Source organism: Balaenoptera acutorostrata, chromosome 13, assembly GCF_949987535.1.
Source record: "Balaenoptera acutorostrata chromosome 13, mBalAcu1.1, whole genome shotgun sequence".
NCBI classification, from domain to species: Eukaryota; Metazoa; Chordata; class Mammalia; order Artiodactyla; family Balaenopteridae; genus Balaenoptera; species Balaenoptera acutorostrata.
The window spans coordinates 91,296,298-91,362,131 of NC_080076.1; the positions used below are offsets into that span (position 1 = coordinate 91,296,298).

General features: G+C 45.7%; 1 protein-coding gene and 1 long non-coding RNA gene across 2 annotated transcripts; one reads left to right on the plus strand and one right to left on the minus strand.

Annotated features, from left to right (window-relative positions):
• Nucleotides 1-1,009: 1,009 nt before the first annotated feature.
• LOC103005880 (uncharacterized) lies at nucleotides 1,010-3,329 on the minus strand. Its single transcript, XR_009005121.1, has 3 exons — nucleotides 3,126-3,329; nucleotides 1,625-1,746; nucleotides 1,010-1,151 (listed from the first exon to the last, which is right to left on the minus strand). It is a non-coding gene; the product is annotated as an uncharacterized LOC103005880 (long non-coding RNA).
• A 318-nt stretch (nucleotides 3,330-3,647) lies between these two features.
• Nucleotides 3,648-6,828, plus strand: FZD10 (frizzled class receptor 10). The gene has a single exon (XM_007198371.3). The coding sequence runs from the start codon at nucleotides 3,932-3,934 to the stop codon at nucleotides 5,675-5,677; it is 1,746 nt and encodes a 581-aa protein (XP_007198433.3). The 5' UTR covers nucleotides 3,648-3,931; the 3' UTR covers nucleotides 5,678-6,828.
• Nucleotides 6,829-65,834: the final 59,006 nt, after the last annotated feature.

Sequence of the window (65,834 nt, forward strand, 5' to 3'; positions counted from 1 at the left end):
AAGTAACACCACGTGCACTTCATGGGATCATCAAACATCAATGTGCCAGGAGAGATGCTCCAAGCAACTGTTCCTGGAAAACACAGATAACCGGAACCACTTTCTACCTTCAACTTTATTAATACCCTTCTCTTTTCCTGAGCTCTGCTGATATTCTACAAGTTCACTCTTCCAATTAGCTCGTAACGTGCTAAGTCTATGGTTCAATTTCTTTCTATTGCTGAAAGTTAGTACTTTTTATCTGAAAGAGATTACTGTGGGTTTTCTCAAATCTCATTTCAGAAAGATCTCACACAGTGCTTATAATTTCCACTGACTATAACATCGTAAGAGGAGATACAACTTTGACTTTTAGCAATATCTGTGTCAAAGTGTTTTCTACTTCGGACCTCGCTAGAACGAGATGAAACTCTGCCTCTCTCTCAATTTCCTTCCATCCAAAAATATTTAGTTTTCCATCAAAATATTGCCTGACTCCTGAAATCATATTCCCATTCAAAAACCTTATACTTTTCTGGGCAAACATTTGCAAGAACTTGAAGGTAGTTAATGTTTAAGAGTGTCTCTCCCATATATATATTTTTAGGCAGTTGGGGTAAAACATATATATATTCCTTGTCCCTGCATGTTATTTGAAATCATGTTTAATTATAAAGTTTCATTAAAAACCTTTGCTCAAAATTTTAGAGGCCTAATAAGATTTCCATTAATTTAAACATATCGCTATTCCCACGACAGCCCCAAATGCTTTCTTTTCCCTCTTTCATCCGTGGTTAAATATGTAAATAAAATGTCTAAAGTCATTCTTCAAAGAAGACAAAAGAAAAAAGAGCTGAGGGGAGAGACAGCCATAAAATTCCTCCCAATTCTCCATAACATTTGCCAGAGGGGGGCCAGTTGCCAGCCCGGGCTGAGCAGCAGGGAAGCCGCTGTTCCTTAGAATCACACATCTCAAATCCCACACACAGGGGAAAAAAAATAAAATAAAATATCTTTTCAGCTGGAGCCATCAAAAGACCCTTTTCATTTATTAGTTACAGAGTTATCTTGCAGTTGGTGATTTCTCAGAGCCCTCATTTTTCTATCATAATGTCTATTTGTTGGTTTCCATCTCAGCTGGGCACAGCGAAGCACTTCTGCAGACATTTTTCCTAAAAAAAACGAGAGAAGAAAGCAATCTGAAGTGGTTATAGTGAAAATAATGGGTCTGAACATGGCTGAATTAAAACAGCACAGAAAAGATCAATTAGGAGGCACTTTCCCAAAGAGCTAACACCCCGCTCTTGGTGTTTGGCACTGCCCCTGACTCTCTCACATTTATATTTTCAGAGTTTCTGAGGGAAGGAAAGGAAAAGGAAAAGAAGGAAAACGATGTCCAAGGAAGGATCTTGGCAAGGAAAATTCTAGAAAAGCCAAAGGATGTCCACTGAATCTTTTTTAATGGAAACGTTTGGAAAATAGCTCACTAGACTCAAAAACAATATACACACGCACAAAAAAAAAAACAAAACAAAACAACCCCATCCCCAAACAAAACTATCGTAAGAAAAATGGCAGCCTTTTAAAAAGCATCTCGGCAAACAATCCAGTTGAAGGCGGTTGTTCTGACTGCCTTCGCGTTTACCTCGACCACCTTTTTCTCCACTTTCTTCCTCACCCGAACCTCTTCCAACACCTCACACTGAGATCCAGGGACATTGATTCAGTGCTCGGTGCAATTCCCAGCCTCATTCGTCTCAGTGTTTGCTGGATCCATGGATGCATGGATGGATGGATGGATGGATGGAAAGAAGGAAGGAGGGAGGGAAGGAAGGAAGGAAGGAAGGAGTGGATATGTGAGTTCTCCCAAGTTTACTAGATGTAAAATCCTACGACTTGTTTCAAATAAAAGCCAATACTCTAAAAAGCCTTCTCAGAGGAAGTGCCCTCCTTCTGCCCCCGCCGACAAGAAGCTTCCCACGAGATAAGGGCCTAGCAGAACCGTTTCCTTCTTGGGCGCCGCCTAGAAATAGCCGGGAACCCGCAGCGCCCGTCGCTCCTGCAAAGCCCCGGGTGGGGGGGGCAGGGGGGGCGACAAGACCGGGGGCCCCCCGCACCGACTCTCAGGGATGTCTGGACACACGGCACAGAGGGCTAACCCCAGAAAGGCAGGAGGAAAAAGGAGGCCCCGGTCCGCAGGGCCTCTCCTCCCGCCCGGGGAAGTCCTCCAACTGTCCCCTCTATGCGTGATCCTGGGAGTTTCCGAAAAACTTTAAGAGATCCCGACCTCGAGAGCGGCTAAGAGGAGAGAGGCCCGGCCACCTCCTAGGGGTCCTGTTTACTGAAGGGTTAATACGGGCAGCCAGGTGACGCGCCGGGCAAGTTCTCTGGAGGTGGGGCGTGGGCGTGCGTGGCCGAAGTGACTTCGTCCCCAACTGGCCCCCCCCATCCGAGGGGGGTGATCTAAGGGCACTGGGCCAGGACGCTCCTTCCACACTTTTTAAGAGAACTGAGAGGCACGGGCGCCTCCCCTTGCCCGGGGAGTTGGGGACCCTCGGAGCGAGCTGACTCAGCGCCCGCCCACCTCCCACCCTCAACGCCGCAGCGTCCCGCGGGTCTGCAGCCCAGGAGGGAGCGGGCCGGGCAAATCACTGGCCAAATAATATAAATACCCGACGAGCGAATGACTTCCTATAATAAATAAACCCAGCCGCCTAGAAGAACTCAGCAGCCCTGCCTGGCGCGAGGCCCCTCAACTCCACGGCGCTGTCGGGGGCGCGGGTCCCTCTGCTACACGCCAAGCCCCCCACGGCCCGAGGCGGGGGTGGGGGTGGGGGGATGGGACCTAAGAGCCCCAGGAAGCTGCCCGCCCCTCCCCCTCCCCCTCCCCGCCTTCTCCGCGGAGACCTCGGAGGCGCGGCCCTAAACTCTGGATTCCCAGAGCCCTTCCCCCCGGCCCTTAGCTCCACTCTTTGAAATTTCAAAGAGACCCCCCTCCCCGGAGCCGGAGCCCCGACGCAGGCCTGGCAACTCCGCAGCCTCGGGAAGATGCGGGCAGGTTTACAAGCGAAGGGGCCACTTTATGGCCGAGGCCATAAAACGCAAATCCCACCTCGCTTTGAAAGCGCCCTCCGCCCGGGACCCACCATAAAAACCAGGGGCGACGCGCCCCCAGCCTCGGCCGCGGACCAGCCCGCCCCCTCCTCCGGCCGGGCTCCGAACTCCCAGTAACCCCGGCGTCCTTGGGCTGCGGGGCACGAGGCCGGGGGCTCCCCGGGAAACGGGGCGCAGGCGGGGAGGCGGCGCGAGGCCAAGTCGGAGGCCGGCGCAGAGGGCGAAGGAGCGGCGGGAGGGGCGCACGGGAGGGCGGGCGGCGCGGGGCCGGGGGGCGGCGGCGGGCGCGGGCGGCCCCGAGCTGCGCTTTCTCATGCAAAGCAGCGGCGGGGCGGGGCGGGGCGCGCGGCCGGGGGCGGGGCCTGTCACCGCTCGCCTCTTTCCCCCTTTGCCTTTGCGCTCGTCGGCTCCGGCCGGGACCAGATCTCCGCGAGGCTGCGGGCCGGGCCGAGGCCGGCGCGGGGAGGGCGGAGCCGCCGCCAGCCGCCGGCCCCCGTGCGCCCGCGCCGCCCGCCCTCTCCGAGCGCGCTCCCACGAGAGGCCAAAGTTGGCGGCGGCGGCGGCGGCGGCGGCGGCCCGCGCGCCGAGGGCTCCGGGGCTCCTCTCGCTTCCCGGTATTGTTCGCAAACTTTGCTCTTCTCCTCCGCGGCCTCACCTCGGCGGACGCGGCGCGCGGAGAGCGGGGCCGGGGGCGCTCTGTGCGCACCGCTCGGGCTGAGCTGGGCGGGCATGGGCGGGGGCCCGAGCGGGGACGAGGAGCCGGAGCCGGCAGCCCGAGCCCCGGAGCGGCGGCTCTGAGGGCGGCCGACCTCCCCGCGGGGACACCTCCGACGCCACCATGCAGCGCCCGGGCCCCCGCCTGTGGCTGGTCCTTCAGGTGATGGGCTCGTGCGCCGCCATCAGCTCCATGGACATGGAGCGTCCGGGCGACGGCAAGTGCCAGCCCATCGAGATCCCGATGTGCAAGGACATTGGCTACAACATGACCCGCATGCCCAACCTGATGGGCCACGAGAACCAGCGCGAGGCCGCCATCCAGCTGCACGAGTTCGCGCCGCTGGTGGAGTACGGCTGCCACGGCCACCTCCGCTTCTTCCTGTGCTCGCTGTACGCGCCCATGTGCACCGAGCAAGTCTCCACCCCCATCCCCGCCTGCCGGGTCATGTGCGAGCAGGCCCGGCTCAAGTGCTCCCCGATCATGGAGCAGTTCAACTTCAAGTGGCCCGACTCGCTGGACTGCAGCAAACTCCCCAACAAGAACGACCCCAACTACCTGTGCATGGAGGCGCCCAACAACGGCTCGGACGAGCCCGCGCGGGGCTCGGGCATGTTCCCGCCGCTCTTCCGGCCGCAGCGGCCGCACAGCGCGCAGGAGCACCCGCTGAAGGACGGGGGGCCCGGGCGCGCCGGCTGCGACAACCCGGGCAAGTTCCGCCACGTGGAGAAGAGCGCGTCGTGCGCGCCGCTCTGCACGCCGGGCGTGGACGTCTACTGGAGCCGGGACGACAAGCACTTCGCCGTGGTCTGGCTGGCCGTCTGGTCCGTGCTCTGCTTCTTCTCCAGCGCCTTCACCGTGCTCACCTTCCTCATCGACCCGGCGCGCTTCAGGTACCCCGAGCGCCCCATCATCTTCCTCTCCATGTGCTACTGCGTCTACTCGGTGGGCTACATCATCCGCCTCTTCGCGGGCGCCGAGAGCGTCGCCTGCGACCGGGACAGCGGGCAGCTCTACGTCATCCAGGAGGGGCTTGAGAGCACGGGCTGCACCCTGGTCTTCCTGGTCCTCTACTACTTCGGCATGGCCAGTTCCCTGTGGTGGGTGATTCTCACGCTCACCTGGTTTCTGGCTGCGGGCAAGAAGTGGGGCCACGAGGCCATCGAGGCCAACAGCAGCTACTTCCACCTGGCCGCCTGGGCCATCCCGGCCGTGAAGACCATCCTAATCCTGGTGATGCGCAGGGTCGCGGGGGACGAGCTGACCGGCGTCTGCTACGTGGGGAGCATGGACATCAACGCCCTCACCGGCTTCGTCCTCATCCCGCTGGCCTGTTACCTCATCATCGGCACTTCCTTTATCCTCTCGGGCTTCGTGGCCCTCTTCCACATCCGGAGGGTGATGAAAACGGGTGGGGAGAACACGGACAAACTGGAAAAGCTCATGGTGAGGATAGGGGTCTTCTCCGTGCTCTACACGGTGCCGGCCACCTGTGTGATTGCCTGTTACTTTTACGAACGCCTCAACGTGGAGTATTGGAAGATCCTGGCCACGCAGCACAAGTGCAAAATGAACAACCAGACTAAAAACCTGGACTGTCTGATGGCCGCCTCCATCCCCGCGGTGGAGATCTTCGTGGTGAAGATTTTCATGCTGCTGGTGGTGGGCATCACGAGTGGCATGTGGGTCTGGACATCCAAGACCCTGCAGTCCTGGCAGAACGTTTGCAGCCGCAGGTTCAAGAAAAAGAGCCGAAGAAAACCGGCCAGCGTGATCACCAGCAGTGGAATTTACAAAAAAGCCCAGCATCCCCCAAAAACCCATCTCGGGAAATACGAAATCCCTGCCCAGCCTCCCACCTGCGTGTGAATGGCACTTGGAGGGAAGGCCGGAGCGGAAAACTTTCCCAGAGAGCATACAGTGGCAGTCAGAGCCAAAACATGGTGCTTTTCTCCGTTGGTTGGTTGGTTGCTTGTTTTGTTTTGTTTTTTTCTTTTCTTTTTTTAAATAAAAGTAAAAGGAAAAAAAAAAAGAAAATAAAAAGCTTTTACCCTGAAATTCAGGATGCTGTGATAACACTGAAAGTCAAAATGTACTTAAAGGCTTTTGTTTTGTTTTGGTTTTGTTTTCAGTGAAGGAGAACCCTCCCAGTTAAGTAGCCTCTTGTGTGACTAATTTGTGGTAACACAGTTGATTCAGGCCCCCAGAAGAAAACTTTTGTTTAGGACCTTCCATAAATATACATATGTGTGTTTGAGTTGGCTTTGCTATCCATTTACAAATCAGAGAAGAGATAACTTCTTTGCAAATTAAAGAGCCTCTGCTGAGTTTCAAAAAGAGAGAGAGAAAGAGAGAGAGAGAGAGCCGCTGTCCTGCTGGGGAGCCGTCCCAGGGCCACCCTCAGGAAGGCTGCGTGTAGACAGCAACTTCTGTGCAAACAGGAAGAAAGAGAAAGCCTGACAACTCAGCACCCTCCAGTGGATTTGGAGTCACTTAAAAGAGACTCCAGCCTCCAGCCTCCACAAATGGTCCTTCTCCGACATAGAAACTTCCACCACACCTAATACTGGTCAATGCCAACGATGTGCAATACATTTTCTTTTCTCTTTACATGAAAATCAAAAGAGAAACAAGTATTTTGCTGTACATAAAGACAACAAAAGAAATCTCCTAACAAAAGAACTAAGAGGCCCAGCCCTCAGAACCCCTTTAGTTTTACAGTTTGTGGCTTTTTAATGGAAACCAAGCCAAAGCGATACACGTTTGGACTGATTTGCGGAAGGGTGGGTGGAGAGGGGAGAAGGATCATTCAAAAGGGCCCAAAGGGCTTATTGACTCTTTCTATTGTTAAACAAATGGTTTCCATGAATAGACCCGGGAAGCCATCTACCAACCTTGGAGTTTATTCTCCTCACCAGGAAACGCCAGGAAAGAGTGGTCCTGCTGGTGTCTATTTGTAATATATGATATTTTTCATGCTTCACTATTTTATTAAAAATAAAAGACGTTCTTTTGTTTGGTGCTGGTCCCTTGTGCGTTGTAAGGTGACCCTTCTTAGTGCGTGGAGAGAACAGAGAAAACTTTCTCCCTCTGTTTGCTTTTCAAGCAAATCCTGCGTGTGCATCTCTCTCTAGAGGTCATTGGTTATCTATGTGAAATGGCAAATGGGCGGATTCCAAAGTGGGCAGGATGATTTAATTTCGGGCTGTAGAGGAATTACATGCAGGAAGCGGCTATGGTTGGAAGTTGCCTCTGAGTGGCAGGATTCAAGGGCCCGGTTTTAGCACAGTTCATTAAGAAGCATCTTGGGTACTAAGCATGGATACACTCGTGCCCCTGGACTAGGGTCTGGAGAATGGATCCAGCCAATTAGGAGAATTAAGTCAGAGTAGGGCTCAGTTGACCTGCTGGGGTCAAATTGTACTGAGATAGAATGGCATACAACCGTCCAAAGGACGCTGGCTTTACAGCAACTCCTGGACACGTTTACAAAACAGACTGTAGATCTGGACAGGATAAAATATCTGCTAAGGGTGCTGAGTCATCAAGCAGAAGTTCATCAGCTTTGCACACCCTTGTACTCGCTTCTTCTCCCGTGTTTGCTGTCTGAGTTGTGTAGCTGTAGACCTGAAGTGGGCCTGGGTTCCTCTTGTCAGAGGCACCGCTAAACTCAAGTTCTAACCCAAGGGCACCGTTAGACCAACTGCCCTGGGGACCTGACAGCACAAGCCGAGCCATCGGTGGGTCATCCTGATGCCAAGCTCCAGGTTGAACAAAGAGCTCTTAAGAATTTTGAGCATCGATTAAACACTTACTAATGATGGACGGAAGCCTGAAGAACAGGGCAGCCTGTTTCCTGCAGATGGTGTTTAGGAATTAAGCCTGAGGACCCAGGCCACCCTTGCATCAATGACACTAGAAGTGAACAATGGTATCAATCTTTTTTTTTTTTTTTAGGGGGGGCTGGTAGGGGGGTTTGCTGTAGCATGCGGGAGCAGGGAACTTGGATGATTTGGAACCAAGTTTGAGAAACACCAACTAGGTAGGTCAAGTAATTTAAGGTAAAATCCAGAATAGCCTTCAGTGCATTAAAAAAGAAAAAACGGTAAAAAAAAAAAATGCCCACAAATAGAAACCTATTTGTCGATTGTTCCCATCTAGCCCCCGAAAAGACTAAAGGTATTTCCGTACATGTGTATGTATGTCGTGTACCCTTTCTGTAACTCCTAGGAAAAATAAAAATGACATTTTGGAATGGAGCTTGGAAAAGTCGAGGAAGGTAACTGTCAGAGCACTGCGGTGAAAGTCCAAGCTGGGTACGAGCTTAAAATACTCAGTTCTAAAAGCATTAGACTAATTGGCGGTTTCGGGTCTGCCCATGTTCAGCTATGTAGGCTTTAGACGGTGGATCCAAGGAAAATCAAGGCATCCATGAGAGCCTTTGCTGTTGTTTAGAACAGCGGTCCCCAACCTTTTTGGCACCAGGAACCGGTTTTGTGGAAGACAATTTTCCACGCATGGGGTAGGGGGCGGGGGGCGTGCTTCAGGCGGTCATGTGTGTGAGTGATGGGGAGCAGCTCAGCTCCTGCTATGTGGCCTGGTTCCTGACAGGCCACGGACGCCTGGTTTAGAATGTGCAGGATTTCCAAAAGAACTGTTGACTGCCTTCATTTGGAGATTTCCCCGCACCAAAGGCTGCGTGCGGCCTTTAGCTCCAGGAAAATGGAAACCTGTCTTGGGTGACAGATCAGAGGGGTGAGGTCCTGGTAAGAAGAAGCTCAGAGAAGGTGATGGGCCAAGGTCACGCTGCTGTCCACAGCTGTCCGTTCATTCTTTCATTCATTCCATTATCCACATACAGCTCTCCACCACCCAGTATATATGCCAGGGCCCGGGAAACAGAGAAGCAGGCTTTGGCTTCAAGAAGGTCACAGGCTGGTAGAGGAAACCTGCGTAGCTATAACGGGCGCTTGGGCACGACACATCTTATATGTTCTTCTATTCTGAGTCAGGGAGGCATCCCAGAAGTGGCTTGGAATTCACAGAAGGCAAAAGATTCAACGCGTATAATTTCACCGCAGGGTGAAATTGCAGCAACGTGTTGATGGTTGAGTTATACACAGGGAATAGAGAACTCCATGAAGACCTAGACGATGCCCAGCACCTGGCAGGAGGCCTCGGAGTCGTAATAATAACTACAACAACAATAACAATGATAGTCATAGTGTAGCAGACCTTTCAGAACACTTCCTGTGTGCTGAGTGCTTGACAGCCGTTGTGTCATTTAATTATCAGGACAATCCATTCAGGTAAGTACTCTTATCAGCCCCACTTCATATATGAAGACCCGGAGGCACAGAGAGGTTACGTAAACTCCCAGGGTCATACAGCAAGTAATTAGAGCCGAAATAGGAACCGGGTAGTATGATAATAGATCGCAGTTCCGTAAGTAATTGTTGAATGAATGAATGATAGCTTAGCACTTTGTACCAGCTACTACGCTAAGCACTTTACATGTATTCATTCAATTCTCTAGCAGGTTTTGGTAGAGCTATTCTTATCCCCCGTATTAGAGATGAGGACATTAGAGCACAGAGAAGTCAAGTCACTTGCCCAAGGCCACAGGGGTAGCAGGAAGGGAGCCCAGAATGTGAACCCTGGCTTTGTGCCTCCAAACCTGCCCCTCTGACCGCTAGGCCCTCCTGCCTCTCTCGGTGGTTCTGAGGACTTTACGTGGATCAGATCATTTCGTCTTCATAGCAGCCCTCCGTGCCTTTGCTGCAAGCAAAAGAGGCTCAAGATCACATTGGCAAAATACAAAGCTCCCTTCGCCAGCATGGAGAACAGAAAAGCAGGGGGTGTGACAAACTGCCTTTCTGCACTGGTCCTGAAAGTGAGCTGAGGGCGTAGCAGTGGGGATGAGCAAAGAGGGTAGATGGAGAGGCACTTAGAAGGGAGAAGCAGCAGGGCTTGGCTTTACGCAGAGAAGAAGCAAGAGGGGATGGGTGCTCAGGGGACCAGGGTGAATGTCACCGAGACAGGAGGAAATAAACAGAAGAGAATGGAGCGAGGCGTGCGATGAAGAAGGAAAGATAAATGCAGTGTAGACACTTTGTGTTTGAGCGTATCTGATACCTCCAGGTGGGCAAGGCTCATCTGCAGGCTGTGATGGGGGTGTCACACAGGTGGGTGTCCAGAAATGGTCAGGGTTGCAGGAGAGATTAGTCAGGTGGGTGGGGGTCTCTCCAGGGACAGAGCAGGGAAGAGGACAGAGCAGGCCGCAGAGGGTGACTTGACTGAGTGCAGCCAAGCCTCGACTTAACCACTCAGGCTCCAATTCATTTTTATAGTAAAAGGATTGTAGGAGATTAAGGAAATGGTCTCATCCGGAGTCAAAATATGTGATCCAGATAGAGATAAGGGGGAGTTAGGAGGCTGAATGCCTGAGACCCCTCCTCTCTTACCCACCCGTGCCTGGGGCACTGCCTCTTTCTCTTTAACCCTTGGGCCACCCAAGCAAAATCAACGTAAGCACCACAGGCTGGCATTCTTTAACCCTCGCACCTACTGAGTTGCTGCTCCAAGACCGAAAACCAGAAAACAAAAATCAAGAAGTATTATCAAGGCAATAGATATTATCCTATTTTCCATATTAATTTTTTTAGGAGAGAGAGAAATACAGAAAGGAATAACAGATCGGAGTGCAAATTGGCATCTCACACTTACAGGACGTGGAGCTATAACACAGTTTAGGATTGAACATTATCTGGCTCCAACTATGCCCTGGTGTCCAGTCTGACTCAGCCCCTTGGGAAGCTGCTTTTCCTTGGGCAAGCTGCTGCAACTTTAATCCATAAAATGGAGGTGATAGTGGACCCCCCTCCCGGGGCTGTCACTCCCGAGGTGCCCAGTTGTTTTAATAGCTCTCTATGCATTAATCCGTCTTTTCCTCACTACAGTCCAGCAGACATGAGATTCAATAAAATCATATGTGTAAAGTGCCTCGAAGATTGTGGGCACTGAGTTCGTCTCAATAAACACTATTATTATGTTTATTTCCCCTCCCCCAGAAAGTTCAACCCGGCACGCTAATAAGTAATGATCTTTAAAGACAATGCGTTTTTGTTCTGCGTTTCTTAGAGAAACACTTTTTCCAGTACCCGTGTTCAGGTTCCACAGAATACCCGCTGATCTTTCAAGTTTAAAAGGCAGGCACAACGCCTCTGCAGCGGTGGAAAATAGTCTCTGTCTTTCTCTTTGAACACGTTCACATCATAGCCGACTTCCCGGGAAATCAGACCTCACGCGCGGACGCCTCTGTACGCAAATGGATAAGATGGCTGTAACATGGAGATGGAGAAAAACGGCCAGACTTCAGGGAAACTCGCTGAACACACTCCGGCAACATAGTGTGGAGTGTTTTTTTAATGTTTTATGAAGAGTGTGAAGGCCAAGCTGGAGGGAGGAGGGAAGGAGATGCGTTTGAAATCTGCAAAGAATAAGTTTCAGTTGCCGAGGTTGTAATTGGGGACTTAACCAGTCCCACCCCTACGAAGACGATGCTGTTAGATCCTGTACAATGGCCACAGCCCAGTCGGACTTTTCCAAAGTCACTGAGTTTCACTTTGTTATTATAAGACTTTTTTGGGGGGGGGGCGGTGCCAGGCTGGCATTCAGGGGGCTTCCGTTTATAGGAAGGGATTCATTAAAAACCATGCTTGGAACACACCCACCTCCATCCCACCCAAAGGAACTTTTGCAGTCGGTGACTTCGGGGGTTCTGTAATGGTGGGAGAGGGTGTTCTCAGGGGGTCTCTGACGACAGGTGGTCTCTCAAAACAGATGTCCCCCAAGGGAGCAATTTGTGGCATTTTAGGGACTCTTTGCAATAAAAAAAACCCCCAAAAAGACAAACCTTAAAAACCTATCCTAACAATGTTTTCAGTATTTTAGGCAGAACTACGAAGTCATCAACCTGACAGATGATAAATCAGTGTCTGCTTTAAAAGGTGGGAGCCGGTGATTATGAGGTGCAGGTGCCGACTTTGATCAGAAGTGACAAGCCCTGGGGTTGGGGCCACTCTTCTCCCCTTCTCCCCCCAGGGCAGAGCAGCCCCTGTGTACCTTCCAGGGCCACCCCTCTCGTAAAACAGCTGGATTTTGTTGGCTTTGAGTAAGATACTTCATTTGCAAGCTGATTTTCTTCCTGCAGCTCATCTGAAGCCATATTCCTGAAGCTGTGTCAATATCATGTAGGTTTCATTGGCTTCCAGGCTCATAGGAGATGGCTTTAATTTGAACTAAATCCAGAAATAGTTTTGGCCAACTGAAATATTGTTGTTGTTGTTGTTTTTTCTGAAAGGGACTTTCTTTAAAAATTGAGAAAATAAAATCCACACACGGCATAGAGTAAAGAGAACATGAGAGATCTGTGAGGAGTTTGTAATTCTAATTTTGCTATAATGGTGACACAGGTCGATGCAGACCAAACAAAAACAACATGGAGGATAGAAAAAACCAATTATAAAATTTGCCATTCTTTTATGGGTGCCATGACTGCAACCCTTTTTTCAATCAACAAAACCCAATATGCAGCAATGCTCAGAGTATTGGGTCACATCTCTTGGGTAAACAGAGGATATTAGAAAAAACAGGAGAGCATCAAACAAAGTTAGATGTATCATTTTAACTTTCAACCCACCTCTCCCTTCTAAAGGTTTTATTCTTGCTAAGGCAAAATTTTCCCACATGTCCCAGGGGATGAACCAAAATTATCAATACTAAATCAGGTAAAATAATCCCACTGGATTAGGGGTGTACATGTCACTCAGACCAGTAAGTGAGATGTAAGATAAGTTCTCCTGGTGGGATAGAAGAATGGGAATGTGCAGGTGGAAGTCAGGGACGATTCAAGGAAAGATTTTCCTAGATGATAAAAAGACAGATGTTGAGGAAGCCTGTCGTTTTCCTCCATGGAATGTGGAGTGTGAAAGCCATATGTGGAGATGGGGAGCTACTGCAATCATTTTGTGACCATGAGGCAATAAACTCAATATTCAAGCCCACACTACGAGGACGGTAGGTGCAAAACAAGAGCCAACTTTGTGATGACTCATTGAGCTACTGCACTTCCAGGCTTCTTGTTATTCAAGGTAATTAACTGCCTGTATCCTCTGAATGTCAGCAAGTTTGGTGTTCTGTGACTTGCAGGAAAATATATCTGATAGAACCAAATAGCCCAGTGCTTCTCAAACTTTAACGTGCATACAAATCACCTGGAGCTTTCACTAAAATGCAGATCCTGATTCCATAGGTCTGGGTGGGACCCAAGATTCTGCATTTGTAATAAGCTCCCAGGTGAGGCAGACGTTGCTGACTTTCCTGACCCTACTATGATCTACTAATAACCACCATTTGACATTTAAACCCCTCCTCATTACTCCTGACAGTAATTATATGGACTTACCTTGGACACCACCACTTGGGTGTCCTATCTTGGACTAGCTCTCAGTTTTGTTTTGTTTTTTGTTTTGTTTTTTAAATGGCAGTGCCACACTTTTTTTTTTTTAATTAATTTATTTTTGGCTGCGTTGGGTCTTCGTGGCTGTGCGCAGGCTTTCTCTAGTTGTGGCGAGCAGGGGCTACTCTTCGTTGAGGTGCGCAGGCTTCTCATTGCAGTGGCTTCTCATGCTGTGGAGCACGGGCTCTAGGCACGCGGGCTTCAGTAGTTGTGGCACGTGGGCTCAGTAGTTGTGGCTCGCGGGCTCTAGAGCGCAGGCTCAGTAGTTGTGGTGCACAGGCTTAGTTGCTCCGCGGCATGTGGGATCTTCCCAGACCAGGACTCGAACCCGTGTCCCCTGCATTGGCAAGCGGATTCTTAACCACTGCACCACCAGGAAAGCCCTAGCTCTCAGTTTTAAGACATGTCCTATATTGAGTCAAAATCTGCTTCCTTATGACTATTTCCTACTAGTTCTACTTTTATGACAGTGGTCCTCCTATAACACATCTGATCCGTTTTCCATATGAAAGCACCTTATGTCTTCCAAGTTGGGTGTTATGTGCTCTCTGCATCTATTTTGATTCTTAAAACTGCTGCCCAAATAACTTGGTTCTCCCTTTGCTGACTGTCCCCAGAGTGTGCTTACCTTGGTCTAAGCCCTTGTTAAGGAAGATGCCCACAAGTGGATGCAATTCTCCAGGAATTGTTTGACAAGGATAGGATAGAGCGGGATCATTGGACACCTACAGCAAATATAATACATAATAATGGGGCACTAGATGCATTTTCATCAAAGCTGGAACAGAACAAGGCTGTCAACTATGATTTGATGTTACCCCGGCCATGCTAGACCATGCAGTAAGGCAAGAGGCGAGACAAGGTAAAATCATTGGAAAGTGATTGAAAGGAGAATTAGCCAAAAGTGGAATTGATGAGAATTGATAAGGAGACTTAGAAAAAACAGATCTACAAAAATCACTAGCTTCCTTATATACCAGCAGTAGCCAGTTGAAAATATAAACAAAATAAAAGACCACCTTTACAATAGCTACAAAAAGCATAGGTACTATATATAAAGTAGGTAACCAACAAAGACCTATTGTATAGCACAGGGAACTATACTCAATATTCTGTAAGAACCTATAAGGGAAAAGAATCTGAAAAAAATATATATATATATATATATATTTCACTTTACTGTACACCTGAAACTAACACAACGTTGTAAATTAACACTTAAAGTTTTTAAAAAAGTGTAGGCAGACTACCTAGAAATAAACTTAACAACATGCAAACTTTTTGAAAAAAATGTTGCTATCTTACTAAAAAGCATAAGTAATTGGAAAAATTATGCCATGTACCTGGTAATATGTCAATTATCCACCAAATTGATTCCTAAATATAATGCAATTCCAATTTTAAAATCTGTAATTTTTGGAACTCTACAAAATGGTAGGAAATCCGTCGTATTTGAACAAATACCCAAGGGGGGGAAACCTGTAAAAGTGATGAGCAAGGGCGTAATTTATCAGATAGTGAAGTGCAGTGTAAATCTACAGTAACTAAAGGAGCATGGGACAAGCTTTAAAACAGACAAATTAATGGAACAAAATATAGTGACCAGAAAGAATTGCAACTGAATTTGGAACTTTATTTCAAATAAATAAGAAAGAATGGATTATTCAATCACTAGTGTTGAGGCTTGTTTTAGATATGGGGATATTTTTATATTAAACCTTTACCTCATGCCTTTTATCAAAATACATTTTGGATTGTTAAAAGATTTACATTTATAAGATTTAAATGTAAAAATAAGACTACCAGTAGGGGAAAAAAAAAAAAAACTTCTCTAAAATCTTCATTCAGTAGAAAGGAAAGGCAGGTGAATACTTTTATAAGCTTATCAAGAAGCAGTTTTCTTAACATGACATCAAAGCCAAAACTATTTTTAAAAGTCATGATTTGGCTACATAAAAATATTAAAATTCTGTATGGCAAAAAGTTAATAAAAAATTTAAAAATGAAAAATCTCCATTAAAAAAAAGCATAAACTGTAGTTTCCTGTCTGGGTCTGTGCATCACCAATTCATATTACAAGAAATACTAATCACCCATAAATCTGTGGAAAGATATTTAACCTCACTCATGATAATCACAGGATACATGTGTAAAAACAAGATTATTTTTGCCTAACAGATTGGTACTTTTTTTAAAGGCTGTTAATACCTAGATTTGGCTTGGGTGTGGAGAAATGGGCTCCTCATACCATGCTAGTGGGAATATAAAATGGATCATCCTTTCTAGAGAGCAAATGCAACATGTAGCCAACATTTAAAATATATATATATATTCTCTGACCCAGCAATTCTACTTCTATTAAATGTGTTGAAAAACAGGAACAACCTAAATGTACACCAGCAGGCTGACTGTTCAATTACAGTAAATTCTTAGAAAATTGTGTAGTCATTAAAGTAATTATGTAGAACCATGTTATTAACATGGGAAAACGGCCAACCACATTACTAAGGCCGCTAACGTCAGCCAGGATGGACCAGCGCAGCCCTCTGGTTGTTTACGTTTGGCATGTTTTTGGATTTGTTCATACCTCTGCCATATCAGTTGTTAAACATTTTGAATATTATCCCTGTTATTAGTTGACAAAGCAGGTTATATAAGGCATTCTGTGTAGTAGCATTTCAGTTTTTGGAAAATGTGTGTATGTACCTGGAAAGGCAGAAAATATTTACAAAGGTTATCTATGTTTGGTGGGATTTATGGATAATCTTTACCTTCTTCTTTATACTTTCTCAATTTCAGTTTTTGTCAATAAACATGTATTAGATAGATAGGTAGATAGGTGATAGACAGATAGATAGATATCATAGATAGATTAGATAGATAGCTAGATAGATAGAATGTTAGATGAGAGATGGATGGATGGATGGATGGAGAGAAAGGTGAGAGAGAGATTGCAGAGCAATTAACAGGTCCGACTGTATAGCACAGGGAACTATATTCAATATCCTGTGATAAACAATAATGGAAAAGAATATTTGAAAAAAGAATGTAAATATCTATATCTATATCTATATATCTATATCTATCTGAATCGCTTTGCTGTACACCAGAAATTAACACAACATTGTAAATCAAATATACTTCAATAAAATAAATTTTAAAAAATAAATAATATTTTTGATGCAAAAAAAGGGATAATCGCCTACTTTCTTCTAGATCAGGGGCTGCAAATTAAAATACCTAAAGGGGCTAGGAAGACAATGAGTGAAACAGTATCAGACAATAAACAAGGAGTGTTATAGGGACTATGGGATCTATGTCTAAAAGGGAACCTACAGCTAAGTTCCAAACCGTTGTTGCCATTGAAGATTTGGGAGCTTGGTGTTAATAGAAATTCTGATTTTTAAAGATAAACCAGAAATCTTGATTCTGGAGGTCGGGAGGTGGAGTTTCAAATCTCCTGCTTTTATATGTAGACAACGAATTACAATTGTAAAAACACCATGCAGGACAAACAAATTGTATCTGCCGCTGCCATTTGCAATGCCTGTGTTAGATCCCACACTTGGTAATGTAAATGAGAATTATGTCAGCTATCTGATGGCCACGTGGTAGTAGTGATTTAAATCAAGCTCTCTGTCGTCTTTTTCCACAAAACTGGGTCTAAACCGCGCTCCACCTCACCCTGTTCTTTTAAGATTACCTTTCCCCCTCCCCAGATGCATGAACTGCATTCATCCCTGTTACATTTCCTTTTGTTCATTTCACCTTCATCCTTTGGATTACTATTTGCTTCCCTCTTCTGTAACGTACTTGAGTCTGGGTTCTTCTTGATGCCTATTTCTGTTATTCAACATGTGTTATTCTTCCAAAGTCTCTGTCATCCAAACTTGGGTACGTTTCCTCTGGGGCCTCTTGGTTTCACAAATTAATCCATCGTCTCCCTGTGGAGGGTGACCGGGTGTCTCAGTTCTCTGAGTTTGTTGTTTGGAAACCATCAGGTAATAGATAGCCGCTGTCCTCCTGCCCTCCAGAAGAATGGCTTTATTTGCGCTTTTGGAGTTCTGATGGCGTGAATATGGCTCCCGTCAGAATGAGCCTGGAAGATTTCCTCCAGTGCCATATCCCTCAACTTTAAAGTTCTTTAATAAATTATGCAGAAAGCACAGAAGCTGGCTTGTGAGAGCCGATTGTAAGCATCTCCACCCCAACTCTGTATTTGGCTGGTAGCTTGAAACCAGCATGGTGGGAGTATTTACACCACAGAAATCGGCAGGAGCCAGAACTTAGGGCTGATTTTTTTTCTTCTGGAGAGCTGGTTGCTAAACATTTTCCAGCATGCTGCCAAAGTCGTCTTTCTTTTTCTTCTCAGAGAGAAACCCAAGCAGCATACTCTTAAAATGCATGAACAGAAGTATGTGTGTTAGGCAAATTTTTCAAACCTCCTTTTCCCTTTCTACTTTAAAAATTACCCAGATCCTCATAATTGCTTCATTTATGTCCTATTCTTGAAATAATTAAGATAACAAAGGGCAGAAATTCCAGAGAAAGTGTCACGATGGTGCATCGGTTCCACGATCAGGTGTGTTGGTTGCCATCGTCCCTTTCATTTCACCCCTGATCCATTTGGGGATCCACGTGGTTAGGGGTACCCTGGCTCCACCCCTTTCTCCACCAAACTCTCCACGGAGTGGGGCAGGTACCCAAGCACAGTGAGTCTCCATCACCGGTGGGCACAGGCATGCTTTCTTCCTCTGGGTCGTGTAGCACGGCGATTTCAGGATTGAAAGCAGTGCCATGATTGCTGCTGTTATGAGGACACCCGGCCTGAGGACAAGCCAACACTGGGAGGGAGCGAGCCCTGTCCAGAGACTCTGAACCAACACCGTGCTGATGTCATGAGCCCCTGAATCCAACGGTGCCTGAATGAGAGCTCTCTTGGGCTTTTCAGTTCATAAATTAATTTTAGGCGTTACGGCAGGGTTTTCTCTTACTTTCATCCAACTGGTACGGGAGTGCAAATGGACACCTGCCATGGAATAGCCAGAGGAGGTGGGTAGAGTCATTCTGGAGCCCTGGTTATCTATTACTCCGTAGCAAGCACCTCAAAATGCGTACTCTCAAATCATCCTTTTATTTTGCCTGGGATTGGGGGAATCAGGAACTCTGGAAAGAGAGGGCTGGGTTGTCTGTCTCTGGCGATGGCTGGGGCATCCACCTCCACTTTTCTTTTCAGGTACACATCTGGCATCTTGGTCTCTCTCTTCCCCGCCCCCCACCCCCCGCCATGTGGTATCCCCTCCTCTAGGGCCACCTCACGTGGCCTGGGCTTCCCCACAGCATGGCAGTCTCAGGGTAGCTAGACTTCTCACGTGGCAGCTGGCTCCACCCAGAGAAGGCACCCTGAGAGCGTGGACAGAGAGGCTACCCAAAGCATCCCTCCCACCGTGCTCTGTCCCACAGAGAAGTGGCAGAGCCCCGCTTAGGTTCAAGGAGAGAGAGATTCCTCTCCACCCCTCAGGCGGAGGAGTGGCAGGGCCTCTGTGGTGGTCTTTTCCACACCCGGAGACAGGGTACCAGCTAAACTCACGAAGAACCAGACCCCTTCCACTTCCTGCCACGGATTCACCATCTTCTGTTGGCGTGTCCCAAATGGCAACCGAGGTAGCCTCTCCGTGGAAGGGTTTTCTCCTTTCTGTCCTTCCTGTCGGTGTTAGGCTGTCCCTATCTTTTGTAGCACGCTGATTTTTAACCCAAGGTTTTATCCTTGAAAGAGGCAGCTTAGGAGCCCGTGCTGACAGGTTTGGACTCCGGGTCTGTTCACCAGGCCGGCGAGGGACATTTTTTGCGGGCTGAGTTTGTTTACTTCTGGAAAAACTTGGCTTCCTGTTTCTAAGGGGGAACAGGTTTAAAAGGCCTCATAAAGAAGGGCTCTGAGCCTCTAAACATCCAATGGCTCTTAGAGAGCAGGACTTGATGAGTTAAGTGTAAAGGAATCAGCAACATAAGGGTTGAATTTCCTCGCAGATACACAAAGGTTATAAATTAAGGGGGGAAGAGTCATGTCAAAACATGTTCCAGCTCGGAGCCAGAACTGAAAACATTTGGAAATTGATTTGGAGATGGTGGAGGGACCCGTGTCCTCTCTCAGGACATCCTTCCTGGTTTGTAAGATTTATTTATTTTTTACAGAAACGGCAGAGGAGTTGCAGACACAGGGGTGGTTCTCGTGTAAATCACCAAGGTTTTTTTGTTTTGTTTTGTTTTTTCTTCCTGAAAGATAGTCCTGCATGGGGACGCTAAGCATTCTTGATTTGTGTTGGTTTTAATTGAGGTTTCAAAGAAAGGACCATAGCTTTTATAGCTTTCAGTGTGTTTCTTATTTAGATTAAGACCCCAGGAAGCATAAAGCTCATTAAACTCAGGGCTCTATCAGAGTGACTACGTGGCCTTTCTTTCACCTGTTGTCAGGAGATTTATTCATCGACAACCTTTACATTTGATTCTGGGTAGAGGAGATTCTCTCACTTGGCACGTGAACGAAGAAGAAGTAGAAACCCCAAGACTGAGGGGGTAGATGCACATAAAAAGAGAGATGTGGGAATTTCTGTTTGAGACAATATTCCTGGGAAATTAGTCTAATGATCTAGGACTGCAAAGACATGAACACACTATTTTTTTCTTTTAAGATTTTTATTAAAAAAAAACTTTGAAAATCTCACGGTTATGAAAAATGGATATGCTACTGCTGTCCGAAGTGGACTTTTTAACTTTTTAAGCACATACATGTCTAGCGTGCTTACATAATTTCTTGAATTCATTTCCAAAGGGTGGTGAGCTCCGAGCAGACTGAAAACAAAGCCAGGATACCAAGGAGTCCACACCAGAGACATTTGTTTCCCTCTCATCTTTAAAAAATAAAGTTGGCAAGAAGAATGTTTTCCTAAGCCACTCCACCTACTAATTATGTCTCACCACCAGCTCAGCTCAGCAGAGACCAGAAAGACTGGTCACCAGGACCTGAAAAACAGCATAGACTTGTCCTCCTAAACCACCTTCGGCCAAGGTGCCGGCCGGCAAGATGCTCACAATTCCTAGAACTGCCTGTTAGTTCCTATTCACAGGGATGCCTAGCAAGGATGACACGGGGGCACAGACATCATCACGAGTGCAGCTGAGTTCCTTAAAGTGGCAGGCAATTATTTGTCACCGTCTGGATGCTTTTGTCCATGCTTGGTGCTGTAAATATAAGAAGACTAGGGACTTCCCTGCCAGTCCAGTGGTTAAGACAGTGCGCTTGCACTGCAGGGGGTGTGGGTTCAATCCCTGGTCGGGGAAATAAGATCCTGCATGCCACGTAGCACAGCCAAACACACACACACACACACACACACACACACACAAACACAAAAAAACAAAAAAACCAAGAAGAATGGAAGGAACCACAGATGATGTATACATCCATCACTAACTCTATCTGGGGTATTTGGGAAGGTCCAAGTCCTGCTGCTTCTCCATTTGCTTCTCCATTTGCTCCTTCAGATCCACTCTCCTCCCTCTCTGTTCCCTGGGAGGCTGACCCCTGCTCTCTGTGTCTCCCAAGGCTCCTTGACCTCTGGGTTGGGTCACTTTTGGCCAATGGGAGAGCGGAGGATGGGAGAAGGGTGTGTCCAGGTCCAGGGTATTTCCTCCTGACCCTGGCAGTGGAGGGATTCCTTGCCCGACAGCCCCACTCCTGTCTGGCTATGGTTCCTCTTCAGGGCTCCATCCATTGCAGGGTCCCCTTGCTCACCTCTCCTCTGCCCCATCAGACCAGAGGCTTCAGGGAGCCCCTCTTGGCGGTTCTCTCAGGGCCCTGCCGTCCACTTTTGGTTCTTTTAAGTGTTCCCACACTTCCATCAAGAATCCCTCCTTTAAACTCTCCCCAGGTAAACCCTCTCTTAGCTCAGGCTGCTATAACAAAATACCATAAATTGGCTGGCTTCAACCACAGACATTTATTTCTCACAGTTCTGGAGGCTGGAAGTCCAAGGTCAGGATGCCAGTGGATTTAGTTGCAGGTGACGACCCTCTTCCTGGCTTATGGATGGCTGCCCTCTGGCTGTATCCTCACACAGCCTTTCCTCTGTGTGTGCAGAAATCTTTCTGTTTTCTCTTCTCATAAAGGCACTCATCCCATCCTGGGGGTTCCACCTTCACGACCTCATCTCAACTGAATCACCTCCCAAAGGGCCCTCCTCCAAATACCGTCACATTGGGGATCAGGGCTTTAACATGTGCATTTTGAGGGGACACAAACATTCAGCTCATAACATCCTCTGAGTGCCATCCGTTTTCTTCAGAAGCTTTACTGATACACGTCTCCTTGCCATGTAAGAATTTAATTCATTTCCACATTCATTGAATATCTATCTGTGGGTAGGCATGGGAGGAAAAAGGCAAAGCTTACAATTGAATGTGCATTAGGGTTATAAAGTGTTTGGAAAATCGTGATCTCCTTCCGTTCCCACAGAGATATGGTGTTATCCCCATTTTACAGGAGGGGAAGATGAGGATTCAAGAACAGAAGGAGAAAGAAAGGACACAAATAACAGAGCAGTCACTGGTCGCCTAATAGTTCCTGGCATGGGCTAAATCGGCTCAGTCAATACGCAGAATGTTTTGAGACAGCAATACACAGTAGAAAACTGTGAGTGGCGAGAACTGGGGAGCCCTTCCCAGAAGCAAGAGAGAACAAGCATTTGGTTCAGGCAGTAAACGGATCTGCAGTGTCATTTCCTAAATATAGCATCGACAGCCAGTTGCACTGGGGCTGCTTGCATTTTGCAACCTGATTATTTCAAGGCTGTTGCCCTGGAGGTGGAGACGGCGCTCCTGCCAGGAGGGGGTCTGTGTTTCCCCGGAGGTTTCACCTGTCAGAGGGCTCTGCAGCCACCCGCACCTGCCCTGCAGAGCCCCACGTATGTGACCGCAAAGGTCAGGCTCTCCCCAGCTCTGCAGCTCAGAGGGACACCTGGTCACAGTGGTGGTCGAGTTGACGGTTCTCCTGGAATTCCTGGGTGACCTGATTCGTCCCACTGCACGCTTGCTTCCCTCCCTGCTTCACTTTTAGGTGGATTTTTCTTTAAATAATTATTGAGGTGAAATTCACATAACAAAAAATGAAGCATTTGGAAGCGTACATGTCAGTGGCATGTAGGGCATTCACTGCATTGTACCGACATCTCCTCTATCAAGTTCCAAAACATTTCCATCACCCCCCAAAGAAAAGCCTTTCTATTAAGCAATCACTCCCATTCCTCCCCACCACCCCCAGCTCCTGGCAACCACCCGTCTACTTCCTGTCTCTATGGTTTAATCGATCCCCGATATTTCACATAAATGGAATCGCATAATATGTGGCCTTTTGTGCCTGGCTTCTTTCACTTAGCATTATGTTTCCAGGGTTCATCCATGGGGATCAGAATTTCCTTCCTTTTCAAGGCTGAATAATGTTCCAGGTATGGATGGGCCACCTTTGTGTATCCGTTCACCAGTTGATAGACACTTGGCTTGTTTCCACTTCGGGGATATCGTGAATAGTGCGGCTGTGAGCATTTGCGTACGAGTTTTTGTGTGGACGTGTGTTTTCGTTTCTTGTTAGGCTGATATTTTAATCCAGTTGGATGGTAGGTTTGTTTCGTGTAGAGATTAGATGGTTCCAGGGGGAAAGTTTGCAAAGAGGAGGGAAACAGTTCTCTTACTTTGGGACAGATGGGCTATGATAGAAAACCAAGCTCTCCCACCCTGGCTGGGCCCCTTCTGCTCCTATGGGGTCGTTCCAGCCCCCTCTGATGGGCAACCCTGTATCACGGAGTGTCATCGTTCCCCAGACCCTGAGCTCTATCCCGTGCTCACACTGTCACCAAGACCAGCCACACTCTTCCCTGCAAAGCTCGAGGGCGTGAGGCCGCGCATGGATCCCAATACGTGATGACTGTCATCACCCTTCTCTCACTCCTGCCTTAAACCCAAGTCTGTGCCCTTGCCTACGGTGGGTCCCCCATGTATTCCCTCAACCCCAGCCCCTCTTGTGTTTCTTCTTGTTTATTCATTTCTTTCATTTCCCCCTCCCAAGCGTAATGAATAAACTCCCCTGTAGGGTTTTGAATTGGGTCCTTCAAAAGACACGTCCAAGTCCTGACCTCTGGTTCTGGGAACATGGCCTTATTGAAAAGAAAGGTCTTCTCAGATGTAATCAAGTTAAGGATCTTGGGATGTGATCATTCTGAAGTTAGGATGTGAGCTCAGTCCAATGACAGGCGGTCCAGTGGTTAGGACCCCGCACTCTCACCGCCGAGGTTCCTGGTTTGATCCCTGGTTGGGAAACTAAGATGCCACAAGCCACCCCCACCCCCAAAAAAGAGAAAGGAGTGGGAGATTTGAGACACAGAAACACGGGGCAGAGGACCAGGTGAAGACGGAGGCTGAGATTGGAGTGATGTGGGTACCAGCCGAGGAGCGCCTGGCATCGCCAGGAGCTGGAAGAGGCGGGAAGGAGGTCCGTGGACAGAACACAGCCCTGCCCACACCTTGGTCTCAAACTTCTGGCCGCCTGAACAGTGAGAGAACAAACTTCTGTTATTTTAAGCCATCGACTTGGCGCTCATTTGTTACGGTAGCCCCGGGAGGCGAAAAACAAAGTGTATTTATAGAGTGGCTGTGAGGACACAGGTGCTCGAGCCGCCGGGGCTGAGTCCAGACCCTGCCTCCTGGTATCCACGGGCTGCGTGACCTCAGGCGAGTCATCGCACGTTTGCCGGGCTCACTGGAAAATGAGGGCCCGTGGCCGTGCTTCTCGGGGCAGTGAGGACCGCAGTCCGTGCACCTGTCCAGAGCATCGCCTGTGACTCGGGGCCCGGGAGCCTGGCAGCTGCGGTCCAGCCCTGCCATCTCAATCCGTGAACAGCACATCCTTATCCAAACCCAAACCCTTGGCCACCATTTTTAAAATTGAAGTATCATTGATTTACAATGTTGTGTTAATTTCTGCTGTACAGCAAAGCGATTCTGTTATACATATATATATATGTATATATATTCTCTTTTTATATTCTTTTCCATGATGGTCTATCACAGGATATTGAATGTAGTTCTCTATGCTATACAGTAGGACCTTGTTGTTTATCCATCCTATATATAATAGTTTGCATCTGCCAACCCCAAACTCCCAATCCATCCCTCCCCTAACCCCCTCCCCCTTGGCAACCACCAGTCTATTCTCTACATCCGTGAGTCTGTTTCTGTTTTGTAGATGGGTTCATTTGTGTCATATTTTAGATTCCACATATAAGTGATATCACATGGTATTTGTTGTTCTCTGTCTGACTTACTTCACTTAGTATGATCATCTCCAGGTCCATCCATGTTGCCGCACGTGGCATTGTTTCATTCTTTTTTATGGCTGAGTAGTATTCCATTGTATATACATGTACCACATCTTCTTCATCCTTGGCACCATCTTGAATCCCTCCTTGCCTCTTCCTGTATCCGAGGAATATCTGTTCAGCACTGGTCTGTAAAAGCGCTCTCCTGCTCTCTTTTCCGTGATCCACGAGCCGATTTTTCAACCCCCCTCTCTGGACCAGTGTAGTTGCCTCTAAATTGGTCTGGTCGCCAGCATTCTCTCCCGCCCCAGTGCGTGCAATGGAATTTGCCCTTCAGGGATTTCTGTAAAGGCAGTGAGTGTGGCCTTCTCCCAAGTCCTGTTCCCATGGGAGGCACGACCACATGTCTTTTTTGGCTTAAGAAATGTGAAATCTGTGGGTACAATGATCTGAATAGGGTGAAGAGCGGGGCAGAGAAGCAATGAAGGAAGGCTTCGCTCTCTAGCCTTAGAAATCTGCAGGCACAGTCCCGGCTAATTTCAGCTGAGGCTCAGAGAAGCACCCTGGGGTGGACACAGCCTCCCAATCCTCCAGGCGGTGCCCAGTGCCCCTGGGATGGTCCCAGGGGACACCTTTCCTGTCTTCCCCCACCCAGCCCTCCCAGTGGCAAGTCACTCTGGGGACGAAGGGCTTTCGCTGTGTCAGCCAGTTGTAGCCACTTCAGAGACACAGCAGAAGCAGGGCAGAGTCAGGAGGTAATGAGTAATGAGGACCTGCTCCCAGGCCGGCCACCCTAAACCCTCTCTCCCCACGCCGCAGCCCCTCTGGGAGTGGAGCGTGGAGTCTTGTCACATGACATCAAACAAAACAGTCAACAGGGTCCTGTGGCTTCAGGATTTAGGCTCTGAAATGCAGGGCATGTACCGCCATGTGCCGCCTGTATTTGTCTCTGGTTTATCACGTGTCTGCATCTTCTGGAGAGATCGCAGGGGGCTCTGCCTGCTTGGTCCCGCCTTGGTTGTCTGCAATCTGGGAGGTGGGCTGGAGGGGGGACTGCACCCGCTGAGGGTCCATTGATGCACGTGGCCCACCCCTGCTCCTCCCTTTTTCCTCGGCACAGGGTGCAACCTAGATGGTTGAAGGCACGTAACACGGAGGTTCGGTTGCTCCAGAATCAAGAAGGCAGAGCTGTTTCTCCAGTGACGTAATCTTCCAAGGGACTGCATCCCGAATTCCAGAAGAAACGCAGCAGACAGAGCTGTGCGCTTCCCCCTCCCCACCCCGGTCCACCCCTCGTGCTGACTCAGGCGTTTGGGGACAAGCAGACAGAAACAACTGCCCCTGGGCCTGGAATGAAACACTGACTTCAAAAGGCTCAACAGCTGTTTGCTGGAACTTGGCTGCCCAACGCCAAACCCCCTCCGAGCTCGTCCAGGGTCGTCCTGGCCAATGCCTGGCCCGCTGGCCAAGGAGCAGAGTCTGGGGGGACATCTGACCACCCTGCGTCCAGGAAACCAGAGACAGCGACTTTAGGTCATTTGTCATGATTTTTAAAAATCCCATTCTTCTGGCCAAGCCTATCCGGCTGCCATCCCCAGGCTGAGCTGGGTCAGAAAGGAAAGGAAGCTCTTTGGGCTTCTGTAGTGGGAAGTAGGTCTCCAAGACAAGCTCTCAACAAGGCTGAAGGATGCTTTCTTAGGAAAAGAGGGCTGGATGGTGGTAACTCCTCCCCACCAGAGGGCAAACCTCAGCAAAGCGGCACAGCACATCCTGGGAGACACCAGGGAGGGTAGTAAGTAGGCGTGGACTGGCCCTAACTGGGCCAGGGTGGTATTTTCCCCTCTTTGTGATGCCACGCTCCACCTGAGAAGCCCTGTATGACCCATGCATCTATGGGTGTCTCCCCTCCCCCTCCACACCTCCGCTGCCTGGCCTGCCTTCAGGGGTCTCTGCAGAGGGCAGCCCGAGTTCAAGCAGCTGGAGCTTGGGGTGGGTCCATATCTGGTAAGAGACGGAGCGTCGACACAGGCTGGCCTTACATCCTGGGAACAGGCAAGCCAGTCCCCTAAGAAAGCGATGGGAGCCCTCTCCCCTAGCGATGGGAGCCCTCTCCCCTAGCGATGGGAGCCCTCTCCCCTAGCGATGGGAACCCTCTCCCCTAGCGATGGGAGCCCTCTCCCCTGCTCCGGCTCAGACGGCAACCCGGCAAAAGACACCAACCTGGGGACTCTGACCTTGACGCAGCCTTCCCAAGCGCAGGAAGCCGGGCACCAGACACCCGATCCAGCTTCAGGCGTGCTCCTTCAGGCACGTCCTGAGCACGCGCTTCTCTCCCCAGCGGCATAAGTCACCGCAGAGATTTCCTCTCTGACCGGTGCCGGGATACCTAATAGGCCGACTAATAACGTGTCTGAGATGCCAAAAAAAGTAAGGCCGCCAAAAATGCAACTTTAAGAGTCTGGTATTTCAAAGGGAGCATTAAAGACCAGTCTCAATGGGAAATACTGGACATTTGCTGGACCTTTACTTACCTTTTGTTTTGAATTGTGTCCAGGGGCCAGAGGTTACTGTAATGTTTCCCAGTGGTAGACATCTCTGAAAACCTATCCAGCCTGGCTCACCAAGAGAAGGGCCAGTGAGACTTCACAGCGTGACACTTGAAGCTGATACCAAACTTTTTCTGTTCCCCCCTTGTTGGGGCAAAATTAGAAATTACTTTGTTGTGGTTGTTTGCTTTCCGCTGGTGAAAATTCATTTGGGTAAGTTTCCACTGATGTTTAGTTTTCCTGCAGCTGAGACCGTCCACTGACTTAGACCCCTGGTTCTCAAAGTGTGGTCACTGGGCGGACAGCGTCAGCATTGCCCAGGGAATTGGGTGGAAATACAGAACAAGCCTCACCCCAGACCCGCCAAATCAAAGTCTTGGGAATCACTGACTTAGAGTAAAATAAACTGAGAAATCAGACCACTGTATCTCACAAGGATAGCATTCCTCCAGTACACACAGGCCACTCACTTCTTCCTAGGAGGTTCCTGACAACCCTGGCAGAGGGGCTGGTAAAAGAGGAAGCCGATAATAATTGCATGGAAATTTTTTATTAAAATGTGTTACAGTTTTTAATGAATTTGGCTAGTACTGAGAGCTTTACTTTATTCTTCCTAAAGAACCTGTAAATTTGCTGAGGTCCTTTTTATATGAGCCTCAGAAAAATGATTTAGTTTTCTTTCTGGTTTTATACATTATTCCTGGAAAACAAAATAAGAACAACAAATATATAAAAGGTGTGTATGTGTTGTGTATTTTTAAGTATATTTAGAAAATGTTTTGGTTTCTTGTATCATCGATTTGTTTCTTTTACTTCGATTTCTTTCACCTTTTTACTTTAATTATTTTTCATATTTGCATTTATTCCTCATTTTATTGTATTATATTCCTTGGAGATATATGTGTGTATAAATCACTTTGATATATTATTTGTTACCTTTGTTAGATTCTTGATTTAAATGGGTGTCTCTTTTTCGCTCTTTTTCTTTTTTCTCTGAAGTATTCTTTCTTTTTTAAAATATTGAACTAATTGGGGATGGTAAAACTTCCCATGAGATCAGCTTTGGACATATCCAATACATTTTAATATTTCATGTTTTTGTCATTATTCTTCTTATGTCTCTAATTGAAACACTGTTTCCTCTATTCCTCAAGAGACTTTTAGAAGGTACATTTTTATTGTTAGAAAACTGGGTTTCTTATTTAAACCTTTATAATTCCTCTTGCATTGTGGTCAGAAAACATGGCCAATGTCAACACTTTTTGAATGTATTAAAGCTTCTTTGTGCCCAGTTGTTTTATCATTGGTCTACAGGTACATGAGTAAAGGGTCTATTGCCTGGGGGGTGTAGAGTTATGGCAGTGAGTTGTGGTCAGTCTTAGCATTAAGTGTTGGATGTTTCCTCTTTTCCCCTGTCTTCCAGCATTTAATTGGGAAGTTTGGGGGAGTCACAGGGGGCTACTGCCAGTGCTATTTTGAACAAGAGGGTCAGCAGAAGCAAGACGAAGGGCCTTGCTGCTGGGATGCGTTTATGCATCTAAGCAACACCTTAATTGGAAAATTGGGAGAGGAGGAACAAAATAGTATTAATAGTCACATTTTTCTCATCAGTGTAGCTATTGTTATTTAAGTACCTACAGCCATGCCATGTTGTCATCTGAGGCAGTGACTTTATGTACTAGGTGGGCGGGAACTGTCTTCATTCAAGGAGGCATTTCACGGGGATGCTGTGGGCAGAGAAATCTCCACCTGCTCTAGAGGAGAAAGTCAGACATGACTGACCGTGTGTGTGTGCGCGTGTGCGGGTTGTGTATGTGTATACGCGGGCTGTGATATAGTGAACAGAGAAAAGTAAATCCAAGGAGTTTCTGGAGACTCTTGACTTACAGTAACACTTCTCAAACTTTGGGTCTCAAGACCTGTTTATACACTTAATAATTACTGAGAACCCCAGAGAGCTTTTGTGCCTGTAGGCTATATTGTATACCTTGTTGGAAATTAAAACTGACAGTTGTTCAAATAATTATTTATTTGTTTAAAAATAACAATAATAAAACCATTGCATGCTAACAAAAATAACATTTTGTTTTACAAAAAAACTATGTCATGTCAACCCTTCTCTGCCATGTGTGTGTCATGAACACATTGTGTGGTTTCAGAAATAAAGCAAGACGCGGCCAGAGGCTCCAGATCATATGCACCCAACCAACAAGTGCCTGCTGACTATACTTTCCTGGGAGTAAGCAGAATTATACAGGGCCGTTCTTAGTTTTTTCTATATTTTAGTTAGGATGCAGGCAAAGCTGCAATAAAAGGCAGAAGTATACCGACTGATGAACATTTAATTTATTTCTGCCACTTGTAGAGTCACAGAGGTGGGTGGCCCAGGGTGGGCAGGTCTGTCTGCTCCACGAGCTTATCCAGTGACCCAGGTTCCTTCTGTCTCATGGCTCTTCCAATCCCTAGAGCCTCACCCACATCTGCCCGGTAGCAGCTGTTTCACCAGCACCCCATGGGCGCTCAGTCCGCAGGAAGGGGAAGAGGCATAAAGGATGAGCAGTTAGAGCCCTTCCTCAATACCGGATGGCTCCAGGGCTGCACACGCCACCCCATGTGCAGACTCTCCCTAAGTGTTCACTTCAAACCCAGGAGGATCTATTTCTACAAAGAAATAGGGAATCTGGGAAGAACAGATTCTTGGGAGCCTCTGCCACATCCTGGGGCCTTTGCATTTTTAGTCATTCTGCCTTTGGCCTTTTACCCTGGGTCCCAGGAACCCACCCCAGTGGTAGGCAAGGTTTAATCAATATGGGCATTTGTTTCTGAGAGAGGTAACTCATTTACTGAGTGCCTTAGTGGGTTCAGGCTGCTACAACTAATTACCATGGGCTGTGTAGGTTAAACTAGAAATATTTATTTCTCACGGTTCTAGAGTCTGGGAGCCCAAGATCAGGGTGCTGGTACCGTCGGGTTCTGGGTGAGAGCCATGTCTCACTGTATCCTCACTTGACAGAGAAAGCAAGCTGGCTCTTCTTTTAGGGCACTAATCCCATTCATGGGGGCTCCACCCGCATGACCTGATCGTCTCCTGAAGGGCCCTCCTCCTAACACCATCTCACTGGGGATTAGATTTCAACACCAAGTGTTGGTGGGACACAAAGCTGTGCTTAGCAACATTCCTCTTGAGGTGACTTTCTTGATCAAGAAAGGTGGCTTCTGGTGGAACAAGGTTCTTTTAGAAGTTTTTCCCCATTTGGTCTGGTTTGGTTGGACTTTTTTTGGTTTCCATATTTGGTCTCTGAGACCTTTGACCTGCCGTGCCTAAAATCTCCATTCTCGTGTGGTCGCCTCCTTGTGAACCAACACAATATGGCATCTCCAAACAGGGCAAAGCAAAAACAGAACAAGACAATAACGCAACCCCTGCACAATCACGTCGGAGAACACCGAGCGTGGTCTCGGTCAGCTCACGTTCTGATTTGTCGTGTGGCCTAACCAGTAGTTCATTGCCAGGAGCCGCCTCGGAGTGTCTGAATGGACAGACAGCTGCACGCAATGAAAGCGGCTCCTTAGAGCTATTTTTGTCACAAAGAGTCTGCAGGAGGCAGCAGTGCCTTCATCCTGACCCACTTCCCTCGGTCCCCTCCCAGGTGCACGCACAGCCAGAAGACATCATTGGAAAGGATTTCCCATCAGCACCTCGCCGGCTTCCCCTCTTCCCTCGACTGCCTGGGATGGAGAGGCTGCCTGGCTTCTATTAGACTTTCAGGTTATTAGACAGCCTTCCTAAAAGTAAGGAACAGGACATAAGGACACTGGGTGCTTTACAGTCTTGCTAATCCTGCTGGCTCCTGCAGACGTATGTCTCCATTTACGTCTGAATCACGTTTCCCCGTCTCACATCTATGACCTCAGCTCAACACCTTCACTGAAAGGCTAGTTTTAGGAAGGAAGATGCAAAATAATTTGGGCAATGAGTTAAAATGCTGAGAAGGAGGGAAGAGGAGAGAAAAGCATGAGGTGAAAGAAATAGTGCTCAAGAAATAGTTCCGCACTCTTTTCTAGAAACAGAGGCAACCTCAGAGGATCTAGAGCATGAAACTTAGGCATGCAGCACAAAAACTAACAATCTCTTAGAAAATCCCTTGTTTAGGAAGTCGGATAAAGTACGGAGCCTCCGAAAACCAAAGGAGCATTAAGATGTTACATAGACCATGCCGCCGTCTTTGAACAAAAACTTGTCCATCCTCAAAATACAGCTGCTTCCAGGAAATACTCCAAAGGCAGGAGTCTATAACTTATCTCGGTCAGGTGCTCATTTCTTGAGACCATATTGTTGATAAGCTCTTCCAAATGTATATTTCCCCTGTTCCGATTATAGTTTGTGATGATAACAAAGGACCACTCCTAATCCGTTATTTCACCAGCTTTAAGGTGGTTAATTAGGTCTCCAGACCCACCCTGTTAGATGCCTCTCAAACTTTTCCAATCAAAGGGCTACTTTAGTACAGCAAAAGATGCCTCCCTGCCTCACACTGCCATAAAATAATAATCATTAATTGGAAAACTATTGCTCTTGATAAGTGAGCATTTTATTAAATATAAATTTGATATTTGATATGACATTTATTAGAAATTATTAATAAAATGTTATTTCATGCCAGCACTGGAGTGTAGAAATTACTGTAAACATTATCTTGTCAAAGGTGCTAACATAGTAAGATGATAAATTCGGTTGATTCATGGTCCGTCTGAAGGATTGTCACACTGCTATGTCACCCACGCCTTTAGTTATCCCACTGGAAATTTTAATTCAGAACCACACTCCACTCAGCAGTAATTCCTAGACAACTGTTCTCCAAAAGTACTTGCATAAGGGCGCATAGGTGTAAGGACAAAGATGTTCATTGCATTATTTTTGTAATTGCAAATAAAATAAAATAAAAAAGAAACCAGATGTTCACACGTGGTTAACGAACGTATTTCATATTTCGGATGAGTATGGAGCCATTAGAAGAACAGCTAAGGTTTACAGAACCTCACAGAAAAGTCTCCAAGACATATATTTAGTGGAAAAAAGCACGGAGCCGACAAGCAAGTAAATCATGATTGTACTAGCACAAAAATAGACGTGTATGTTCATTTACTTGCGTGAATATTGAGTTGAAGAAATGGCAACACGCACAGAAATCTTAATAATGGTAACTTTATGGCATAGGGAGTGACAGTGAATCTGTGTGGGCGTAAGATGTGTAAAGAGGGGCTTTGTGTCTTTTCCTCTGTATTTTCTTCTGTTTTTGTTTTTGGTTTCATATTAATGATACAAAAATACAAATTTATAAACGGCGGGAAAACCAATAGTCTTTAACAACAACAAAAAAACCCTCAGCAATAATTGAGGAAATTGAACACAGTCTGGGTATTATATTAATGAATTACTGATCATTTTGTTGAATATGACAGTGGTATTGTGGTATATTTCAAAAAAAAATTCTTATCTGTTAGAAATACATAAGTATGTGCAGATAACGTGGTACAAGTGGCTTTAAAAACTCTCTCTGAAAAGGAGCCCTCCTACACTGTTGGTGGGAATGTAAACTAGTGCAGCCACTGTGGAGAACAGTATGGAGGTTCCTCAAAAAACAAAAAGTAGAGTTACCATATGATCCAGCAATCCCACTCCTGGGCATATATTCAGAGAAAACTATAATTCAAAAAGATACATGCACCCCTATGTTCACTGCAGCACTATTCACAATAGCCAAGACATGGAAGCAACCTAAATGTCCATCGACAGATGGACAAGAATGAAATAATGCCATTTGCAGCAACATGGATGGACCTAGAGGTTACATACTAAGTGAAGTAAGTCAGACAGAGAAAGACAAATATCATTTACTGTTTATATGTAGAATCTAAAAAAAAAAAAGATACAAATGAACTTATATACAAAACGGAAATAGACACACAGACATAGAAAACAAACTTATGGTTACCAAAGGGGAAAAGGGGGGAGGGATAAATTAGGAGTTTGGGATTAACATATACACACTACTATATATAAAAGAGATAAACAACAAGGACTTACTGTATAGCACAGGGAACTCGGCTCAATATTCTGTGATAACCTATACGAGAAAAGAAGCTGAAAAAGAATATATATGTATAACTGAATCACTTTGCTATACACCTGAAACTAACACAACACTGTAAATCAATTATACTTCAAAAAAAAGTGAAAAAAAATAAAAACTCTCTTTATATATACATACATATATACATAGGTAACATGTATATAATCTATAAAATGTATATAAAATATATATTATATAAAATTTGCAACTATTAAATAAGTATTTTCAAGATGACCAAATAAATAAAAAAACAAAACGCTATGCAGTTTTGTCATGAGAAGGGGCAGAATCACAAGAGCCTGCAGGAGCCAGGCAGGTGATGACAATGAGGAACTATCAGGTGTGAGGTCAAAGCGTGTGGAGGGGTCCCCACTCCATTCCCAGGGCCAGTTCCACCTCAGAGCCAGCCTCCGGGTCCATCTGGGGATTCCGGCCCCACGTGGTCAAACCTTCTGAGTTCTCAAAAGAAAGTAGACGTCCAGATACTGGGGTCTGACTCAGGGGAGGCTGCGAGGGGCCTGGGCTGCCAAACTGAAGGCGGCATCACCCTGGGGGCTACCCCACCCTCGCAGACCTCAGACGGAGCCCCACTCAATGATGTACCAGGCTTCCGCTCGCCCCCGAATCAGGCCGTGTCCAGGCAGGGTACCTACTTCCTAATACGTAAAGACTGAAGATGAATACAATTCTGTGTGTGTGTGTGTGTGAGTGTGTATATGTGTGTGTGTGCATGTGTGTGTATATGTATATGCGTGTATGTCTGTGTATGTATATATGTGTGTATATGTATGTGTATATGTGTGTATGTGTGTATATGTATATGTGTGTACATGTATATGTGTGTATGTATGTGTGTATATGTATATGTGTGTATGTGTATATGTGTGCATATGTGTGTATCTGTATATGTATGTGTGTATATGTGTGTATATGTGTGTGTGTATGTATGTGTGTATATATGTGTGTATGTGTGTGTATGTGTATATGTGTGTAGGCGTCTGTATATGTGTGTACATGTATATGTGTGTATATGTATATGTGCATATGCGTGTGTATGTGTATATGTGTATGCAAGTGTATATGTACATGCGTGCGTATGCGTGTATATGTATATGTGCATATGCGTGTGTATATGCATGTGTATATGTGTGTGCGTGTGTATATGTATATGTGTGCGTATGCGTGTGTATATGTATATGTGTGTGTGCGTGTGTATATGTGTATATGTGTGTATATGTATATGTGTGCTTCTGCGTGTGTATATGTATATGTGTGTATGCGTGTGTATATGTATATGTGTGCGTATGTGTGTGTATATGTATGTGTGTGTGTGAGTTGTGTGGTGAAGGAGACCGTCTCTGAGCGCAGTAGAAGACCAGAGTGACTTCTCAGCTAAAAGAGTCCCTGTGAAGGGGTCCTTCCCTCCCACAGGGAATGAGACCCAACACCAAGTGGCCGGGTACTCAGGACCAAGCAGGTGGTTAAAATGTTGCCCAGAGCTCCTATAAGCAGTGGCCTGAGGGAAAGGTCACTTCAGACCACTTCAAGGTTGGTCTGCACTCATCTCGTCTCTCTAAATGTGTCCTTTGCAAATATTCTGCTCAACAGAAGTGTTTCTTACCCCAGAGACAGCTACCCCATCCAAGTCACTCAGGTTTGAACCTCCTTACTGGGTATAAATGCCTTTATAATTTTTTTTTTAATATAAACCGGGGGCATGGTCCCAACACTTGAAACACTTTCTGTTACCTCTTCTACAATCTGAAACCTGAACCATCTAGGCCTCGGCAGATAAACCTCAGAGGAGAAAGGCACCTTCACTTTGGAAAGAGACGTGGCCTTCGAGTGGACCCAGTGGGAAATTACAACCCAGGATGAGGGCAGGCATGTGGGGCTCTGGGCCCTGCTGGGGACAGACGTGCACTGAGACCACGATACAGGAATACCACATCCCATCCTGGCCAAGGGGCTGGTTTGCCATCATTCAAGACTCAGTTTCCTGAGTGCAGGGGGCAGGCACCGTTCTAGGCACGGAAGTTGCCACTGTGAACAAGACAGAAAAGGTCCTTTTTATCATGGGGATTCTAATCTAATATAATAGGGCTGCAGGAAATACACGTGGAAAATACAAGTCCACAAGGAGATAAGCTAGATCATTCCAGAAGGCACTCAAAGAAACTGAAACAGTCTCACGTGAGGGGAAGTGATGAAAGGCTGGACCCAGGGCAAAGTCAGGGATCTGGGGGTGGAGGGGAGAAACCGACCAGTGCTTGGCCCTTCTTGGTAACTCCAGGCTGAGTCCCCGCTCATTAAGGTCACTGTCGCGTGTGACATCGACAAGGAAAGTTTCTCTAGTGCACGGGGCGCAGGAGCCATAAAAAAAATCCCCTTTGCACCACCCCTTCCTCCCTTTGCTCTCTGATGATTTATTTCCACCCTCATTTCTCTCCTTAACTTGCTCAGCTAACTTGCTTCCGTGTTTGTCTTTTGCATGAAAAAGATTCGGACTTACGTTGCTTGCTGTGTTTGGGGCAAAGTGGTGAGAGCAACGTACCTTGGGATGGATGTCCACGTAAGTGGAGCAGGTGATTGTGTTTGATTCTGTAACACTGGAGCAATAAAAAAAAATCTGCCTCGTGCAAAACGGAGGGGCTTTTAGAGGCTCAAGCAGGTGGCTTCCCTTCTTCTTTCACTTCAGGCTTGGAAAATGCTGGGGGAGGGGCGCCTTTGGAAAGGTGGGGAAGCCTTTTACCTCAGGTTTGCCCGAGTAAGAGGTTCCCGCGGAGATACTTGAAAGCCCGACCGACACCTCTGAATTTATAATACACCCTTGAAGTGTTCATTCATAATCCTGAAGGGATTTTCAAAGCCACGAATAGGACGGATGACTTTTGACCGGCTCACGTGTTGGGAAGTGTGTCTACGAGGCTGTCAGTGCGATGGTATTAAATAGATTTGGGGGGAAAAGGGCAGCCCTAGCTATGAATACTGAAAACTCCCTGGCACTTAATTTGATTCAGATACTTAGTGTGTGCTGTCTGTGGAGTACAGATTTAAAGAGGGCAAGAAATACTCCGAGGTGCATGTGACTCAGTTCCTTATCTGAGTTGGAAGGAGCATCGGATAGTCTTTCCATTCTCTCTGTATGTGTATGTGGCCCCTGTTATGTCCAGAGCTCTCTGCTGAGTGCTGGTGTCCAAGAGCTTCCCCCCCGGGGAGTGGAGAGGAAGATGCATACTAGTAATAATGCTAATAACTGCCTCTGCCAAGGGCTGCCATGGGGCAGGCTCCGCTGGCAGTGGCTTGCTTACGTTACATCATATAAACAGATCATTACAAAAGAAAAAGGTGTGTGAATGGTAGGAATATGAGCGAGGTATTATGGAAACATCAAAGAGGAATTCCAGGTTGGGGTGAGTGTGGGCTGGGCTGGGGTCAGGGAAGGCTGCTTGGAGGAGCCGATTCTTGAGTGAAAAGGTAAAGGACAGAAAGAAGTAAGTAATGCTAAGAGGAAATTCATTCCACAAACACTCATGCAAAAGGTTATTGAGCCTCTATTATGTGCCATGTGCAGATGTAGACCCTGGGGCTAAATGAGTGAAGAAAACCTGCTATCGTGAAGCTTACGTTTGTGGACGGGGGGCATCAATGACCAGATGGTATGTAAACTACAGAATTTGTTACTGATGAGTGCTAGAATGACAAGGAAAAAACAGGGAAAATAAGGCTGGGGTGTCCCCTTTTTAAATAAGGTTGCAAGGAAAGTTGTCACTGAGCAGGTGGGATTGGAGTAAAACCCTAGAGGAGGTGATGAGGTGAATCATAGAGATGTCAGGGAGAGGAGTGCTGCAGAGAGCAGACCAGACAGTACAAAGGTCCTGAGGCAGGGACTGCCTGGTGAATCCAACAAAAGCGGGCAAGAATGCAGAATGAATGCGGGAAAAGGGATGGAAGAGGAAGTCATAGACGGGATGGGGGATCTACCATACTGAGCCGTAGTGACCACTGAAAATTCTTTGGGTCTGCTTTGAGGGAGGTGGGAATTGTTGAGGTTTTATGAGCAGTTGCTGGGTGTTACTTGACTGATGTTTAGCCTTTCTTTGACTGCCATGGGAGAAACAGACTCGAAAGGAGCCATGGTGGCAGCAGAGAGGTCAGTGATGCCGCCAAACAGGCAAGAAAAGTGACGGTTGGACCAGGTGCTGGTAATGGAGGTGGTTGGATGATGAGGCTGTGTTGAAAATATTCCTTATGTTGCCACGGGGGAGACTGAAGGAGTGATGGGTCCGAGGATCAGAGCAGGCAATTAAGAGAGTTCATTCCGTACAGACCAAGCCACGGGGATAAAGCAAAGCAGCCAGGAGTCACGCAGTGTGCGCGTGGACGGCCAGCCCCTGGAAATCACAAGAGGGGACGTGGGGTGGGTGAGATCAGAGATGCACGCTGCAATTCCATCCATCCCAGCTTTGAGTTTTGCTGGGCAGGTCTGGCAGGCAAGAGCCATTGCAAGGACTTGGGGACACTGCTGAGAATCTGTGGGTCATCCCATCTACGACGGCATCAGTTGTAAGACCTGTCACTCTTTTAGGTTCCGTTAAGAAAGAAATTATGCCAACGCTTAAATTATGGTCTGAGTACTGTGTTATCACTTAGAATGTGCATTTTGTGCATAATACATGCATATTAAAGGCACTCTTTCAGACTTATTTAGATGTAGAGATTCATGTCATCTCTCTCCATGTGCGTGCAGAAAAGGAAAACACAAACAAAATTGGCTAGGGTGTTTGCACACTTTGTCACATTCAGAGTTCAGCTCCACCGAAACATTTTGAGACCAAATCATCAATGTCCAGGTTTTCCCACACACCTGGTAACCACGTGTGATTGTGGGCAGTGGGTGAGGCTGCCTTTTTGGAAAGAGTTCTCTACGATGGTCTCTGCTTTTCCCCCAAACCACTGATAGCCATTCTGCAGGTGTTAAAGCTCGTAAGTACTTGTTTCTCTAGGACGGATCAGGAGTAGCAAATACATCACTATTGCAGCTGGACACAATCAATTGTAAGATATCCTGAGATCAGAGATGTTAAAATGCAAAAAGTACACATTATGGAACCAATGGCGTATGGTTGGATCCAATGGCTGATGAGAGGGTCCAGACTAGGAAGGGGAAAAAGAGAACTCAGAAGAAATGGATGTAATGAAACAGGTCTTGAAGTTGTGATCTGGATAAGTGCAGTAATGCTCAGTCACGGACCTTCGCAAATCCCAGTGACCAGCAAGCGTTTGTGGCTCACACATCTGGGGTGGTCCGTGGCCAAGTGGCTCTGGGGGATTCGGCCAGGCTGGCTCACGTGGGTTGGCTGGCTGTTGGCTGATGTGGGCTGGCCTTGGCTCCACGTGGTTTTCACTGGCCAGCAGGCTAGCTCAGGCTTGTGCCCTTATGGGCAGGAACACCAGGAATACCCAGTGGAGACACACAAGGTCTCCTGAGGCTTGGAAGTAACACACTGTCGCTTGTACCACATTCCATGGTCCAAAGCAAGTCATGGGGCCAGCCTAGACTCAAGAGGCAGAGAAATCGACTCTGCCTATTTCATGAGAGGCACTGAACATTCATATGACAAAGGGAGTGGATACAAAGCTGGAGAAGATTGGGAGCCATCATTCCCACATATCACTATAAGGTTGAAGAGAATTTGTACTTGGAATAACATTGTGACAAGTGCAGGGTAGAAGGACGCAGTCAGACTCACAAGGTTCTGGGGTGAGATTATTCCAGGTGCTGCTAAGATGAGGGTGTGTCCCTTGGTGTGGGTGACTGAAGCCAAGTGAACTTAAAGGGGAGTCAAAAATCTCTAGTTGTGACTGTTGGAAGGGCTGTCTTCTTGGATGGTTAAGTCTCCTGGGATTGTGGTAGGATACAGGATGGAGAGTGTATTAGTGTATTAGTTTCCTGCAGCTGCTGTAACAAAGTACCACATGCTGGGTGGCTTAGAACAAGAGATATTTATTCTCTCACAGTTCTGGAGGCCAGAAGTCCAAAATCAAGGCGTCAGCAGTGCCATGCTTCCTCTGAAGGCTCACAAAAACGGTCTGTTCTGTGCCTTTCTCCTGGCTTTTGGTGGTGGCCGGAAATCCTTGGCTTGTAGATGTACCACTCTAATCTCTGTCTCCATCTTTACATGCTGTTCTCCTCTCTGCATCTTGGTGCCTCTGTCCTCTTCTCATAAGGACACCAGTCACACTGAATTTAGGTCCCGCCCTAATGCACTAACTCATCATAACGAATTATATCTGCAAAACATTATTTCCAAATAAGATTGCATTCTAAGATTCTGGCTGGACATGAATTACGGGGGGCGGGGGGAGAACTTATCCAACCCAGTGCAGACAGGAAGACTGAGTCAGTTCTCCAAATCATCAGTGAGAGGGAGGGATGGAACAGGAGGTTGGTAGATGACAGGGATGTGAGAGGAAGAAAGTAGTACGGCCAGATGGTGTAGGCCAGATGCTGGGGGGGGGGGAGGGCTCGGGCTTGGTGATGTCACACATCCCCTCTCTTCACTGGCTCAGCCTGAACATCCAATCAAAATGCTCCACTCCCTCCATCCCATCACCTTGGCAAGCTCAAGATGCTCCAGGGCACTGGGGCTGGCTGGCTCTCTGCTGCCACCCCTCTGTGTCCACTCCAATCCTTGCTCTCTGAACACTCATAGGATTGGTGCTTCTGACCTTCCCTTGATTCCTGGAACATCCTTGCCCAGATATAGGCTCTAGCCCAGTATCCCTTGGCAGAGCCCCAGGCACACTTACTGCTCAGGAGAGAATATTACACATCAAAGGAGTATGAAATTTCACACGAGAGGAGAGGAGAAATGGTCCGGAATTGACGATGGAGACCAGGGAAATGTTCATTCCCAGCTGTCCCTGGATCGGGAGTCGGAACAAATGACATCATCTGAGGACACAGCTCCCTCCTCTGTGAATCCTAGGGTCTGGTTTAGAAGACCGACCATTAAGGGTACCTTTATAGCTAACATTCCATCAGTTTAAAAGCAGGAGTGGGCAAGGGAGGCGTTGGACAGGCATTTCTGATTCCTTGTCTGTCTTTACAAAGAGTACTTTTCCCACGACGGCTTTAATTACTCACCTCTTCTGTGGAAGTAGCTCTCAAATCTACAAACAATCTGCAGGCAGTAACTCGGTTTAATGAATTCTACCGGAAAGAGAAAACAGCAAGTATAGCATAGATGTTTTAAATTCCTCTGTAATTCATTTTCCATTTTATTTGCATGCTAGTATCACTAGTTTTGTATATACAGGTGGTGGGCAGAATAATGAAATTATGGCCCCCTCCCAAAGATGTCCATGTCTTAACCACAGAACCTGTGGATATGTTAGGTTATGTGACAAAGGGGAATTATGGTAGCAGATGGAATTAAGGTAGAAAGCATCTGACCTGAAATAGAGCATTCTGTATTATCCAGGTGAGACCCATGTGATCACTCAGGGCCAATCTGACTCTATCTACACCTCCATCCACTTTCCCCAACCCTGTATTCGTTTACTCATAAATATTTCAGAGCATGTCTCTAAAAGATAAGGATCCTTTCTTTGACATATCTATGATACCACTGTCTTAAGATAACAATAAGTCCTTGATATCATCAAAAATCCACTCAGTGTTCAAATCTCCACTTGCCTCCCCTACATCATGCATCGTCCAACCACATCTCTATGGTTTTATTTTTTAATATTACATGTTTTGGTTTGAATTAGCAGCTGAAATATCTCCTCACATTGCTGCAGGCTGCAGTATCTCTAACATGTTTTTTAATCCCTAAAGTCTCCCTCCATCTTTATTTTTTCCTTTAGTATTTATGGAAAAACTAGTTTCTTTCATCCCACAGTGCTTCCTAGTTTGGCTTTTACCAATTACGTCTTCGTGGTACCCGTTTAATAATTTTCTCTGTCTTTTGTGTTTTCTGTAAACTGGGAGTCAGATCGACAGGCTTGATCAGTTCTGATTTGAATTTTTGGCAAGAAAACGACCCAGGGCATGTTGTTCCAGCAGGAGATCGAAGTCCAGCTGTCCTTCCTTGAGTGATGTCAGGAGACACCGTGTGCGATGCCGGGTCCATTATTTCAGCAGGGGTTGTGGAATGTTAATAATCTGTTCTTTCTTCTTCCTCTGTTTGGCAGAATAACTCTACAAAGAGAAGATTCCCTTCAACTGCTCTTTGGTGATTCATGGCCAACCTTCTTAGAATTGTTTTTTCATTAACAAACATCACCAACAAACTTAAGATTTGCTGTGTATGTGGAGACTGTGGGCTCCATGTGTTGAAGACTCATAGTGCTGGCTCCCTAACGAATTCCACCGATAAGTCACTCATCGTCATTGGGTCATTGGTTGAGGACTGGGAGATAGCAGATAAGGGGATGACCACTCTCCCTTTGAAATGTCCTCTGCCTCCAGAGTTTTTCTTCCTTAAGACTCCTCAACTTTTCCATATTGGATTGTGTTGAAGTGTGTTCCTCCTGCCCCCAAATTCATGTGTTGAAGTCCTGCCAGATGAGGTCACATGGGTGAGCCCTAATCCAATATGTCTGTCCTCCTTATGAAGAGGAGACATTTGGACACAGACACACACATGAGGAAGGTCACGTGACAGGAAGGCAGAGGTTGGAATGATGTATCTACAAGCCAAGGAATGCCAAAGATTGCCAGCAACCACCAGGAGCTGTGACAAAGGCAAGGGACAGATTCTCCCTCAGAGTCCTAAGGGACTGGACCCCAGCACAGTTAATTCATGGCAGTGTTTATGAACAAGATAAGCTATATCTACATCTCTCTGTCCACTTCTCCTCACGCAGCCTTGTTGCATCTCTTGCTTATATAGCATTTTGCATCTACACAACATTCATTCAACAATATTTATCCAACAAATATTTATAGAGATCTTATGTCAGGTGCTGCTACCGAACGATGAAATCAAGCATGTCTTCTGCCTCCATGCTGTTCACTGTCTGCTTGGGAAAATAGGCACATAAATAAATATATGACATGGTCACTCATGACTCATACATTTTCATGTGAGCCTCAGGAAAGGACAATGCACCGGGTCTGGGATGGAGGGTTTGGAGATTTGAATGGGGGAAGGCTGAGAAGAGGGAGGGGGTGAGATTCCAGGGTCTGCAGCCCAGGTGCTTGGAGAGACAGAGGTACCAGCCCCCGAGATGGAACTACAAGAGGAAGAGGGGTTCAGATTCAGACTTGTTGGGCTGCAGCGCCTGAAGGATATCCAGGTGGAGAGCTCCAGCAGACACCTCCATAAATGAATCCGCAACTCCAGGGAACAGGCTGGGTGAAGCTCCGGAATGAGGCCCCTTGAGCCAAGGATGGAACCCTGGGGATAAAAACCTTTTAAGAGCATTCTTTTAACTTCAGAATATATTAAAGGCCGGGGGTGGGGGGATGTTATTCAGATGATTCAAAGACTTCCCTGTGGTTTCATGTGTCAACTTGTAATCCGTTAAGGGAGAGAATATTAAGTAAAACCCCCGTAGTCTCAACAGAGCTCCTGAAATTGGAAGAGGAGCCAGGCAGTGATTACTTTTCCAGCATGAGCTGCCTAGTTTTGCTTTTTGTTTCTCCCGTATTCCTTTCCAATACTGGGATAGGAGTAAATTTGGTAGCAGCCGTGGGCACACCACCAAGCCAAAACCACCAGCAGGAAAGCAGCGGAGGGAGAAGGAACATGGGCTTTGCAAGTAAACAGGGCTGAATTATCATTCCATTCCCATCACTTACGAGCTCAGTTTCCACATTTGCAAAATGGAAATAATCACAGGGACTTCATGGTCTCATAAAGAGCGTTACATTAGACTAGGTTATGCCTAGCTCCAAATTATTCCTTCTTCTCCTATTTATATAACCACCCTTACCACATTATATATATATTTTTTTCCTTTACCAAAATTGGGAATAAGAATACAAGGATCTGTGAAGACGAAAAGTGGTCTGAGGTATTTCCTGACGTCCAAAATACCAAGCTCCCAAATGAAAGAGCAAAAGGGACCCCCTTCATCTTGTGCCAATCAGAAAAAAATAACTAAGTTTTCATCAGAGGACATCATCTTGCTTTGTGGCTCAAAAGTCCCAGATTGTGTGGATGGCATTTGTGTCCATATCGTAGTTTCTAGATCCACTTAGAAATGCTTCAGATAAAGTTCTCAGGAAGCAAGGAAAGTGGAGGCGTAGTTTCTATTCTCACAGCTAAAAATATTGTGCCTAATAGAAGAAATATGTTTAACATATGGGAGCTGAAGCATAGCTCCCCATTTGTCCACTTAGCTCTTTTGCGGAAATCCCTGAATTCTAGCAAATTCTCCGGGAAAGAGTGGTCACGGTGGAGGAGAAAGCACGTTCCTGGATTTGGGCTTTTGTGGGGGATTTTTTGGTGGTGGCAGAATGAGATGTGTTGGAGAAACACAGCACATGTGAGTGTGTAATAGGGAAGAACAGCTCTGACTCCATATTAGATCTGCTCTGTTGCCTGTGCTGAGTCCTGCTGGCTCCGCACCTTTTGTAAAAGAATGTTGCCTTTAGCCCGAAATATACAGGAGAGCCCATTCTCAGGGCTCTGACCTTTAAGAGTTGATTCATATAGAGATATAAAGTTGCACAACAGAGAATACTTGTTTTATTGGAGGTTTACAGGAACATCATGACCTGACCTACGCACACAGCAGAGAGAACAAAGGATTCCTGACACCAAGAAGTTAGCAACGACCAAGCACAGCCCTGCCCTCACCTGGCCTTTAGATGTGTTCTGCTGAAACCCTTCGAGGAGTTTGGGATTTTTTAGGCATGAGCCACCCGTCTCCTTGCATGGCCCTGCAATAAACCTTTCTCTGCTCCAAACTCTGACGTTTCGGTTTGTTTGGCCTCACTGTGTGTTGGGCACACGAACTTGGGTTTGGTGACAAGCGTAGTTGGGAGAGGGGATGGAAGGGCTGAGATGGCCCTGGCAGCACAGCTTGGTTGACAGGAAGGTAAAAGGCCCCGTAAAAGTCCAGTTGCCTGGAAATAGTTGATAAAGCTCTGTAGTACGTGATGTCATGCTGTAAACATTCAGACCTCCGTAAACATTCAACACGGATAGAAGAAAAGTCCAACGTTTTATTTGGAGCCTGCTAATTAAATTTAACCCTCCTTCAGGACTGGAATATGTCGGTGGGGGGGGGGGGGGTTCTGCTTTGTCGGAATCAAAGCAGGTGTCCCGAGTTTGAAGGCTGTCTCTGCTTCCTGCACACTTGCAGTGATGGGCAGGCAGTGAGGCTCTTGATGGAATCCAGGGAGGATATACTGAGTAGAACATCCCACAGCCAGTAAATAGAGCATCTGAAGAGAGGTGCAGTCTGGGGCTGGTCCAGTGGGCCCCTGGCTGCTGAGAGGGACACGGGGAGAGAATTCTGTGGGAAGAGTCTGCATCTATTGGACGTCCCTTCCAGATTCCAAGCATTCAGCTGGCTGAACCCTCTCTGGGAAGGACTCCTTCCAAGGCGGGAACCACAGGGCTGTGTCATAAATGGTGCCTGTTTAAAATAAAATGCAACCTCCACCAGGGGGTTCGTACCTGAGCTGGCCCGTGCAGCGAGGGTGACCATTCACCCTGGTTTGCCTGGAACACGGGACCTTCGGTATCCGAACCTGGCAAGTCACCCTACCTGGGACCACCTCTCCTCCTGCTCACTGCACTCACACATTGGGGGCTTTTGGCATGTTTCTGGAACACTGGCCCTTGCTCCTCCCTCTGTCTAGAACACTCTCGCCCCCCAGTCTTCAAGTAGCAACCTGATTGTTATCATTCAGGTCTCAGTTCAAAAGTCACCTCCTCTGTGAAGCCCTCCTGGATGCCCCCCACCCCCTCCTCACTCTGCTTTACTTTTATCATAGCAGTTGGTTATCTCTATCAGGAACAACTTCATTTAGGTGTTTGTTTACTTGTTTAATGTCTCTGTATTCCTCTAGGAGGTGAGCTCTTTGAATATTCAATGAATGAATGAAAAGAATAAATGAAAACGTAAATCGGAAGTCATATTTTGGCTGGTATTAAAGCGAGGGGAAGGGACGAGGGGAAGAAGGAATTGAAGAAACCCTAAGCCCTCAAAAGCACAAGTTTCCTTGGTCTCCACTGGTACCCTGAACATGCAGGCACGCCCACAAGGGTAATTACATGAAAGCGGCTGGCAGTCGTGCATGGGGGGTGGGGGGATGGTGTTTTTAAGTGTGTGCATTTCCTGTTTGTGCCAGGGCAGCTCTTCTTCTGACAGCAGGCTCTCGGTTTACAGTTTCACCGTCTTCCTAGCTCTTAATGCTATTACATCTTTATTTCAGAACTGGGCTTTTTGAGATTTATATCCACCCTATGGCATTTTTCACCACCGCCACCATCCCCTTTCTGTTTTGCTCCCTCCTGCTGGCAAACCCATCCCTGCCCCCCTGGTCTCTCCCACTCTGCCCATCCTCCCCATCACCTCTTCATTTGCTCGATTTCCTCCTTTTCTCCAAAGATAACTTGGGCTCTGTGTTGAGCTCTAAGATGTAGGTCTCAGACCCAAAATTTGCTTAGGTTTAAAAAAATTCTATCAGTATTTCTTTTTCCTTTTTAAATAGGCTTTTTTTTTTTTTTTTAAGAGCAGTTTTAGGTTCACAGCGAAATTGAAGGGAGGATCCAGAGATTTCCCGTATCCTCCCTGCCCCACCCGTGCACAGCCTCCCATTATCAACATCCCCACTGGAGTGGTTGTTACAACTGATCAACCTACAGTGATACATCGTCATCGCCCAGAGTCCGTAGTTTACATCAGAGTTCCCACTTGGTGTTGGTTGCTCTGTGGGCTTCGAAAAATGTGTAATGACATGTATCCACCATTATAATATCATACAGAGCAGTTTCACTGTCCTAAAAATCCCCTCCTCTCTGCCTGTTCATTCCTCCCCTCTAACCCCTGGCAACCACTGATGCTTTTACTGTCTCCATAGCTCTGCCTTTTCCAGCATGTTGTATAGTTGGAATCATACAGTGCATAGTAGTCTTTTCAGATTGGCTTCTCACACTTTGCAACATGCGTTTAAGGTTTCCCCATGGTTTTTCATGCATTGGTCCTTTTGGATTTTCTCCCTGTACTGTTTGTCCTCTCATAGAGCATCTAGATAACTCAGCAACCCGGATGGGGTGCAGACACGTTGCTCAATCCAGTGCTGTCTCAAGCCAAAGAAGTGAAGGAAGAATCCTGGAGCTTCAGAGTCTGAACCGAAAGGATGCTTTGGGAACTTCCGTCCTCTCCCAGGTCCTCGCTGGATGAGCCTCCGTCCCCAGATTCTCGTGTCACTCACAGTCACCCCCCAGCAACCCATCAAGTCCCATAAAAATATCAAACGAGAAAGTAAAATTTCTCTCTGTTTTTCAAAAGCAAAACTTTAACGAACGGTCTTTGATCCACAAATGTCATTAGCATTAGAATTGGAGATGGAACGGATATTTGTCTAAAAGCATTAATTTAATTCCTGGCCCAGTTTTTTTTTTTTTTTTTTTTTTGGTCTTATCAGTGCTCTAATTCTAGCAGTGCCTGTGGCAGAATCAGAAATCAGAGGGAAAGGACAAGTGGGTCTTCACACAGCAAGAACACAAATAAAAATTACACTAAAAATATTCTCCAAATCAAGACAGATGGGGGTACCCAGGGAAGTGAGTTGATCTTGCATATTGTCAACCCAAACTTGCTACCAAGATATGAGTGACTGAGCCTTGTAACTGTCTTCATACTCTCTGCTCATACTCAGCAAGCTCTCTAAAATAGAGGAAGGAGGACGCTAAGGATAGAAACTTCAAGCTATTGTCCGTTGGCCCCCAAAACCATGTGCCCCCAGGTTTCTTTGGCTGGAATTTTAGGAGTCACTTTGATTTATCATCTAGAGTTTGCAGGCCATTATCTTACAGCCCAAGTTGTAAAGTTCCAATGAGGATTGGGGGGGTGGAAGATGCTTTATATTACTTAAAGTGGAAATACATGTGAATTTAAAATTCAATTCTTCTAGTCACCTGCTGTATCAGTCCACTCGGGCTGCTGTAACAAAATATCACAGACATTTATTTTTTATTTTTGGCTGTGTTTGGTCTTCATTGTTGTGCGCGGGCTTTCTCTAGTTGCGGCGAGCAGGGGCTACTCTTCGTGGCAGTGCACGGGCTTCTCACTGCGGTGACTTCTCTTGTTGCGGACCACCGGCTCTAGGTGCACAAGCTTCAGTAGCCGTGGCACTTGGGCTCCGTAGTTGTGGCTCTCGGGCTCTAGAGCACAGGCTCAGTAGTTGTGGTGCACAGTTGCTCCACGGCATGTGGGATCTTCCCGGACCAGGGCTCGAACCCGTGTCGCCCGCATTGGCAGGTGCATTCTTAACCACTGCACCACCAGGGAAGTCCTCATAGACATTTATTGTCTCACAGTTCTAGGAAGTCCAAGATCAAGGTGTGGGCAGGGCTGTTTCCTCTGAGGCCTCTCCCCTGGGCTTGCATGGCAGCCTTCTTGCTGTGTCCTCCCATGGTGGTTCCTCTGTGGTCACCCACCCCTCCTGCCTCCCCCTCTCATAGGGACACCAGTGACATTGGATTAGGGTCCAGCCTAACAACCTCCTTTTAACTTAATCACCTCTTTAAAGAACCTCTCTCCAAATACGGCTGCATTCTGGGCTACTGGGGGTTGCGGCAAATGAATTTTCAGCCCATAACATCTACTCAGCTGAGCATCCTTCAAGACCCAAGTACCCGTGTCACCAGTAGGAAAACCCCTTTCTGTCTCTAACTCATGAGTCCTCTTTGTGAATCTAAGTTCACACAGTATGGGGGAAATGCAGCCATTTCACAGCCATCAGAGAAGCCAGAAGCCACCCAAATTAAGCCACCCATCCTCTGCCCATCTCAGATAACCGACCCCTCCCCAGAAGCTGGAGTATGTGAATTATCCCATGTGTTTACACCCAGTTTTCCTTTGCCCCTTAGAATCTACTGCAAAGCCTGCAGTTCAGCCCTCATCATCCTGATGTCTCTCTCCTTTGGCTAGAGGATTAACGGCTTTTTAAAGGTTAATAACTTGTAGGTGTTTCTCCACTCCCCTGATGGTGTTGTCATCTTCCATCTTTTTTCATTTCCTAAGGAGGAAAATAACTTCGGCGGAACAAAGGCTGAGTGACTGAGCCAAAGGCGGCCCTCAGAACTGTATCAAAGCCCCACCGAGTGGGAATAATTACTCAGGCTCAGCCGGGGGTGCCAGTGACACCATCTGAGCCCGAGAACCCCTCACGCCTTTCAACGAGGAGAAATTAAAAAGAAAACGCAGGAGAAATTCTGGGGAGCGGCCAGCTATGCGGAGACCACCGAGGCTGGTGGTGGTCACCTTCCCCCGAGAGCTCCCCACGGGCCCTGGTGCATCAGCTCTAAATGGAGTTTTTAAAAAATTGTAATATGAGAAAGAAGAAGGGCAAAATCTTCCTGTATCTTCCATCTTGAAATCAGAAAATCCAAAAGGTTGGCTGATGAGGACATCGTGGGTTAGTTGGAAAACTTTCCTTTCTTTAATAATTGGTCAGGCTGCTCTTCAGAAAAGTCGGCTCTGATTCAACTTTTATTTCAAAAAATGCATAAACCTGTGTAAGAGGACAGCTTGAAACCCTCTCTGGAAGTCATCGGGTCCACCTCCAGCCCCCAGCTAGACCCCGTATTAATTTGCCGGCAGTTCGACCAGAGGATGGGTTATGTAAGTCCCCACAGCAGGTCGTGCTCGAAGGCAAAGGATGTACCTGTCACAGCCCTCCATCCCTTTAAATCCCTGTCCAAGGGGCTGCACTCCCAGAAGAGCACGAGATGCGAGCAGGGACTCTTAGATAGAGACCTGGGGTGTCACACTGGGTGACAGGGAGGGCCAGTGTGTCTGTGTGTGTGCATGAGAGTGTTTGCATGAGCAAGTGAGTGTGTGCACGTGTGCACACAGTGTGTGGGAGTGAGTGTGTGTGGGTGTGCACATGTGTGTATGAGTAAAGTGTGAGTGTATGTGTCTGAGAGTGTGTGCACACGTGTGTGCATGTGTGTACATGCATGTGTCTGAGAGTGTGTGCACACATGTGTATAGGCATGTGTGTCTGAGTGTGTGCACACATGTGTGTATAGGCATGTGTGTCTGAGAGTGTGTGCACGCATGTGTGTATGAGTGTGTGCACACATGCATACATATGTGTGTCCGAGAGTGTATATGCACACGTGTGTATATGCTTGTGTGTATGTGTGTGCACGCATGCATATATGTGTGTGGGAGAGCGTGTGCATGTATGTGTGCATAGGCATGTGTGTATGAGAGTGTGTGCACACATGTGTGTATATGTGTGTCTGAGTGTGTGCACGCATGTGTGTATAGGCATGTGTGTCTGAGAGTGTGTGCACGCATGTGTGTATAGGCATGTGTGTATGCACACATGCATACATATGTGTGTCCGAGAGTGTATGCACACGTGTGTATATGCTTGTGTGTATGAGTGTGTGCATGCATGCATATATGTGTGTGGGAGAGCGTGTGCACGTATGTGTGCATAGGCATGTGTGTATGAGAGTGTGTGCACGCATGTGTGTATATGCATGTGTATGAGTGTGTGCATGCATGTGTGTATATGCATGTGTGTATGAGTGTGTGCATGCGTGCACAGGCATGTGTGTATGAGAGTGTGTGTACGCATGCATATATGTGTGTGGGAGAGCGTGTGCATGCATGTGTGTATATGCATGTGTGTATGAGAGTGTGTGCACACATGTGTGCACAGGCATGTGTGTATGAGAGTGTGTGCACGGATGTGTGCACAGGTGTGTGTGTATGAGAGTGTGTGCACGCATGCATATATGTGTGTGGGAGAGCATGTGCACGCACGTGTGCACAGGCACGTGTGTATGAGAGAGTGTGCGTGTACGGTGTGCCCCGTGTGTACGTGGAGGGGGAGGAAGCGGAGCTCCTCCCGTCCCTCCTCCCACCCCCGCAATCACTCTGTGACCTGACAGTCTCAGCGCGGGTGGGCCCGGCGGCCTTGTCCGCGGGGAAAGCTCGTCTCCTCTTCCGGGGGCTGGTGATGAGCAGCTAGTGTGCAGGCCGGTCTCTCTTCCTCGTGCTTTGTTCGTGTGGATAATGACCCTACCGCTCATGGAAATGAGTCCCACCCGCCTCTCGGATTCCCACTCCTCTGGAGACGAAAAGCCCCGCGTAGTGGGCTGGACGAGATGGCCGGGGAACTGGGATGAAAGTCACAGGAAAGAGCCTGGAAAGCGGCCGGCCGGCGGATCTGCTCCGGGGCGGCGACGTAACCGCGTGCTAAAGGTGTCCCTGGTCACTGCCCTTCGAGGAGGTCGAACAGCAGACGGCCAGCATGACGAGAGAGGGCTCGCAAGCTTGAAGGGTGCACGGTCTGACCTGCGCGCAGAGAGAGGGAAAGGCGTTTCCCTCCCAGGAGAAGGCACCCCGTTCTGCAGAGGGGGCGCCCCCTGGGGCTGTGCATCCCCAACCTGGGGGCCACGCAGTCGCCAACGTCCAGCATCTCCAGTCAAAGCTAAGGAGCGAGCGCCCTCTATCGCACGGCTATCTGAACTGCCAGAATACAAAAATAGAGACCTCTGGATATTTCCTAATTCATAAAGAATAACAAAATACGGTCCTCGTTCTGATAAAGACAGGTGAGGGGCAGTCAGGGAATACGTGGAACAAAGCGTCTTTTCCTTTTAACACTCAGCCTTTGTAGCCAATGTAGACAAACCCAAGCCAACTAGAGAAATGGTGCATTACGTGGGCAGGAGAAAATGAACGAGAATTCCTTCAACCAACGCTTCTAGCCTTTGCCCACTTTGTGGAAGGCGCTGGATGAGCCCCTGTGGTCCATCCTAGGTTCTGCTTTCTGCCTTTCGAAGTGATCTAACGGCAAGGCTCACCGCACGAAGGCAGGTCTCAGGTGGTACTTCAGAAGGGGGCTTCCTGCGGAGGTTGGGGTCGTGATAAAGAGCAAAGCCCACGCAATTGTGAGCTTAGGACCTGCGCGGGATGAAGACTTCCTTTCCGGAATAAACAAGTTGATGGCTCGCTCCGCCCTCTCCCCCCACGCACACACTCCCGGGTCCCCTCGGCTGCCAGTCTGCTTAGATTTTCTGTAACAGAAATAGTCCGTGCAGGGCACGTGTCCGGTAAGGCTGGTAGAACCGTTTTCCAAATGAGTTGAGTACCAGGGGAAAGAGTGCTCTCCATTGTCGAAAAGAAATGGTTGGTAGGGCTTTCATTTCTTTTTTTTTTTTTTTTCCTTCAAAAAAAGCAGTAGCTACTTTCAAAGTCAGGAGAGGCAATTTTTTTTTAACACAAAGAAAAGAAATAGTCACAGCGGGATGTTGCCTCACTCTGTCCCTTTAACATTCCAGCTTCAGGAGATGCTATTAATTTTCTCCTTTCTCTTCTGGCACGAGGTTGTGAAAAAGGCCCATGGTGCTTGCAAATCTCCAGGCAAATTATCTTAAGAGGGCTTCCCACGCTGGATGGGGAATGGGGAGGAATGCCTTCACCAACTGCCCCCTGCCCCAGGCGCTGGGCACCCCAGTTCCACCCCAGGGGTGGCTGGTGACCACATTGGCCTGAATCCTGCTGACTCCCCACTACAAGAGCAAATGATAAGTCCTGTGTCTGCTTTGCCCCAAGAGGCAGGACTGCGCCACGTGGAAGCAGGTCAAAGCGCCGAACATCAATAGCGACCATCCTGCCTAGCTACCCACCCTCTGCCAGGAATGTAAACCGCTGTAAAGCGCTGCTCACCTTTGCCCCCTGCCATCGTCATGGTTCCTCCCTTCAAAGGATGCTCTTCACGGGGAAAACGCTTTACGGGGAAAACAATGGCCATCGCTACACAATTATTTTAGAAACTCGGCATTGTATTTTAACGGAGGGCAGATGGCCTGGCTGAAGTCTGGAGGGCTTTCAAGATTAAGATCTAAATCCCGAGGTTTAGAAATACGCACGTCAGAAGTACAATCAGCCCAACATACGTAGTCTATTCTTTGCTCCTTGAAATATATTAAAGACCGAGTCGCAGTTTGACAACTCACCTCACCGTTTTCAAATAAAGATAACAAAATCCCAGTGCTAATGAAGCCATTTTTTTTTGAGAGTTGGATTACACTGAAGATTATTTTATAGCTCTTTGAGCCTTCAAACAACAGCCACTTTGAAATGTCGGCTGTGCCAGGAGAGAAGGCTGTTGACCTCTCTGTACAGGGATTTCTCTTCTGAATTTCACATCCTAACCCTTTCCTTGGTGAAGTACAATATGAAGATGCTACATGTCAGCCTTGCAAAGAGGGACATGGAGGACAGCCCAGAGCAGAGAAAGTGAACGGTGCAGAATCAAAGGTACCAGTGGGCTCCGTCCCGGCATCACCTGAAGCTCAAACACATCATTGGGGAAAATGTTAATTCAACAGGAGGGTTACAACAATAATCACAATAGCACACCATACAAAATGGGATCCCACAACTCAAAGAACCCACTTGTCACCTAAAAGAAAGCATCCAAGGGTAGCCTTCAAAGAGAGATTTTGAATGATTGAGTAAAAGAATGAAGGAATGCATAGAAAACACAAGTGGAACCAGGGATCTTCTCCCTTGAAGCCAGAAAGAAGCACATTTTAGACCAAACCTTTTGAAGGATTTTGCTCTCCCAGTTCTATCTTAAAATATTATCTATAGAAGTTGGAACAAATGCTTCTTTTTCTCTTAAAAATTTCCATCAGAATTCTGGAATGGGCAGTGGCATGGCACTGTTTTTAACTCTCAGAAGTTCCTCACGAAAATATACAGAGAGATAGGAAAACCAAAGGCTCATGGTAAAGTCTACAATAAAACCAATGATGAGAAATCCCCACGAACCTCAGAATACACACGGGAAGCATGCCTGGGAGGGGGCAGACCACCAAGAACTACTATACGTGTCAGCAGCCGTGCAGGAGACAGAGAAAGAATGGGACATCTGATGGACCTGAGGGTTTCCAAAGAAACTGGAAAGCTTGGAGGACTAACTAAGACGAGAAGCTGAAACTGAGAGGGATTTTGCTCCAAGAGTAGGTGAGTTCAAGGGGTCCAAGTGTTACCGAACTCAGGTTGGGCTGCTCACTGCTCAAAAGCCAATCATTTGAGAGGCAAGTGTCAATACAAAGGAAAGGTGCTTTAAAAGTTGGCAACCTGGGGAGAGGGTGGACTCGTGTCCTGAGACCAACTCTGAAGATTCTGCTCAGCCATGACAGTGTTTAAAAGGAAAAAGGGAGGAAAATCTCAGGGAATCATCGAGGCAGGAGGGTGGGTTCTGCATCCTTTTCTGTTGTGTGCAGACTGGCTGACTCTTTCTTCAGATGTTATTTTGCCCACGTGATCCCCTGCAGGATTGCCAAGGGAACTGCTGGGGGTAGAGAGCTTGTCTTGTTTAACTACTTAATTCTTCATTCTGACTTCTTTTAATCTGGGAAAAGAATCAACAGGTTAGGCAAGGCATGTGTGCATTCAGGAGAGAACAAGTCAGAGTTCGGTTAAATTGCCTAGTGATCTCATTCCTATAATTAGGTTCTTTTAAGGTCAGAGGGGAACAGAAATGTGCAGACAGGAAAGAGGCAAACGAGCTGCCTTTACAAGGAAGGTCGGAAGGGACAGAATCACACTGGACCCCACGAACTCTTGAAACTTAGAACTCCCCTCCAGGGCAAAGCTTTACACCAAGAAGAAACTTCTGGAAATAGAATCCAAAATGGGGGCACAGGGACACTAGAGAGAAAATGAAGAGGGGTCCAACAAAAAGTGTGCTGGAGAACAGGAGACATGTAATCTCAGAAAGTAGGCTGCCATATAGTTAAGCGCAGCATGAAAAAACAGAAAAGAGAGCTCTGTAACTTGGAGCTCAGAAGAGGGGCTCCAAAACATGCCTCCTTCTCAAATTTTAAGAAAACTATGTTCTCATGACACTGAGCAATAGAAGGGATTGGGATTAAATCCTACACATGGTTAATATAAACAAAGACAGAAGAGGCAGAAAAGCAACCTTACAGACAGTGAAAGCACACCATAAGTCAGAAGAGAATGTGGCTCTTTTAAAATCAAATGACACAAGACTTTTTAAAAAGAACAGTATAACTCAGAAAAACTCAGAAATGAGATGAGAGAACTTAGGAAAGAATTATAAATAAAAGGCAATATTATTTTAGTAATGAAAACTGTACTAGAAGGAACACAGAGTGAATAAATACATCAGAATGCCTTAACGGATATGGAAGTGGAAAGGAGGACATTTTTGAAAATTAAAACGGAATGAAAGAATATTTTAAAAAAAAGATTTTCGAGAAAGTGACAAATTTAGAAGACAGGTAAAGCAGATGCAATCAACATAAAATTTAAGTCCCCAAACAAGAAAATCCAAGCAAGGGAAGAGCATCAACACTAAAATTATAAGTCAACAAAAACATTCATGAGATTAAAAAGAATAAATGAAGTGATGTATTGAAAGCACACATCACTTATTTGAGAAATTTGCCCCAGAACAACTAATAATAAGAAATAGTCTAGTAAAAGTATTAAATGTTTTTAAAAAGGATAAAATATTTTGGGACTACAGCCCCAGACATGAAGTCACTTGTAAAAAAAAAAGGCAAATTGTCATCAAATTTTTAGGTGCCAACATTCCTTATTCAAGAAGAGGAAATGTAATCCAAGGATTTTATATCTCACCCGTCGACTTTTCAGGAATAAAGCTTGCCATCAAATTGTTATCACCCTGTAAGAACTCAGGGGCTATCACTCCCCTGAGTCCTTCTTGAGAATCTATAAGATTACAGCTTCAGACAACCAAAATGATTAGAGAGATGTCAGTATAACTGGTGTGACCTATAAATATGTGTTTATTTGTAGGTGAGACTAATTAAGGGTCATAAGAAAGAAAGTATAGTATGTAATCACTGCACGTGCTGACAAAGTTAATAGAGGACACCTGTGCAAATCAGGAAGTGGATGGGAGAGCAAAGACAAAAGGGTTTTACTCTCTTCAGTGGAGGTGGTGTTTGCTTCGTTTTTCTGAGACTCATGTGTGTAATGTGGGATACAACAAATGAATAATTACGTGATACACTTATCTGGGATTGAGAACCAGGGTCATCTCTGTGGAAGGTTAAGTGAGACAATGTAAAATAGAACATGTTAAGCTAAAAACCTATAGTCCTGAATTTGAACTGGACGGACCAGTATGAACCCAGGAGAGATTTTTTTTCTTTGCAGAGCTAGATATGGAAACATACAGTTCCTAACTTTGTCCATTGAAAAGGCCTAGAATTAATGAACAAACTCATAGAAATGAGCACCCTTAGTGTCCAGATTGTGGTCTTGAAAGACCATTTCCAACTAAAAGAAATAAACAAAAACAAACAAAATAGGACTTTTTTTTTTTTTTTTTTTTTTTTTTTAAGAAATGACTAAAAGCTGTTTCCAGGATGGAGGCAAGTTAAGTAAGGATGAGCCTGGAAGGTCCTGTCATTCTAGTTGGCAATGAAGTTATGAAAGTCTTCTAGAGTTAAGTAAAAATATCTCAAAAACCAACTTGAAGAAATCTCCACTAACTAAAGGTGAGAGAAGTTGAACATTAATAAGAAAAATAAATGCAATGAATTGAAACCTATTTTGCATGTTTAAATCCATGAGTTCATCATGATGCTACGAAAATGGAATTGGTTGCCTTTGAATGTTGAACTAACTCATTATTTTGAAAATCACTAGCAAAAGAGAAAGAACATACTATATGAATTGTTCTGTAGGAGATGTATCACTAGATAATCAAATGATAGATGAGGGAAATTGCCTTTTTATGAAATGATTCCTGCTAATAAAGAAAAAATAATAGAATTAAAATATCGTCATTGTGCTACTTCTAATAAATGAATGGTTCTCAGCACTGAGGATGCATGTCTGCTAACATCAAAAAAAAAGAGACAATCCGTTATCATGTTTCCTGATGGATAACCACCACGCCACCTCTGACGTAGTCTTACTGGAAAAAAAAAAAAATTGAACCGGAACCTTATTAAGTTTATATATTCAACTACTCACTTACAGGAAATACAAAGAACAGAAGAACATGTTAGATCACGCCACAGGGGTGCTTTCAGGAATATCCCAACCATGGGAGTAAAACATGTCAAACAACTTGGTTTCTTCAACAGATAAGTTACATTGAAAAGAAAAAAGGAATAAAAGAGAAATCTATAGGTTTTTTAAAAAAAGACTTAAAAGACATATTAAAATGGACAAAACCAAACTACGGTGTTTAGAGAGGCACACTAGAGTGATAAAATTATAAAGGGAAGTCAGGAAGTGATTATCACGTGATCAAGTGGTGCTGATTTCCAGAGTGGAAGAAAGGGCTGTGAGTGGGCCAGTGCGTACAGACCCTCGTGGGATGGGTGGGGGACAGGGGAAGGGGGAGGCAGCAAAGTTCTATTTCTTGTCCTGCATGGTAGCTACAAGGTTTCAGTTATAATATTTTATTAGGCTGCATGTTTTCTTCATGTAATGCTCTGCGTCTATTCTATATTGTATACTACACTGTATACAATAAAAAGAAAAAAAATTCACATAACAAGCAAACATGTTCAAATTTATTCTGCAAATTCTAAAGCTGCACTTTAAAAACATCCTGTGATTCTCTATTGATAATACCCTTGGAATGTGTTTAAAAAGAGACCATTTTGCTAGTGAAGATGGTGAAAAAGGAAATCTAAATTAAGAAGTGTAGCGTGAATAGTGCTATAAGTTGTGAAGTGGTAAAATGTAAGGAGTGTGTGTGTGTGTGTGTGTGTGTATGATCAATCTGGTGAAAGCCCCCAGTAAGAAAGAACAATTAACTATTCTGCTGCACGTATTTCTAGTCTCAAGGCAATTTATTTATTTAAGGTGTTTTGTCTTGATCAGAAGTATTATCACATGAGCATATTTGATGAGCCTGGTTTCCTGATGTACAGGGCAAGAGCTGTTAATGTCAAGTACAAATGTAAAAGTTAAGTGGCTTCATTTACTAAAGGAAGAACTCTTTATTTAAGTCAATATATAACAGCTTTGGGAATAGAAGTATAAATAGAAACAAAATCTGTGAATGTGAATGAATAAGAGTGAATAAATGCTATGAATATTAATCAGGGCATTTCCAAGACTAGCCATGGGACCTTCAGCCAGTTATTTCCCTCGTCTTAGCTGTAGAATGGGACAAGAGTACCAACCGTGAAAGGACATTTTGAGCATTCAATGAGATGATGCATTTCCAGATGCATGGTAAATATTCTTTGAAAAAGCCTCCTAGTGATTCTGATGCATGTTACTGGAAAAAAAGATGAGCTGGAGGGAAAATAAATTTCTACCTGGAGATAGATTCAGGGCTGTTATATTAGTGTGGGCAACGGAGTGGTCCAGGTGCAGGAGGTGAAAGAGACAAGACTTGACATCCAAGCGGATAGGATTGGGAGCCATTGACGTCAAAAATGACCCCAAGAGGAATCAGACTTGGGTCATGGGAGAGTGAATTTAATAGTACACTTGTTACATTTGACATACCTAAACACCATTTAGAATGTGACATTCAGGAAGCACTTGGGAAATAGCATTGGCTCAGGAGACAGGCTGGGGTGCAGTAACAGAGTTCACAGTGTGGTAGAAACTCCAGGAGCAGATGTGATCCTCAGGAATGGTCTGCAGAAGAAAGAGGCAGCAGACTGACCAAGAATGGGACTCAGGGCAAATGTGTCTGGGGACGGGAGGGACAGAAAAGGAGTAGTAGCCAGATGGGAAGAAGGATAATCTCCCAGAAATCAAAGAAAGGAAGAATTTTCAGAGGTAAATCATCACAGTGTCAAAAGCTCCTAAGAAATCCAATAGGATGAGAACTGAAGTTAAACATGGCATTTGATCATCAGAAGGTCAAATGGGACCTTCAAAACATCCATTTAAGAAAACTCTAATTTGAAAGGATACACGCGCCCCTATTTTCACAGCAGCACTATTTACAATAGCCAAGACATGGAAGCAACCTAAATGTCCATCAACAGATGAAGGATAAAGAAGATGTGGTGTATATATACAATGGAATATTACTCAGCCATAAAAAGAACAAAACATTGCCGTTTGCAACAACATAGATGGACCTAGAGATGATCATACTAAGTGAAGTAAATCAGACAGAGGAAGACAAATACCATATGATATCATTTATATGTGGAATCTAAAATACGATGCAAATGAACTTATCTACGAAACAGAAACAGACTCACGGACATAGAAAAACTACGGTTACCAAAGGCAGGTGGGGAAATAAATTAGGAGTTTGGGATTAGCAGATACAAACTACTATATATAAAATAGATAAACCACAAGGTCCTGCTGTATAGACAGGGTACTATATTCAATATCTTGTAATAAACTATAATGAAAAAGAATACATATATGTACAACTGAATCACTTTGCTGTATACCAGAGACTAACACAACATTGTAAATCAACTATACTTCAGTAAAAAAATTAAGAAGTCCTGCCAAACCTCAAAAAGAAAAAAAACAAACTCACATCAATTTAATTAGAGAACACTGGGGATGGAAACCAGGCTCATTACGGGTTGAGGAGGGAACGGGAGAATGGGCATTTGGGCTGCCCTAGGTGGAGGGTAGTACCAGCTTGAAAGGAAGCAGCAAGGAGGGAAGAGTTTATTTAGCTCAGAAGCAGGTGGAGGTACATTCAGTGCCTGAAGGGAAGCAAGGGCTGCAGGGTGGTGAGGAAGGGCATAAACATAAGAGCTTCAGTGGGGGGATAACACGAGGAAAGAAGAGGTATTTTGTTTTTCTCCGAAGAAGAGATGGGTACCACTGTAGAAGTGTTTATAACAAGAGGATGGGGAAGTAGGGGGGCATTTTGGCTTGATGATCTGTATTTTCCCTGCGAAGGAGAAAGCAGAAATAATGGATTTTGTGGGTGGCCAATTTGTACAAATTCGGAGCAGTCGCCCAGAAACACACAGAGAAATGGTGTCTTATGAATCCATCTTTAGAGTGAGCTATATGTGTTCTTTCTTAGAAGATGGGGGTGGGTATTTTGGCCCCTGAGGTCCATTTTTACCTCCTGATTTGGGGAAATGCCTTTTAAGAACTCTGGAGAAAACAGGATTAAAGAAAATGGGGCTGGTACTGTGAGGGCCTATGGCCCTGGGGTGTTTGGTGCTTTATGGACGTAACTAAAAATTCCACTTCTGAAAATATGCCAACGCTAAACTCAGGAAAAAGAAAACGCATTTGTTGACAAAACTGACTGTTAGGCACTTTAATTTGGAAAATATTTTGGAGTAGGGATTTCCTTCCTGGTCCCTTAAGAGGTAATAGAGACAGATCTGAAACATCTTCCCCCATGTTCTGAAACAAGGCTGAAATGCTTTCATCGTTAATTGGATTGTGGTTGGGTTAACAAAGAATGCATCTTGGTTTTCTTTCTTTCTCTCTCTCTCTCTCTCTCTCTCTCTCTCTCTCTCTCTCTGTGTCTCTCTCACACTGTGTGTGTGTGTGTGTGTGTGTGTGTGTGCGCGCGCGTGCGCACTTGCTTCTCTCTTCTCTCTCTTTAGAAAAGGCATATGGCCCAACTTTATTATTCATTAGACATTTTGCTTCAGCCATTAACTTTGCTCATAAAATGTTTCTGAGATTCTAAAATGAGATGAACGCATGCATTCTCCCCACTCCCCTCCCCTACCTCCTTTTTTTCCATTCCAGGATCACAGCTTCCTTTCACTTCAGTCCTGTTTGCAATGCCTTTCTCCTTTTGACACTGCACATCTTTGCAGCTACGGTGTCTAGAAAAGGGGAAAGCATTCCAAGCTGAATTCAACTCAACCTATAGATTTTAGCGTTTAACCGCTTCTGGGAAAGCAAAAAAAAAGAGTCAAGAGAGAGTAAAAGATGAGTGAGATGAGAAATAGATGGGTCCCACAGCAAAGAGGAGAAGGACGGTTGAAGGAGGACCATACTCTGGTTTTGACTCTTTTCTGCTGGAGAAGCAGGTGGGTCTAAGGACCAGAGACAAACACCTACTATGTTCTGGGGGAACCTAAACAGGGCAGGTGGAGGAGGTGGCAGAAACAGAGTCGTGAAGGTGATGAGCTTTTTCAATTCAGAGCACTAAGCAGAAAAGCACCATTCAGACAGGTAACGTCCACCTATTAATATATCTTATTAATAGAATTGTCCTGGGGGGTTGGGATGCGAAAGGACAGGTCATTCCTACCAAACCTGAAGACTATTATGAAATCAGGCCTCTTCCAGGCCATGCTGTGGTCTGGCCATATTTTGTATTTCATCTGCACTAAATCATCTTTGTGTGTGTAGAATTTCTGCCCCCAAAACATTCCCATGAAAACCTAGAGATCAGACCGAATCAAGTGACAAAGTATAAAGTGAAAGTCACCTGCCCAGCCAATTCTCACCTTGATGCCTTTATTTCTACTCCCTAGTGGTCACTCCTCTGAACAGATTGTGCATATCTTTCCAGAAACTTCCTATGCATGTGCAAGAATGTATATAATATGGATATCCTTTCTTTTTTTAAATTGAAGTATAGTTGATTTACAATGTTGTGTTAATTTCTGCTGTACAGCAAAGTGACTCAGTTATACATACATATATATATATATATATATATATATATATACACACATTCTTTTTTAAATATTCTTTTTCATTATGGTTTATCATAGGATATTGAATATAGTTCTCTGTGCTGTACAGTTGATATCCTTTCTTTAAAAGCACAAAATGGAATCATATTTACCTACATCTCATTGCCACCTGCATATATGTTAACAATCTATCTTGGCCATCTTTTGTGCCAGTACTTAACGGATCTACTTCATTTTCGTGAACATTCATCCATTGGGTGGAGATCAAGGGGTTGCTTGTTATTGGACATTCATTCTGACAGGAATAAAAACCCACTTCATGTGAACCCTCCTAAAACTAAGCCCCACAAGCCATGCGGTGAGGCAAAAAACAAACAAACAAAAAACAACAAAAGACAAAACAAAACAAAACAAAAAAAACTAAGGCCCAGATTTTAGAGTTAATAGGGAAAAAAATTTGAAAAATGAAACCAAAATCTGTTAAAATAAGTTTATTCTCTAACAAAACCACAGTGATGATTGCAATTATGGATGAGTACTTACAGGAAACAAAAAATGAATTAAGGGTCAATTGTTTGGTGGAAGTTTTCTCACGGAATTATACGTGAGCACGAGTTGAAATGCTTCACTTGGTGTTGACTTGTCCAAAGTGATCTTTAAAAGGATCTTTTTTACAAAAATATTTAGAGTCTCATCTCTCTCCCCAAGGGCTTCTCAGGATCCTTTGTGGTTGAAGTCATTATCTTTTGAGGCACTCATCATGCCATCATCTGGCGCCTTTCTCCCTTCTTCAATGGTACATGCTCTAAGCTCACCAAGGCGCTCTGTAGGAATCAAATGGCACTGCACAACACTTACACTGACTTCATGAAACCCTGTGCCTTTTACATGGATTTTTCCTTCACTTTTAATGAACTTGCGTGGCATTTGCATTGTATCATACATATTTTAAACAAAGATAGAGACTTGATGTCATGAGTAAGGGTGGACTTTAGTATCACACAGGGTGGGGTGCTGGAGGAGAAATTCCTTTCGTAAACAGTTGGTTCAACAGCGAATATTTTCTTCTTATGAGGGTGTTCACCTCAGAACTCTGGGGACTCAGATATTCACAAAGCAAGGACCTCAGTACCCAAACAAATTACCCAGTCCTAAACTAGTGGACATTTAGGGTGTTTCCAGATACGTGCACTTACAAATAAACATTTTTGTCCCATATCTTTGTAAACTTGGGCAAGCTTATCCAAAGCATAAATCCTAACCTTGGAAATGCTAGGGTTAGATCAAAAGATACTTGTATTAAAAATTTTGGTGGCTATCATCAAATTACTGCACAAAAAGACTGCATTCAGACACCGTCCCACCAACCTTGTATAATAGAGCCTTTTCCCCACATTATCAACTGCACCAGTGTATTACCGGTCTTTGTAAGTTTTGCAAGACTTAGAGGTTAAGAAAATGGCATCACATTGTTTTGAACTTCTTATATTTAAAAAATTTTAATCATTTCAAATGTTCCCATTCTTTAGGAAGTAGTCTTATCAAACATTGCAAAAGAACTGATTTGGGGCTAGATATAGAGTCCAGAAGAAAAAGAAAATAATATATTATTTTAAATTAAAAAGTTTTACCTACATATGTGCTATATATTGTGTCTTTTTCCCTATTACTAAGCTTGACTAGTCCACACCCAAGAAAGAGGCAACGTTTCTGCTTACACCCTGGATACTAACCTCTCTCACCCATTCATGAACTCCCCTCCTGTCATTCTCCACTCCGTCTCCTGTTTCATCCATCTTTCCTGTTCTTCCCAATTTTTACCACAGCCTGCAGATGTGCTCTTATCCAATATTAAAAAAAAAAACCAAAACAAACCTCCATGGACCCCATACTCCCCTTCAGCTACAGCCCCATTTCTTGTATTCCCCCTTTCATCAAAGCTTCTAGAAATTACTGTCCCCACTGGCTGTCTCTGATTTCCTGCTTTTATTCGCTCTTGAAGCCTTCACCCTTTGTGCCTATTAGACTTCCATGTGAAGATGTCAAGGAGCTAGCTGGTTATACAAGTCTGGGGGTTAAGTCAGAAGCTGACGAGATCCACTTGGGAGTTAGTATCAAAGAGGTGGCCATGAGCACCATGAGAACAGATGGGGCCACCCAGACAGCAGGGTCTAGGCTCTGGGTACTCCCATGTTTACCGTCCAGGGGAAGAGGAACACGGCCAAGTATACTGAGAGAGCAGCTGATGAGATGGGAGGAAAAGCAATGTGGTTTCCTGGAGGCCGAGGGCAAATCATGTTTAAGGAGAAGTAGGTTCTGACCTGGGTCACACACTGCTGAGAGATCAAGAAGAGTGAAGACTCAGCCATTGATTTAGTGTGTGGAGGTCCCTAAGGACCTCGTCAGGAGCATCCCAGAGCATCCTGGCGGGGGCTGGTGAGGTTGCAAGTAGCCCAGTAAAATCATTTCTGACTTCTGGCCTCCAGAATATAAAAGAGTATAGCACAGGGAGATCAGCTCGGTGCTTTGTGACCACCTATAGGGGTGGGATAGGGAGGGTGGGAGGGAGACGCAAGAGGGAGGAGATATGGGGATATATGTATAGCTGATTTACTTTGTTATACAGCAGAAACTAACACACCCATTGTAAAGCAATTATACTCCAATAAAGATGATAAAAAAAAAAGGAGTAAATCTGTGTTGTTTTGATTACCACTAAGCTTGTGGAAATTTGTTATAGCAGCAATGGGAAACTAATACCCATGATATCAATGTGCCATGAATGAGGGGCATGACTGAGTCCTCTGCAGCTGGTAAAAAAATATATATGTAGATATCGCTATAGCTATAATATAGGTATGTAGATAATTTTTATCAGTTACAGAGGACTCAGCCATATCCTAACTCTATCTCTCTATCTCTCTATCCATCCACTCATCTATCAATTATCTATCTGTCCACCCATCCATCCACCCAACCATCCATCCATCCATCCATCTATCCATCTATCAGTCAGTCATCTATCTATTCGTCCATCCATTGACACATCTATCAATCATCTATCTGATGATAGATTGATAGATGATATCTGATGATTGATAGATGATTGATATCTGATGATAGATGACGATTGATAGATGATCATCTATCATCTATCTGTCCATCCATCCATCCATCCTTCAATCACTCACCTATCTATATAATTGAAATGACATAGAATTCAACAGTGCTCACTTCCACTGCCACCCACTGATCCAGACTGCCTTTATCTCTCACCTGAATTATTACAGAAACTCTCTAACTGGTTTCGCTGCTTCTGCTCTTACTAACTCCCTCAGTTTATTGCCCATACAGCAGCCAGAGTGACCCCATAAAAACCAAAGTCATCACTCCTCTCCTCTGACCCTTCTAGGAATTTTCTGCCTCACTGGGAGTAAAAGCTGAAGTCCTGAAGACTTCTCCGAGGCCTTTTGTGGTCCTGCTCCTCTTAACCTCTTCAACTTCATCTCCTGCTCCAGTCTCCACACATCGTCAACAGGCCATGTTTGCCCTACCTTGGGGCCTTTGCACTTGCTGTTCCCTCAGCCTGGGATGCTCTTCCTTCTGATAGCCACTTAGCTTCTTCCCTTTCCTCCTAAACTCTCTGCTCAAATCCACTAGGTCTCTTCTGGAATCACTGTCCAAAGTTCCAGCCTGTAACCCCAGCACTCCCTCTCTTCCTTCATTGCTTTACTCTTTCCATACCCTTGTCACCATCTAACATGCTGTATATGTTAACTATTGATCTTATTTAACCCCTGTGTCCACCCACTAGAAGGTTAGCTCAGGAAGGCAGCCCTTTTTGGTGTGTCTTGTTCACCTCTGTGTCCTCAGCATTGGCAACAGTGTTGGCACATAGTAGGTGCACAGTAAATATTTATTGAATGAAATGAATGGATGAAATGATAATTTATAAATTGGGTTTATAAACAAAGTGACGTCATGATAATAGATTAGAAGTTTCTTTTTTTTTTTATACTCTTTTTTTTAAAAATTAATTTATTTATTTTTGGCTGTGTTGGGTCTTCTCTGCGAGGGCTTTCTCCAGTTGTGGCGAGCAGGGGCTACTCTTTACCACGGTGCACGGGCCTCTCACTGTTGCGGCCTCTTGTTGTGGAGCACAGGCTCTAGACGCGCAGGCTCAGTAGTTGTGGCACACGGGCTTAGTTGCTCCGTGGCATGTGGGATCTTCCCAGACCAGGGCTCGAACCCGTGTCCCCTGCATCGGCAGGCAGACTCTCAACCACTGCGCCACCAGGGAAGCCCCTAGAAGTTTCTTTTTTTAGGATAAAAAAAAGATGGTGCATTCAATGGACTTTTGTGAGCTTAGCACCCCAGTGTGCTGAAAAACCAAATAAAGAAATGTCTTATTCCTTTATGTACTGTCTTCTTTTAAAATATCATCAAGAATACTGTTATTTGGGGAAGCTGGAAAATTCAAACACTTTGATCATGATCCATTCATTGATTTTTCAGCAAGAACTTTAGGTGGGATTTTGACTGTGCTTGATGTACCTGATTAGAAAGCAAAGGCTCCCCCACCTAAATTTCTGTTTTAAAAGCCTAGATCTCTATGTGGATGCTGACAGAGGTGTATTCTGCAGACTTCAGTGGGTTC

What these genes read in the sequence shown, in the direction of transcription:
- FZD10 (XM_007198371.3), top strand. Translation starts at nt 3,932, where the DNA reads ATGCAGCGCCCGGGCCCCCGCCTGTGGCTGGTCCTTCAGGTGATGGGC.